Here is a 71206-nt window from a genome sequence, read left to right on the forward strand (position 1 = left end):
TATCGCATGTATCAAAGAAATTCATACACTGCGTAGGAGCAAATCACAACCAAGTCAAAGGTAGAATCGCACGTTAGGCTTTGAATCGTGCATGAGAGAATGAAGGGACTTCACACGCGCTTATAATTAAAGAGTTGGTTTCACATATTCACGTGTTACGACTGTAAATCTCACATCAAGGTTGATAGATACACATTAGTGCAACTAATTAGATCCAAAATGGATTACTTTCCACCTTATGATCATGAAACTTGACATTTTGGCAAAGAAATCAACCAACCTTGAATTCAAATTTTAATTGATCCAACTCATACAAGGACCAAAAAATTATTGCAGAATTGTACACTAGCTAAAATTGGGCCTCCTATGCTTTGAAACGCATGCATTTGATTAAAAAATGGATGTACGATCAACCCTCTCTCTCGTTTTTATTAACCATAAATAATGCTTAATTGCTAGCCGGTGTTATTACTCGTGTATACTATATACTAATAATTTTGTAATTGACTTCTTTTGGAGCGCCCAAAGTCTTACTCATTCTGTCATTTAAAATCTTGATTACAAGTGATTTAAATTGAAAGAGAAATAATAATATTAATATTTTTTTTATAAACGATAGCAATATAGTTAGTTGTTAGAGAGAGGAGAATCGGTGAAAATTAAATTCGCACCATAATGCATAGACATAATTACTTTCTGTCATAGCAGTAAAGTGCATTATCGGTATTATTCATACTTACAATACTAACCATAATGTTGACCTTACAATTGTATGTAGGACTTTTATAGTTGTATTACAGGGGAAGTTGCCACCTTTTTCTGTCAGACTTTCTCGTTTTACCCTTTTCGGTTATCATGCTCATCATGCAACGTTGGACGATTATAGAAATCAGAAATTGTTTAATTGAGTAACAGGTTTATCTGTTTATTAGACAACCACTACATGACTAAATAATTTTGAATTTAGTTGATCCTCAAGGGGTGATAACCTACAATTTAGATGGTTCGAATCATCTTGCAACATTATAAAATGAGAAAGATAACCCAGAAGGTTCAAAGAAGAATGATGCTAGCATTCGTCACGTATTAGATAGTGTCAACAAGATGATTAATTTTTATGTGTGTCAATAAGAGAAATCAAAATAAAATAAAATAAATCTCCATTAGTAGCTAGGTAGCACAAATCAAGGGTTCTTGTTGGGTTGATCAGTAGAACTGGGATAAAAATAATGGAGACGTGGGTTAGTGTCAAAACTGAAAGTGATCGAGTGAAAACAATTGGCATCGATTGTGATTGCTTCAGTGAGTGTGAGAGAGACTCATGAATATATATGATTGAAAGTTTGAAACAGCTCCACATGCACATGGGCGGTGGTGTGGGTCTCCAAATTAGGTCTTCTGCTATTTGTCCACCTCTCTCTCTCTCTCTCTCTCTCTCTCTCTCTCTCTCTCTCTCTAAAATTATAGGAGAAGCTCTACATTCATGCGGGTTAAGATCCTCTCTGGATCTTAACTGTTTGAATCCTACGGATCAACCAATCATGATCGTCTGAAAGAGATCGTGCGGCTAGGAATCAACATCAAGCAGCAGCCCTCCGCAGCTGAAAACTCAAGGCCACGCTGCAATACAGGGTCGACAACGTCTCTCGGGGGTGCGCAACTACTTCTCCGACAAAGTCAAGTCGACACCCATGTTTAGATTCACTTCAAGCGGATGGACCTGCTCCGGCAACTAGGAGGAGGGAGAACGAAGTGGACGACCCTGTCTGCAGCCGGGAGGCTCCTTGCTGGACCCGGAGAGGATATTAACCCCTTGCATGCCTTACTACATATATGCACAAGTATAAGCCCTCCCTATTATTTTACGATTTAATTTAAAAATATTATTGAAAAATTCGTTATACGTACGAAAATATTTCGTAAAATGCTACAGACAAGCTGGGATGTTGTCTTTGTCCCTAAATCCCTAAAACCTCACTTTTAATTTTCAAAATTGTTAATAACCGTTCCTAAGTACGATTTTAATTTATTCTAATTTGAATTTATCTTGCAATATTCATATAATAAATTGATTTATGTCGGACAAATATTTCAAAAGATGCTACGAACTTATTGTGACATTTGAGTCGTCCCTACAACTCTAAAACCTCATTTTCATACTAGAAAAAAAGTAGTTGTCGAAACTTGAATTTAGTTACGTATGACTAAGTGGTTTCATAACTTTATTAAACTCGCTTACTCTATATATAAGCACCAACAGTGGCGAAGCCAAAACATGTCAGGGGGAGGGGCGAACTTACAATGTCCAAGTTCAAAAAAATGGCACATTCAAATCCTTTTATATAGTAATGTCTTCCATAATTTATTAAAACAAACAAAAGCATGCAAGGATTTAAGCATTGTTTTTTCTTGCAGTATCGTTTTATTGCGTAACAGTATGGTGAAAAAAAAACTCTTTGACTTTCAGACTATACTAATATGACTAACAACTAATCAAACCAACAATTCAATTAATCAATACCAATAATCACTACAAATATTTAATAAATAAAAATTCAATTCGATTAATCAATATGAATAATAATATAACTTATTCAATAATTCAATTAATCAATAATCATATTAATGTATTACCCTATGATTCAATACTAATTAAACAAAAATTCGTATTAAATAGTTAATTAGGATTTGAAAAATAAAAAATTTACCTAAAATTGGGACGGATGGCGTGGCGGCTGGATGGCTACTGAAATGGAAGCTGGCATGGCGGTTGGAATGGAAGGGCCAACGGAACAGGTGGGGTTGGGTGTTCAGACTACTGTCGTGGCTTTTGGTGATTGCTGGGAATTGGGGCTCTGATGGAAAATGGGGTAATGGCGAATGGGGACGCTGCACAGCAGCAAAGGCCAGAAACCAAACCCTGCTGCAGTAAAACGGGCTGCGTTGGGTGTCCTCCAATATTTTATTATTATTTTGTTTTAATAAAGCAGTAAAACGGTGCCGCTTTGCTTAAATGAATATTTTTCTTTCATGAATCAAACCGTGCAGCCCGCAGGGTGAGCTGCACAGCAGCAAAGGTCAGCAACCACCATACTTTCCAGTTTCCGGCCGAAACAAAGGGACGTTCCTGGGCCTGTTTTTGGGCGAGCGGAGGGGCGGCGGCCCCCCTTCGCCCCTATGTAGCTTCGCCACACTACCTAATCGAATAGCATGCATCTTCTCCGTCTAAAGCACCCACCTGGAATTTTGGTCGAATGCAATCTCAGGTAGGGATGGGCAAATACCCATTGGTTATGGGTAACCGCAGTTACCCGTCCATTTAAATTAAACGGTTACGGTTATGGATATAACCGTTTACCCGCGAAATTTAAATTGGCGGTTATGGATATAACTGCGATTATAAACGGATAACCATTTACCCATTTATTTTATATATGTAAAATTAACACAAATCATGTTCTCGATCCAATAATACTTAGCATCCAATATATTAGCAAGGAATTCATCGGTCCTTCTCTCAATAACACTGCTACAGGAATGATGATTCTCATCATCAAGGAATTCGCCAAATTAATTTAAATTCCTTGTGGGTAACCGTAAAATTGACAGAAATGTCTTCTAAATAATTTTTGTAATCCAATAATACTTAGCAAATATTATATTTACCTTCATTGGTAATAGTTAAAAATATCATCCGTAAACTATTATTTCAATTATTAGAATGGCATAAGGACTTAAAAAATTAAAATACGGAAATGTATGCTGAATTATAACGGTGTTTAATTGTCAAAAAAAAAAAAAAATTATGACAATTTTTTTAATTTTATTTTCAAGTTGTTAAAAAACATGTAGACGGGTAAAAACGGGGCAATGGTGAAAAAAAAAAGAAGAAGAAAAAGAAGATAAACGGTTTAAAAAGGGTAAATGGGTATTAAACGGTTACGGTTATTGGTATGGTTAACCGTTTATAAACGGTTATGGATATGGGTATAACCGTTTAGGCAATTACCCAACTAGTAAATGATTATGTATGTATGAGCATAAACGGTTATGGGTAAATAACCGCGGTTACCCACCCGCCATAACCGTTGCCCATCCCTAATCTCAGGTCCGTCGAGCTCTGGTTTGACATAAAAAATCGAACATTTTCTGGGTGGCTAGAGAAAATTAGGGTTCTGGTCGGCTGAAGGAGACGAGCCAGTATCTGCTTTCTCTTGCATCCTCCTCCATTCTCACTTCTCAATCACGTAAAATTTAGCCCTTGTGTGACGGGAAGATAGGCCAACATTTGTAGTAGGGAAGAAAGCCAATGGAGAGAGAGAGAGAGAGAGAGAGAATGTGAAAGTGAGAGTGAGAGAGGAAGAAGACTTGTTTCCGTTTTCAGCCGGGTTCTCTATCTCATTATGCAGAGGAGAGATTCGCCCTATTGGTGATAGCATGCCACACGTGTATGTATTGTAGAAACAATCACATTCCCAATATGTATCCTTGAGGGGTTAGGGTGGCCTATATATGTATTATGTATTCATATTAATACACACACGTGTAATACATGAACCGCGTATCTTGAGTTATTACTGATTCCGTTCCGTGATGAATTTTTTTTTTAGAGAAATATGGTCGGTCGTAAGTAAGAACTTGTAAAACTAATTAAAATTGTTGTAGAATAAATAATATTGGATCTTGTTCCTTGGAGATTCAAAGTTGGTAAGTGGAAGCAAGCACATGAGCTAATGATTTGTTATTATATTTTCAAGTGAATGCTTGAACATAATGCTTTTGATCGATAATGTTTTCTATCTCCGACGTGCGGTTTCTGTTAGGGAATGAGATACATACATACATACATACATACATACATATATATATATATATATATACACACACATACATACATACATATACACTGTTCACCATGGTCCCTCCAAGTCTATATTATTATTTAGAGGTTTTGACAGGCCTCATCATGCACTTTAAGAATTCAAGAATATTTGGCCCCATTTTATCTTGTTTTTATCATATGCTATGCTAAATTTCCTTTATAATTGACACACTTGGAGTTGGTTTAAATAAAAAATAAAAACAAAAGAAAACAACCTTCAGCCGACACAAAGTGAAATATAACTCAATATCGCCTCCAACAAAGTGTAGACCAAATGTCACAATTATAAAAAAAAAATGATCATTAACATGATCACTCATCTGTACTTCAATTGTGACGAGAACCCAATGCATGCATGTAAGAAAGTTATTTAGAAGCAAAAAAATTCAAGTAATATCAGTTCTGGATCGAGAGATCTTCGTTAGTGTGTGTGTGTGTATTTGCATGAAATTAGCCCTAAAATCTCTAGGCAACGTTGATTGATTTTCATTTTTTATAGGAAATGAAATCTTGAGGGAGGGGGAGGCATATGAATCCAGTGAGGTGATAGACAAATGCAGTGGTCAACATTTTGGTCCCCATATGGCCACATGATTGTCTCTTAATTTGTATTATCCTCTCTTGTTCACACTGGTAATTTGAAGGAAGATGATAAACCCTAATAAGATCCACGGTCTAGCTGATATTATACAAATACGTCGTTTCTAACACAATGCCATGTCACTCTCATTCTCCACTAAATCTAAGCCCATATCACATTTCGATACCACACATTTTGAGAATCTTCTGCTTTTGGAAATTGATGAGTCTATGATTATTTGGAGTCTTAACACTTAATCATGCCTAATTATGCAACTATGGTTGTTTGATTCTCTGCAGGTCACACCAAGAAACGGGGTCCTCTAGCTAGTGGTTTAGGGTTTAGCAATTTGAGCCAACATATCGTGGCAGATGCCAATCATGCCATACTCAATTAAAAATATCTCATGTGTATGTATGTATTGCATCCATACTCAATAAAAAATATCTCATAAGTATTTATCAAATCTGATACTCGTAAGTCATAAGTTAATATTGATCGATCAATATTATTATTATATTTTTTACACACAAAATAACATCAAAACATTAAGTTGCTTATAAGAATAGGAAATTAAGTATGACGCATCGTGCTATAATAAATAGGGAAATCGAATGAAGTAACTTAAAATAGAACCCACAAGCAATCTAGAATTCATCAGCAATTTTAGTATTAAAACAACCAACTGTCATTGAAGACGGTTAAAAAAAACAACATGCTTCCATGAAAAATTTATCATTGATGATCAGTCCTTTCACATTTTCCTCATCGTCAGTGAGTTTAGGAGACAAAAGATTGCAACCGTTGGAACCAAACATGCATCCAAATTCATGCAAAAACTAAGTGATCAGTCCTCTCCCGGACTCGGTACTGTGGATTTTTTTCAACATGACAAATCAAATCCTTCCAAGATGGGAGACTTTTCAGTAGCGAGCTCCGCTCCTAAAATTGGTTTTATTTTATCAACATGCTCAATTAGCTGATCAAGGTCTTCAACCACCATTAAATGGTCGATAGCTTCAGGTTCGGCATTGCGCTTCATGAGAAAAGCGTCAGCTTGCTGCACTGGTTCCATTAAGGCAGTGTTTTTAACTAAACATGTTTTTGATGAAAATTATTTTACGTTCAAAGAATCCAATGTTACTTCAGTGCCTCACCTTGCTTCTCCATCCACGAATCCTATCCACAAACATCCCCACCACAGTCCACACCTCAACCACCACCTAGGAATACCATTGCCTCTCCACCATGGCAGGTTCCAACAATCAAATTCCATCGTCGACTATCACTCCCTTGATTCCCGTTGTTAAATATTTATATACTACTCCTGAGGTAAGGGTTTCTCATCCTATGACCACTCGTGCAAAGAGTGGAATTCATAAACCTAAACCTAAATATGCAAATCTTACTACGTACTGCTCCTCTTTTGGTTGAGGGTACATGTTATAGTCATGCACAAAAACATGAAGAATGGAGAAAAGCAAATGGCAGATGAATTCAATTCGCTGCAAAGGGCATCTACTTGGTCTTTGGTTCCATATAAACCTAACATGAATGTACATCCAAATAAATGGGTTTTTAGATTTAAAAGACGTTCAGACGGATCAATTGAGCGTTACAAGTCTAGGTAAGTTGCTAATGGCTACCATCAAGTTGCCTATGGTTAAACTTTGAGTCTTGTAGTGACTCATTCCATTATCAGATTAATCTTGGCCTTAGATGATCAATTTTCTTGGCTTATCAGACAATTGGATGTTCAAAACGCTTTCCTGCATTATAGTCTGACTGATGTAGTCTATATAAAACAGCCAACGAGATTTGTTGACCTTCAGTACTCTTCTCATGTCTGCAAGCTTCAACGGTCCTTATATGGTCTCAAAGCATGGTTTCAATGTTTTTCTGATCATTTAGACAACTTGGGGTTTGTTTCTTCTTTGGCAGACTCTTCTTTGTTCATCTACAGACATGGGAAAAGATTGATAAATCTTCTCATTTATGTAGATGATATTTTAATTACCGAAAACAACTCTACATGTGTCTGTAATTTAATTCAAGAAATGGGTCGTTTATTCTCCTTGAATGACTTGGGACCACTCCATTATTTTTTAGGAATGGAGGTTCATTGCTCTAATCATGGTATGCATCTGCAGTCTAAGTACATTTTAGATCTCTTATCTCTCACCAGAATGCTTGACTGCAAGCCTATCTCTACTCCAACCATTGCTGGAAAACGTCTTAGCCCTTATGATGGTGAACCACTAGCTGAAATTCGAGAGTGCCGTAGTGTTGTCGGTGCCTTACAAAATATCTCACGTTCACAGGCTCTGATATCGTTTGCTGTTAACCATGTATGTCAGTTCATGCACCAACCTACCACAACTCATTAGGTTGCTTTAAAACGCATTCTGTGTTATCTAAAGTCCACTCCTACTCCTGGTTTATTATATAAACCTAGTGCACTCTCTCTAATGGCTTATGCCGATGCTGTTTATGCTGGTGATCTTGACAATAGAATTTGTTGGAGAACAATTTAGAAATAAAAAATAACAGAAATACGGAACTTAAAATACTTATACTTTATTATTCAAAGACACTTGCAATACAAAATGAAATTACACAATAAATACAAAAATTAAAATGATACTAACTTGAATGAATCAAGGGTAGAGGCTAGCGCAAAAGCTATGTCCTTCGAACAGTATTTTCGTCCCACTCTTGTGCTTGTGTTTCTACAACGTTTGCTTGATCAAGATACAACTACCTAATTCTTTGCTTGATCAAGATACAACTACCTAATTCTACAACCCACACTAGATTATAGAATTCTAGCAAATTGCTTTGTGTGTTTACTCTCTTGAATGTTTGTACGGAAGAGAAGGAAAGAAAAAAGATGATATTCGATGGAACTGAGGACTCCAGTTATATAGGTTGTTTCATATCTCTTCAAATACCTTTTGGATGCATCTGAAGCTATACAACTCTTTCCAAAGAGTTGTATCTATTAATCAAAACGTTTTTAATTAATTTAATTAGAAACTTAATTCGAAATTAAAAGTAATTGATCATATTGTCTTGATTAATTTATATTAATATTATGATCTAATCATCAATCCTAATCCCCACAATTAGTGGCCCAAACCTCAATTCTCATTCCAAATGATCCAATACCTCATCACTAATGAAAAGGACTTGACCTATATAAAGGCCTTTGACAGCTTGTGGTTTCCCATGTGGGACAATGGGGGCTCAAAACTCCATCAGAATTTCAATAGAAGGTTATTGTATATTTCTTGGCCAAAGCTTTGTTTCATGAAGCTCGAAAAAGCAATGAGGTGTCTCATGGTCAAGTACAGAGGCTGAATATAGACGATCAGCCTAAACTGTTGCAACTCTTTCGTTATTTTGCATGTTGTTTAAAGATCGTCATCTTCATCTGGCTTCTCCAAAAATCTGGTGTGACAATGTGTCTGCCATTTCAATGGCTTCAGGCACTCGCCACGTGGAAATCGATTATCACTATGTCAGAGAGAAGGTCACTCGAAAGAAATTGCTGGTGAATTATGTTGCCACCAAAGATCAAATTAATTGTTGATTTTCTCACCAAAGGACTAGCCACTGCTCTTTTCAATTTGTTGCTTGTACTTTTTCATTGCTAAATGCTTATTGGAGTGGTGATTTACTTTTACAGTTTTAACTCCCAATTCTCAGAGTTTTTACAGTCACAGACTCACAAATGTTAAGTACGAGATTTGGGGTTGCTGGAAATTGTTAATATTTTCTCACTTCCGCTACTGCATCTTTGATGGATGCAGGGTTTAGGGTTTAAGCATTCAAAAAATAATAAATTTGGGTTTGGTGAAGCCCAAAAATATATGGAACAAGGCGGATGGTTACAGAGGCAACCCAATTGATGTACAAGGCCCATGCTCATTACTCACTTGTATCTTCTGTTTCCCAAATAGAAGTAACTTTGGGTGCGGAGCGATTCGAACAAATCTTTTGAGATGATTTCTGTTGGAAACACTTTTATTCGTTATCGTTTATATATCTTACAGGTCTTGTTATTATAAATATTAACAAATCTTTATTAAAAAAAAAAAAAAGTACTTAAAAGCTCTTCTTAAGAAGTATGTTTAGAAAATGTTTTTACGATTCAAAAACATTTTTAACTCTTTTTGCCAAACAAAGTCCGAAGCCCTTACCAAATTGGAAGGAGAATTGAGTGGTGTATATTAAAATGAATGGAATTGGAACATCAACTACCTTGAGTCATTTAACAATTATTGATTTAATTTGGAAGCAGTTTTACTCTGTTGTTTTAATGTTCGAAGAGAATTCATTCCACTAGGATGTATGATATATTTGCTATCAAATGATAAGGACCAGTCAACCACAGGAATTTCTATGCTCTTAGTCAAATTACAAATGGAATTTTGTTTATCATGAACAATTATACTCAGGTCTTTCCTTAAGAAAAGACAATAATTCAGATATAAACCCCACCATAAAAATAAGGGCAGAATAAAACTTCCTGTATTCTATTACATTCTCAATCATCACATGATAATATGTGATGTCATGGGTGAGGAAGAGAGAATTTATCTTACACTCAATAACTTTTGTGTAAAAGATTAACAAATACATGCAAGAGAGAAAATTTTCGATAGAGTTTTCTTGCAAGGGTAGCTCTCAAATGCGGTTGAATCGAGTGAAGTCAAACAAGACCAAAATATAGTATCAGTGAATTGTCATACATTAACAAAAGTTATCTTATGATGATGCGATTGGAATGCCCCTAGACAAGTGTTTCTCAATATACAATAAGCAAATACTTTAGGTAGACTTCCCTACTAGGACAGGTCTCACTCAGTCGAATCGCGTGAGGTCAAGCAAAACTAAAATAAAATGTCAATGAAATCTCATACTTTTGCAAAATATATCATACAAATAATGTAATTAGAATGACGCTACACAATTCTTTCTCAAGACATCATGCAAATACATGTTCCCTACATCTTAAAGTTGCATGGTTTTTAATCTATTGATCGAGTGAACAAGCATGAAGCTTGAAGAATGACATCAATAGTTAAATACCCCTCACCTACTCCTCTACCGAAGACCTACTCAACGGAAATTTTTTTTTAAAGTGCTCGGAACACGGACAGTACATCATATGTTATTACACAGGTAGAGAGAAGTTTTATTTTCAAGTGTCACTTCACTTGTATAATAACATGGCGTATGTGTTTGTGTTCTAGACACAATGAAAAACCTTTCATAGTCAATAGATGCGTCACAAGTCACAACTTAAGAATCCAAATTCATTCACCAATTAACCGCATAATCTTTAATAAATACAATTATTAAGGGATTAATGGCTCTAATACTTTTCTAGCTGAGACAATTATTAAAGGTTTAATGTAATGGCAGCTAATTCATGAACTTTTTCCCCTATTTTCTAACAATGATGTGATTCGGAAATTCATTAATTTAAAGTTTCAACCAATAACCATACATATGAATTCAGTCCAATAATTAAAGGTCGCATTATTCTGTATTTGTAGAAAAATATTATTGGGTTCGATGGATTTCTGTCAATGTGTCATATTTCAAAGCGGAAATTAAGGACGTTTGGGATAAAAAGTAAATTTCGTTTCCAATACGTCCCCCACATGCATGTGCATGCTCTTAAGTATTATCAACCCTACGTACCAATACATGGTTTAATAGCATGACTAAACAAGTAAAAAGGTTCTTATGTGGATATATTTTTCAATGTACCGGGACTACAGAGTAGTACATGCATGTTATTATATAATCGAGGGGAAAGTTTTTTCTTTTAAGTGTTTTTTTCAATTGTATAATGACATGTATTGTTCCGCCTCGTGTTCGGACACATTGAAAAATCTCTTATTAGGTTGATTAATTGGTAAATATACTTTGTACTTAACAGATAATTTGATTGAATGCATGTTTCATTAGTTGGGAAATTCGATATTCATGAATGGCAAATGAATCCAAATAGAGTGCATTTGAGAATAAAAGTAATAAAAATTGGTAACCAAAGTGAATATAATTATAATTACTAGGATTTAAGGTTTTATTTCGACTAGAGGGCTTATATTTTAAGAAGTATGGTACTGGAAACGAGTTATAACAATTTTTTTCAGCTAAATAAATTCATGGATTACAATAATACAGTCATATTGTTTCTAAAAAAAAAATGTGAGTGTTGATAAATTCATCTTACTGTCTTATTTTCTCACTCGGTTTTTAATAAAATAAAACTTTACCAATTTACCTCTTCTAAATGATATCTAAGAACCAACGCAAAAAAGAAAAAGAAGATTATCTTCTCTATTCACCATCTCTCTGCAACTATCTCAATTATTTCAAATAATTTTTTTATTTTTTTTTACTTTCTATTCCTCTAGTTGAATTATATATAATAGTTGTTCAAAACATTTTATTAATTAAATAAATATTTGAAATTTTGAAAAATGAAATGAGAGACCAAAAGAAGAATTGGGCTTTGAAGGGGTGAGATTAGGCTGTCGCAAATTTAGAAATGGGACGTAAGGATGAGATTTTTGGAGGCTTGGTCAGTTGGTTGTGAGATTTGGAAAGGGGAAGGGGTTGCTTTGGGCATCTAGAGAGAGGGAAGGAAAGAGAGTTGCAATCACCTAGAGATCTAGGAAGTGAGCAGGTTTTGTAATTCTAATCGGAATAAAAATCGGGAAGAGAGGCCTTGGCGGTGAGTGGAGGCTCGGCTAAGCTTATCAGCACTCTAATATTTATTCTTTTGAAAACTATAAACAAAAATTTAGATATATATTAGAGGTTATTTTAAGAATAACTGTGGGTCGAAAAATAGATGTCAAATTTTTAACATTTTGTGGTGGGTGAGATTATTAATGGAGGGGGAGGTGGAATAAGACATTTGGTGGGTCTAACAGAATTAAAAATTGTGTAGTAATGGAACATTGTCGCATGATATAACAAATTTACCCATGTTATAACTTATAATACGATATCCTAATATTTCCAACATAAATTTATGACTGAATTATAGAATACATGTCATGTGTGAATATGGAAAACTACATCATTGAAATGTATGATCTTATTAGTGAAAGAAAATGTCAAATTCATATAGATTGAGGTTTTAGCTTAATGAAGACTAGCAATGTACACACAAAACTTAAGATTGGTTTGATAATTTTGGAAGTTGACTTGCCCCATTGCAATTTGCAAGCTTGGCGTGATGGGATGCACAAAGCTTTGCCACAATTGAAAAATAGAGCAATGTGCGCACCATGCCATTGCCACTACCCAAATTCATACATCATTTAAAAATGGTGAGTCGACCACTCAAATTTTCAAGTCATTTATTTCTTTCCAAATTAGTGGAAGAACTAGAGCATGTCAACGACCTTCGAAGCCTAAATATATGAAAAATTATAGAACCCCAAATAAGGTAGCTTTCTAGTACCATATCGACAAGGAAATTTAACCACCACACTGAGCACTCCATTCATTTCCCATCCGACTTCTTCCATAAAACCTTCACACTGAGCACTCCATTCATTTCCCATCCGACTTCTTCCATAAAACCTTCACCATCATTTATCCAAGGACTACGATATATAATTTCTTAGGAACCATTTTATGGAGAGGTTTTTTATTGTGCCGTGAACACGAGCCGGTACAATAAGTGTCATAATACAAGCCAAAAAGTGGTTGGCTACTTAAAAAACATAAAATTTCATCCACTTGTATTATAACTTGGTGTGCTGAGCCGTGTTTCGGCACATTAAAACTTTCTCCATTTTATATGTGGAATAAATAAAAAAAACAGAGATCTTAACACTTTATATAATAGTGTTTGAGCTAGAAGAGAAGAGATCATCTCTGGATCTCTTCCACCAAGGCCACTAGATAAAGTGATATGGGTCTTTGAAATTTCATCGAACGGCCTATCTGTTTTGACCCCTTAAAAGCTATAATAATTTTTGGCCGTTGGATGAAATTTCAAAGACGTCGGATCATTTAATATGGTGGCATTGGTTGAAGAGATCTAGAGATCCGAAGATGATCTCTTCTCGAGCTAGAGCTAACTAAAATTAAAGATTTTTTTTAGCCAAAATGGTTATTGAGATTGACATTTCTCATTTTGGTGTCTGAGATTTAAAATCAATAAAATTGGTCTTTGAGTTTCCCCACCATCAATTATTTTGGTCATTTTGTTAAATAAGTACAAAAAATGACAAAACACTCTCAATTTAATAAATAATGAGCCAAAATGATTTGAAAAAAAATTTGAAGGTATTATTGTTGTTTTATTGTTATTTAATAAAAAAATTTCAGGAAAAAACCAAAATGATTGATGGTAAACAAACTTAAAAACCATTTCTATTAATTTTAAATTTCATGAACCAAATTGATGAGTTAGACAACTTTCAACGAACATTTCGGTTAAAAAGTCAAAATTTTAATTAGGAATTAATTAAAGAAATGTTAATTAACTATTTTTTTAGGAAAGTATGAGTGTACGGCTCATAGTATGGAGAAAGATCCGCTGCGGGCTGTGGATATCCTCTTATCCAAAAGTGCAACTCAACCACTTGAGCGCGTGACCCGCACACACCAACAAAACCCGGCCACGTTTCCCACAGCCGCACCCACAAAGCCGAAGCGCGCGTGGGACATCTACATCCCCTCCGCTGTACACTTAGACAATGTACTTACAACCCCGTCCAATACGATTAGAATCGGGATCCACAGTCCCCACTTCGATGCGTCCGATTTCAACACGTGTCCCAAGACCCCAGATCTACGTAGATCCGGACGGCTCCTCCCGAAAACGACGTCGCGCCTTGCGCCGTACATGGCACAACCAACAGTCGGAGGGTTCAAAGTTGCTGCACTGTACTTATCGCCAAAATACCATCCCACGTTAAAACAATGTTAAACCATTGTTGGCGATTAACTACCAACCAAAATCGGGATTAGAGCCCCTAATCACTGAATTAAGAGCTTAATCCTTAATTATTAACTCCAGGTGCGGGACCTGCGGAACGATAAAAAGAAACTTATCGCGATAAATTGTCGGCGTGTAGAAGGAACCGGCGACAACGAACCGCCAATCTGATACCGAGCCACGATTTCGCCCTCGACGTGTCGTGAATAGAGGGCGGGGATTTGCGACACGTGTTAAAGACAATAATTGGGGTGGGCCCGGCCGGACCGCCGTATAGCTGGCTGGCATTTATTGGAGGCTACGGGCATTTTTAAGCATATATGTTAGCACACAAACGCCCACTCGAGTACTCGACCCGTCGGTGCACGTCACGCACGCCTTTCACGCGTTTTTTGTTCCTCTCTCTCCTCTCTCTCTCTCTCTCTCTCTCTCTCTAGAATTGCTCGCAACACATGATGTCATGACACCACCACCAACACTGCGCGTCTTCTTCCCTCTCTCCTTCTCCTCCATCCCAACCTCTCTCGCTTCTTAAATCGCTTCCCCCCCCGCGGCGAAAGCTCCGGCGACTGAAATCGCCGGAGAACACGGCGGATCTGGGAGGGGATTGCAGCTCGCATTTGGGGTTGGATTGCGGGGTCTGGAATTCGAGTGTGGCGGCAAAGATCGGAGCTTTCAATTTTTTTAATTTGGGATTTTTGTTTTTGCTGTGAGAAATTAGGGTTCTTGATGCAATTTTTGGAGGGAATCTTCAAGCGCGAGAGTTTTGGAGCAAATCTTTGAGGAATGTGGTGAGTATTTTGGCTCCGTTTTGGGAAATCGGGTTCTCGGATCTTTGCTGTTTTCTATAAATAGTGGGAGCTCAAAAAAGGAAAGCCATTTTTTTGGATCCGGTATCGGCCAAGACGCACCGTTTTGGGCCACTGCGTTGATGTTTGTAGGAGGAGGAAGAGAGAGAATACACAGAGATTGATGTGCAAGGTGGAGAAGAAGGAGAGGAAGGGAGTGATGGGAATTAAGGTACTGGGAGGCGGCGGAGGAGGGGAAAAGTTAAAGAACTCGATGCTGGTCACGGCGTCGTCGTCGCCGTCGAGGTCGAAAATGAAGCTGTGGATGATACGTGCGACGACGTCGATTTTGTTGTGGACGTGCATCGTGCAATTAATGGCGTTGGGGGATATGTGGGGGCCTAGGGTTTTGAAAGGCTGGCCTGCTTGTTTCTCGCAGGAGTCCGCCGCCGCCTCCTCCGTCTTGCAAGACCCATTGCCTTCTGTTCCGGCCAGAGCTCTCCCGCCCAAGAGTGAGTTTGTTATTATTTTCTAAATTTTCAGGAAATTGGGGGTGTTTTGAAGTTTTTTGGATGTGGGTTCTTGTAAGTAATTGCTAATCACTCCAAATGGCAATTGGGTTGTTTTTGGATGATAATTATATGATTGTTCTGCGTTTTCTGATTTTTTGAAACCAACCCAAATCCTCACTTTTTGTGTGTAATGCAAACTAGTACTTGGAGAAGTCTAGTGTCCCACCAAAATTAATAGCTCAGCAGCTGCTTTGGCTCCAAGCAATGAAATACTAGAAGGTAGAAACTTGTAATCCAGAAAGCAGCTAGCTAGTTCAAAGTTAACTAATTCATACAGGCAGTTACGAACCGGTGGAGTATGGTGATATGGTGATAGTGTTTGAACTACTAATGTAAATTACAGTAGTCTGTACCCTTTTCATCTCTGTCCTGACTTTGTTTGTCTTGGTCTTTATATTTTTCTTTGGTTTTGGATGATTGTTGAATCGGCCTTTAATCTAAATTTGTTTTGTTTGCCATCAGGAGTTTATAAAAACAATGGTTACCTTATGGTCTCATGCAATGGGGGACTCAATCAAATGAGAGCAGCGGTAAGTGGTTGGCAGCTGTTTACTTTGTATTTAACAGGAATTCGTCGCTGGTGATAACTTACTTGACGTTTAAGTGTATGATTACAACTTTCATTTTTTCTTTCTTGGTGGTGATGTCTACAGATATGTGACATGGTTGCTATCGCAAGATATTTGAACGTCACTCTCATAGTCCCTGAACTTGACAAAACCTCCTTTTGGGCTGATCCCAGGTATGCCAATATATTTTTCCTAACATTTTCAAGTTATTGATTGTTGTTTAAACTGTAAAAGGATGACTAGGTTTCTTCCACCCGGTATTGAGAGTTCTTACCTTCTCTTCATATGGCAGTGAATTCAAAGACATATTTGATGTGGATCATTTCATCACATCCTTGAGAGATGAGGTTCGCATATTGAAAGAGCTGCCTCCCCGGGTAAAGAGGAGGGTGGAGCTAGGAATGTTTTATACGATGCCACCAGTTAGTTGGTCTGACATGTCTTATTATCGTAATCAGGTTAAGTGTTTGCATTGTTCTCTATAACTTAGCTGGAAATTCTATATGGTGCCACTCTTAAACATTTATAAACCACATCATAATTGATTGAAATAAAGTCCTTATTCTTTTTTCTGTTTCGTACAGATTCTTCCTCTGATACAAAGATACAAAGTTGTACATCTAAATAGAACTGATGCTCGACTTGCCAATAATGGACAACCTTTGGAGATTCAGAAACTTCGCTGCCGAGTAAATTTTAGTGCTCTGAGATTCACTTCTCAGATAGAGGAGTTGGGTAGAAGGGTTATCAGGCTTCTAAGGAAAAATGGTCCATTCCTTGTACTTCATCTTAGATATGAGATGGACATGTTGGCATTTTCTGGTTGTACTCAAGGTTGTAACATCGAGGAGGTGGAAGAGTTGACAAGAATGAGGTAACTTATACTTGACACTCAATGGATAAAGTGCAGTAATATATTAATTTGTCTGCCTGATGGTTTCGTTTTGGCAGATATGCTTATCCCTGGTGGAAAGAGAAAATAATAAATTCCGACCTGAAAAGGAAAGATGGTTTGTGTCCTTTGACACCTGAAGAAACTGCTCTTACATTGAGCGCCCTTGACATTGACCGCGATATTCAGATTTATATTGCAGCTGGTGAGATCTATGGTGCAGAGAGGAGAATGGCAAGTCTTGGAAAGGCTTTTCCAAAATTGGTAAGTACAAGAAAGCTGAAGCCCCCTTCTGTATTTTATATTTGGTTACTTTTTAGTTTTCAGTTCTTACAAGTTGTCTTTGATTTTGTTCAAACAGGTCAGAAAGGAGACACTGTTGGAACCATCAGACCTTAGGTTCTTTCAAAACCACTCATCCCAAATGGCGGCATTGGATTATCTTGTCTCATTGGAGAGTGATATTTTCGTTCCCACATATGATGGAAACATGGCTAAAGTTGTTGAAGGCCATCGCAGGTACTTTCTGCTTACAGGGTAGTTTTCCTTTGTTCATAGAAAAAGTTACATGGAAAATTTTCAATGCATCTTGTGGATTTGTTTGGCTTCGGTTGGTTGATTTTATAATTCAAACCCCAAAAAAATTGAAACAGCTGCCAGTTTTGGAGCTTTAGTTCATCAACAGGTTCATATATTGGAATCCTTGATATTTGTGATGAAGGATGTATTTTCTACATGATTAACTTCATGCTATTTTCCTCGGTTTAACTGTTACATGATAGGCTGCCCTTATTTCTTCAGGTTTCTTGGGTTCAAGAAGACGATTCTACTGGACAGAAAGCTTCTTGTTGATCTGATAGACCAGTACACTAGTGGGTCATTGCATTGGGATGAATTTTCATCTGCAGTAAAGGAAGCTCATGCAAATCGCATGGGGAACCCAACTAATAGGTTGATGATTCAAGACCGACCTAAAGAAGAGGACTATTTCTATGCCAACCCGGAAGAGTGCTTGCAACCATCAGACGATGAACTAAGTAGTACGTGATAAATAATGTTAGACGACTTCTGACACTCATCCATGTTCTACAGTGTTGGCTACTTTCCCACACAGGTCTATTAGAAAAATTGTCTACAGAGGTACAGCCATAACAAGCGTTTCGTCCTAAGGAGGCGATGCAGATTGTCCAAGTGAAGTAATCTTCAAGAAGAGCCCGAGAGGATGCACGTATGGTACGAGCTGTAGTACATCTTTTATCTTCTGTATAAGCCGAAATAATCCATCCAAATCATGTATAGAAGCTACCCTGCCATTCAGGGTGGGAACGAAATTAAACTGCATTCTGTGTGGGGAGGGAAGATCATATATAGGTTTGGTTTTACTGGAACTGCGAAAAATCATCATCAAGAGGTGACCCTATTCCTTACATTTTTTTCTTTTTTTTGTAATTTTTTTGTTTCTTCTAGATCAAACCCTATGGTATTGTGATTCCCTTAGTATATTATATACTACATCCTCAAAGTTTTCTGCTTGCACAGATCATTCTCTCTTTCCCCCGTTTTGTAACACCGGTCACCGGTCTCGGTCCAACTCAGAGAGAACGGCCAGGCCGGCCAGGATCCGATGATTGTGTATTTTTACACAAATACTCCATTAATTTATATTGTTCCATAAGTGTTTGGTTTACTTGGAGATCAAGGTTCCAATTCCATGTAAATCTCATAGGACAATGACAGGTCAAACATGTTACCCTAACCATACGTCGGCTTCCATTTTTGTTAACAATTTTGTTCCCAAAAAATTGGTTGTGTTATAAATAAGCAAAAGTTGGAGAGAACCTTTGCTAGGGACATGAGCGAAACGGATGCAAAATATCACACTGTTTAGTTTCATAACTATAGCACAAAAGGATTGCAGGTAAAAAGAGGAAGTGAGGGATACTGATATTATTGTTTTCGGTTCCTTTCTTTTGCAGTGTATTGTGATCACACATGAAGTGTTTTTTATATAGAGCAACATCCGTGACAAACCAAACAAATGAAATGATTGCCACTTTTGAAAACATTACACAACAACAAATACATCACGATTTTCAAGTTTTCCTTACCGTGAGCATTCATTCTCACAATTTTACAATAGGTTGGTGGAAGGGCTATTTTTTTAAATGGATTTGGAAATTTGAGAAAAAAAAAAAGGAAGGAAATATAGTTGTGGGAATATTTTTGTCGGTGGAGATTTGGATTTTCATGTGAAGGGGAAGTGAAAGGAATCATTTGGTCCTTTGATTTTCCTTAGCTGGCATTGGCATTGAAACCTTGTGTATATGGCAAGCATGGGATCGGGATTGCTTTGTGCACCAATATTTTGGGGAATGGAATGCAGGTGAGTTGAGTGTTTTTTTTCGTTTAAGGAGTTGGTTGTTGAGAGCATCTCAAAAGGATGTGTCGAAACTGTCACATTGATATACAATAGTAAAAAATGATAGAAAATTCTCGCCAACTAAGCCTTCGGTTTGTTATGTGAAGCTTAGTTAATTGAAGGTAAAGCCTTTTGGATTCAAATTTGACAATTGTTGCCAATTGATTTAATGAATTTTTTTTTTTAAATAAATGTTGTTGTGTTTTCCAAGTATTTGAATTATTGTCTCAATAAATATTGTTGTGTTTTCTAACTATTTGAATTATAAAATGATATTTTTATTTAACATATTGGGTGGAGCAAAAAATTGTACAAAAAGTGAAATTACCACATAAGCCATCAAATATCGTTTTGATGTTTTACATTTGACACCTTCTTTAATGATGCTCTACCATGTCATGATCATTTTCTTTGCAAATAAATTACAACTTCTTGTGTGTATCAATTCTTTTTCTTTTTTGTGATCTATGAATATAAGTTATTTGGTATCACAACTCGCATATTGGACGGAAAATTTTGGATTCAATAAGAGAAGTCAACTTTTAAATCTAAATCATATAAAAATCAAAACCAGAAAACTTGATTCTTTATATGCAAAAATCAAACTCACATATATCACTATAAAAATCGTTCCAAGCCCTAAAGTATTGAGCTAAATTTTTTTATTTTTTATTTTTTGGTCCCTAGGACAAATAATAACCACCACCACAAGAACCAAAAATGATCTCATCATCTCAATTAATTGGAAAAAGAATACAAAAGATACCTTGTTAAATATATAAGTGTCTTTTAATATTTTCATCATTGTTTTAAATACTATTACTTTGTCTTGTTTCGATAACACATATATATATATATATATATATGTATGTATGTATATATGGTTACAATACAATATATAAATCAATCATGAACGAGAAGACATGCCTAGAGTTTTATGTGTTATTTTTTTTCTCTTATAAAAAATTTATATAATATTTTTTGAGAATCGTTTTTAGATTTGTATGATCCAAGAAATCCACAGTGAACAAAGAGCAATCTGCCTGGTAACTTATTGGTCGATGCTCAATAACCCTAATAACCACCGCAGGTGGTTCAATAATTGGGGAGGAATTCTAGGCCCGTCTTACACACATTACATTATGAGTTCGATTCTTGCCGCTGATAAATCGCACGATAGTAGCCAGAGAAGGGGTTAAAATGCCTCTATGAATCTTCTCAGCCCCTGAAAGAGTGGACTGCCGTGGCAAAACCACCAACTGGTCCCCTTAAATAAATAAATAAAATAAAATAAAATAAATAAATAAACCCTAATCACTACTTGTAGTACTTAAGGATTAATTACGCAGAGTTTAAGTTTCTGTCGGTGTACGTCACCTTGAGCATGAAAGGAAATGCAGAAACACCTTAACTTGTATTTGAAGTCAATAAATAAAAGAATCATTATCTTTTACTGCACGAGTGTGATGGTCATAAAACTCAAATACCATCTGTTAGGTTGATATTATATGCATATTTTTTAGTCATGGTTTTAAATGAAATTGTTGAGTATATTATATAATGTACATAAAATTCTAAGTTGGAAGTTTTCTGGGTTTACGATGCTCTTAGGTAATTGAAGTGAGAAAAAGTCCTCAGAAGACGATCCCTATGATAATATTCACCCGATCCAATGTTTTGAAAACTTGATCCAACCATTTATTTACTAATTAATAACTTAATCACTCTTATTGGTTGCTGAGTTTGGTGTAATATTCAAATTATACTATTATCAAAATATATTTAATCATGAACAGGTTAATTAATAAATTATATAGTTTCTTATCAATGAACAATTTATAAGATTGGGTCCATGTTAAGGTAGTAGGCTAGGCTGGCATACCTCTTATTGGGTTGGCCCAAATGAAAGAAAGAAAGAAAGAGGCGTGGAGTCACTACCCTTATGCATGTGATGTAGTCTCTTGTGCAAATCCCTAATGCCGGACATCAAGTGCAGGTCTAAGTGACGACCGATCGTAACAATCTCTTATATGAACCCTAAAAGCACACATTAGGTGCATAATTGAGTGTCGAACTAAATATTAGGCAGAATACGACTATTAAATTATTAATCTTGAGAAAGCCAACAGGATCCTTTTCGGATCCTTTTGGTGATGATCCTAGGAATCCATAAATCGTGTCCGTTCATCGTACATCGTGCAGTCAGTTTTTGTCATGTACTATTTGTATTTAATTTTAAATAAAAATATTTAAAATGATTACTGACCGTACGATGAACATATATGATTTACAGATCTCTGAAATCCTCACAAAAAGGATCTGACGAGGATCCGGATTCTTGAGAAAGGTACATTAAGTGAGCACCTTCATGATGAGAAAAGTATACATTCTCGCGAACAACCACTGCATCATGTGCAATAATGAGTTGTTGTTTGACCAGCCCAAGATCAGTGATCACCACTTAGAACTGCACATGATGCACACCCGTTAAGGGTTGCGTGGAATAATTATGATAAGAAATGAGTAAGATTAAAAATAAAAATAAAATAAAAAAATATCATTAGCACTTCATCCACAAGAAATAAAAATTACAAGAAGAAAAAGCATCCTCAACTGAAAATAGCAAAAGCAGCTTCTCAGCATTATAATGGAAGCCTTGACAATAAAGGAGATTATGTTTACACTCAAATCTCGTCTCTAGACACCAAAAACAATAAATAGTATTTCGGTTAGGAAGTCTATGGAATTTGGATCCCAACTAACTAAATAAATTGTCAGAAATGAGAAACTACATGTACATTGTACACAATTAATCTCTATCTCGATTGAGTAGGTTAAAATGCACCAGCAGAAGACATAAACAATAACGATAAAACCTTATCTCACTAAGTAGGATTGACCGTATAAATCCTAGAATATTGTTGCGCTCGGTTTAGTGTCAAGTCTTCTGCCACCAACAGAAGACATGAATAATTATAAACCCCATACTTCATCAAAGGGGTTCTTAAAAAATGAAATAATTATATTTAAAAAATAATAATTAATTAGTTTCTGCATGTCTTGAGTTTCTTTTGGGCGCGTTCAGATTCTTCACTGCTTGCAATTACAGAGTGCTTTTTCCCTAAAGTGCTTATGGGAATCTCATTTTCCTGCAGCAGAACGACAGACAAGTTTAGTTGTGTTTGTAATACGAACTCAAAATCGATGCGTAGCTACACGAACATGACATACCTTAATAGCAGATTTTGGTATAGGTGATCGTCTATTTGCTCGCTTCCCTAGCTCGATTTGCACGGAGATGCTGGCCAGTGACAAATCCACGCCGGAACTCTGCAGGGCTTGTGTCAGCGTATTCAATAACCTGTCCAATGCCGAAATCCGCTTATGTCATTCACTCATATATCTATACGCATCTTCAAAGTAGAGATTTCAAGGTTTATGGTTTGCACATTTTCGAAGTAAGCTCAATAAACTCGAAACAAACACGGAAAGACCGATTGAAGATGTAACTTAGAGCACAAGAAAACTCACCCTTGGGAGTAGGCACTTGAGATGTTAATTCGACCGCCTTCAATTGTCAGCTCCTGTTCTTTAAGCTTCTCCCGAGTAGCAGCACCATCAGTGGTACGTGATATCGTCTGACATAGCACAGGTTGATGTCGAGATGTGTTCTCTGCATCAGACGGCAATCTAGGTGGAATTTGAGGTACTGCGGCGGCAGCACCACTAGTCCTGACAGGAGTGAAGAAGTTTGGCTGCATTGCCAAGGGAAAGGGCATCGGCTTGCTTGTTATTCCAGGGTGGTGATCCACTGCTTTGAAGGTAGTTTCAGTACTTGTGTCGGATTCTGCAGGGTTCTGAGCAAAGCTTCCGGGGATTGCCGGTGAGACAGAAGTAGGTTTCTCATCAAACGTTGCAGCAAACGCTAATGCAGGAGCAGACCCACCATTGATGCCTCGAGATTGATCACAGTAACTTTCCCTAAGCTTGTGATTGTTTCTCTGTTTCGAGAAAAAGATTAATGAGTCTACTAATAAATACGTCGCGGTATGAACAGCATACATGCCACAAAGGATAAAGGCCTGACTTCTTACCCAAGGCATCAATTTTGCTGGATCAGGATTCCATCCTTGACATGAACCCTCGTACTTGCTTACTCGTTCCTGTAAAAACTGAATGTATTCGACAACCTGGGAAGCGAAAAGATTAAAACCCGGTCATTCAAAAATTCGAAAAGAAAGGAATAACTTACAACAGTTAATAATTGTGCGTACCTCTAGTAAAAACGACGCCTTATCTCTCTTTTGATCACTGTGAGGAATGAGCTCTCTCAACATTTGGAATCTGCACATACAACTTTCAAGGGTCAATCTACGATTATGTTGTCAAAACCGCCAAGGAGCTATCATTAGATTTTTATCATGTGAAATCGAAGATGAACTTGCCTGTCATTTATTTTGCTCCTCCTTCGCTGCTCTGTGGCAGAATGTTTGGATCGTGGCGTGTTAGCCTTCTGATCAGAGCTCTTAACATCAGCTTTTACCCTCAAATCGCCTTCAGAAACACACAAACTCCTTGGTGAAGATAAAAAAAAAAAAAGTAGGAGAATAATAGGGTAAAGAATTTCAAACGAATTTTATCCATCTAACTACGAGACATACCCTTATAGGGGGTGGCGGCGTTCGTGGTAGCGGTAGAGGTCTCTTTTTTTAGAACAAACTCTTCTTGATCGTCTAGTTCGTCTTCCTGGGTACTATCCTTGGCGGCAGACTTCATCATCTCCCTGAAGCTCATGTTCTTCTGCCCAGATGACCTATTGACATTCCATATATGTATCAAAAACTGCATATATGATATCGAACCCAATAACACCGACAATAGTAGAGTTTGAGATGGCTAGGGACTGACTGAGAACTGAAGCAGCCGCGATGATTGTTGGAAGATGACTGCGCAGGCCGCTCCAAAGAGGTCCATTGCCCTGTCAAAATCCCAGTAGCTGCCATGAGTTTCATTTCCATCTTTTGTTTCTTCTCATTGCATTGAAATTTAAGGCACACAAATTATGCACCACATGGATGCAAAAACACAAATTAAGTTTAATTACCTCTCACGGTACCCGCGGGTCTTTCTCCCACAACATTCTCCTTCCCTGTCTTTCCCTTATTCTTTGCAGATTCTTCCCACAAAGTGAATCCACTTCCGGCGTAAGAACTACAGTTCGAGTTTTCGTCAACGTTTTTCTCGCTACTACTTGCTTGTGCAACTGTAAACACCGGCGATCCCTCTGGTTTCGGAACCCTTTGATTAATATACGAAATGTGGCTTATACTGTAAGTCCCAATCCCACCGGGAAGAATGTGCTCCACAGAAGTAGTCGGCTGCGCCGCCGCATGAGACGGTGGTTTTTCAGTGGTTGATATCTCAGCTGAGGTCTCTTCCTTAGCAATGCATGGCTTTCCCATTCGTTCAAGTGGTTGTAGGAAATCGTGTGTTTCAAGGTAGCCTCCTGAAATCACATAAAAAAAAGTCAAGGTGTTGAGCGGAGGCAGGAAAATTGGTAAGGTAAAGTTTCTCGGGAAACTCGGGACGCATGTTGCCTAGGTAGTTTGTAACGCTCTCCACCTAAATTCGAATTCTGGTTTTCGTAAATTAGTATATATTATAATAGAATATAGCTCGAAACATAATTAAAAAACCGAAACATTCCGGATTCAGTCCTCACGATCCAGTTTTTCGGATTCATATTTCAGATCCAAGATTTTGAAGAAAACATGTTCACAAAATTTAATTAATATGACAAAGTTTTATAAAATTAAACAAAAATAACCCTAAAAAACATGGATCATCAACTTCACAGCCCACGGTTCATACCGTGCACCTGCATCAGGCGTGATATGCGACACGTTAAGTGTCCAATCAAGTCTAACTTCCATGGGTGGGCCCCATCAGGTGTGGTAAAGGGTTGCCGTTTGCTTTTTCGCATTGGCAGCCAATTTTAACTGTTTCAAGGCTGGCCTACAACATAGATGGCCCACATTGATAACAACCAGATCCACGATTCAATTGCGCTCACGTGCATGCATAATCCTGACCCTTATATTTGTCTAAATTATGTCTTACGGATTCGACGTGAAAAACAAAGTATCGGCTGTAGATTCTTGACTCTCTTTCTTTTCTCGATCATTCGGATTAGAGATTGATGTAAAATAAATTTACAGAGACAGAGTTTATATTTGTCTAACAAAACAAGCAAAATACATATTTTCTCTTGCATATCAATTCACACATGCAAATAATCAGAAGAAGAAGGAAAAAAAAAAACTTTTTAAAAAAATAGAAAACAATCTTTAAGAGGAGAAGAAAGAACTTTATTTTTTAAAAACGTTAATGTGACGGTATCTCAAATCATTTGTAAATACGTGAGAAGATTAAGGCACGAGATAATAAATAATTAGTTATCCACCACTTAATTTGCACATCATAACAAAAATTCTAAATATAAAAATCATCGTGAAGAGAATAAAGATCGTTATGTTACAAACATGTGAATGTGACGCATTTCGAATCTACCACGAACTCTAACGTAAATAACTAGCTTAAGATGCGTTACAATAGAATCTCGTTGTACCAAAATTTCTCTCGCGGTATAAACGAAGAATTATAATTGTTTAAATATTTTTAAAAATAATTAGAAGAAAAAAGAAAAAAGGAAGGATACCTTGTGCGGGTGATCTTGGATCTTGCTGGGCAGCTGAATGACTGTAGAGTGACAGAAAATCATGCGTCGATTTTCTTCCTGTAGAAAAACTTTGAAATCAAGGTTAAGAAATAAAACACATTTAATTCCCTTCCCATTTCCTAAAACACATTTGTCAAAATGTTATTTGAGAATGTCATAGCTCCACTTTGGTCGTCAGATTTAAAATCAATAGGATTGGCCATGTAATTATCCATCATCATCGATCATTTTGCTTTTTCTCTGAAAATCTTCGTTAGATTGGAGAAACTACCATTTCAAGCAGATGAGTTGATTTCATTAAAATACTCGCAATTTACGAAAAAAAATTACATAAAGACTAAAATGATTGACGATGGATAATCTGAAGAATTACTTTAAATATCGGAGCAAAGTGAAGAATTAGAACAAATTTTGCGAATATTTTGGCTAAAATGTCAAAAAATCCTTATAATTCTTTTCGAACAATGAAATACCTTCCGTTCCGAACGGCCGGGGCTGAGGAAGCTCCATATCCGCACAGGCCGCCGGCTTAGATATTATTTTCCCGGAAAATTTCGTAATTTTAAAGGAACTTCAGTGCTTTCTGCTTCCGTTTTCAAATTCTTTCGACTGCTTCAGCTTCAAAGATTCGCGGGGAGCCTTGGATGTTCGAAGGCACATTCGCTTTCGCTTTCAGAAGACGAGAGGAAACACAAAACCCAAGCTTTGATTCGAATTCTCCCAATGCTTTTCGATACCAATTGCTTCGCTTCGCCTGCAACTCTTAAATTTTCGGCACGAAATCGTCAATTTTTTAATTTTCCCCATACATATCAAGAAAATTCCAATCTCGAATTTTGCGTTCGTTGATCAGATTATTTTAGATTATCGTCTTTCAGTAAAGCAAAAGAATTTATTAAAAAAATCAAGAGCTTGAAAATCACAAACCGATAAGATCCGAATAGAATTCAAATCTATAAACCGGAGAAAATTCGGACCTGCAGTCTCGGCGATTTGAAAACTGTGAATTATTGCAGCAGTTCACGTGAAGATTCAGCTCCACAGTCGGAATTTCACTGCAGAAAAGTGCTTTCAATTCAGATGGAACAGAAATGCATGACAACAAAAAGAGGGAGAAAAATCGGCTCCGATATTTTTCGAGCTTAAAAATCTCACCTTTTCGGAAATTCACATCACCTTCGTCTCCTTTTTCCGAATTTCCGATGACGAACTGTGCGCCGATAGTCGGACTCTCTCTCTCTCTCTCTCTCTCTAAAACTCTGTTTCTCTCTCTTGGCGAGCTTGTGAGCTCTTTGGCTGGAGATCTTTTATAAGTCTGCGTTCCCTTGCGTTCTGCATTTTTTTAATGTTTGTTTTGGGTTTTTTCCGTTAGGTGAAAGCCGCGGTGGGGATAACGACGTTGCGGCAGGGTTGCGGCAGGGTTGACGGCGTTAAGTGAGTGAAACGGAGGGTTAAAGTCTTAAAGGGTACTGTTTGGAGTGCACTCCGGTTTAGTATAACGGGGGTAAGGGAATTTTTTGGAAAAACTAATGAAAATATTTTGAAAACTTTGAGTTTTAACAATAAGGATAAAATAAATAGCATCAAGATTAATTTTTTAGTATAAAAATATAATTTTTTTGTTAAAATAAATCACATGAAGGTTTTTTGTTAAAGTTTTTTTTTTTTTTTTTTAATTTGGGTTCACGGAACTCAATTATTTACTTTTTGGGTTGGAGGTTTTTTATATTTTCGGCAATCCCGATTTTTGTTTATTCTTTTTATGATATGGCAATCCCGAGTAATAGTCTTTTCATGTGTTCTGTCCGTTTGTCCACATACAAGTGAAATTTTTTATTGTGACCGGAACACGAATAGTACATCATGTGTTTTTATATAAGTAGTGAGAAATTTTACTTTTCAAGTTATTAATTTTTTAACACACATATTTCACTATTTTCATAATAACACGTGATGTACCACTCCGCGTTCCGGTCACATTGAAAAATCTATTCACATACAGATAATGACTCTAATTTTGTTTTCAGAAAAAAAAGAACAAAGGCTTTTTCTTTCTTCTCTTTTTAGTTATGGATTTTTTTTTTTATATTAGAAAAGAACCGTCTTTAAGATTTCAGACGTTATGAGTGAAAATTTGATGCTAGAAAGTAATAATTTAAATTTGAAGTAAATTTTAAAATTCATACTAATTATAAGGTTATAGTGAGATCAATAAATACTTAAAGTTACCGATTCCATCTTAATATATGTTAACTAGTAAATACATTACCTTAATTGAAGTTTGCATTACTCTAACTACTTGATCTATTTTTGTGATTTGGGATGTTCTCTTCGACTGGCGTGAAATTATGAATTAGGATTAAATGGTGAGTGCATGGAAAACAGAAGTATCATTGTTTGTTTCAATACAAGTTTGATTTGTAATTGTAACCGTACTTGTAATTGTACTTGCAGGTTACACTAAAGTAATGGTACTTGCAGGTTACACTAAAGTATTATTGTTTGTTTCAATACAGCGATATTATATACATTAAGGGAAGGTGAAGATTTTCCACTTTTAAGTGAATAGTAATACAACTAAACTAAGCACTAGGTGATCTATAGAAATCATAAAAGCGAAAAAAAATACGACAACGTGCCCGATGCAAGAGTGGCGGTCCAAATATGCCAAGAACTATAGTTGGCGTTGTTGGAAATGTGATTCTCCTCTTACGCTAGTGGTCATGCAACATCGTGGTCGTGGAGATGATATGCCCATATGCAAGCTCATCATTGATTAATGTACTCTATGTTGCGGCACTCTTATTTTTTCGATTGAATCTAATGCGAATTCCTTCTTAATCAGTAAATATCGTACTTTTTTTAGAAAATATATTTATCTTTAAATATTCATCTAAATTCATTAGATAAGTAGATCCACAAATATTTTTAAAGCATCTCTAAGAGAAACTCTAAATTTTTGTTAAATTAGCAAGTAAACAGCGTCAAAAAACTATTTTAGCTACTTAGTTATTATTAACAATTGAAACTTAACCTACCTATTTTCTAAAGAAACATGCTACAGAGACTCTCTCAAAATAAGACTTTCCACCATCTCATAATTTATCGTCAATTTTCATACTGATGTTATAAAATATAATGCTAAAAACATGAAGTAACAGAGATTTCACGAAAGTTCATTTTTGAAATAAGATTTTGACTGTATGAAACAGTGGGTTACTGGAAGTAGGGTTAGGGTTAAATGAATGCACGTGCATTGAGGGGGCAAAGGCCACAGAGAAAGGACACTCTGTCTCCCTGCGGTTTTTGGGAGTTTGGATCGCCGAAGCAGACATAACTTGTGGAAGCAAAGCAGCAGGAGTCCTGCCAGGACGCGCAGAAAGGAAGGCAATGCAAGTTACACAGGACGGACAGAAGCCAAAAAATGGCCAAAGAAAATAAAGGAGAGTCACGTGGTGGGGTAAACTAATTAAGCGTTGACATGGGAACAGTAGAATGTTGACCTCCGTTATCTCGGGATTTAATGCACACTTGAGTGATGGTTACTGGCACTAATCCCCATTATTTATCGAATCATATATTATTATTACTGCTACTCAGTCAGAGCTCACGAGGTTTCGAGAGGAGTCGGATCCCTTTTGGATTCAATAAAATTGAGTATGCTGAGCAAACGATTCGAACTGTTAAAACTTGATTCAACAGCCACAAGCAAAAGAACTTTCTAAAATTTATAATAATTATAATCGTCGAATCAAATTTCAACGGTCTGGATCGCTCTAACTTTTAAAGAAGAATTTCCACTAGAAAACACTAAAGGGAACCCGGTTCCGTTGAGAGAGAGAGAGAGAGGATGTTGGTGGTAACGGAGGAAATGTCACGTGCCGCTCCATTCCCTCCTCACGAGTTCAGTCACTGATTTGGCTTTAATTTCATCTGTGCCGGGAAACGCGGGACTTGTATGTGGTGTGGGCCGTCGCATTCCACTTCCCGATGTAACCCCATCATGTCTGTGTTAACTTATATGAGTATATTGTAGGGGTGTGCGGATGCATTTCGTGAAGGAATGTTATTCGCACACTTCTTTTTATTTTTACATTTTTTATAATTTTTAATTGTTAGGTCGAATGAATTGAAGAAGATTAAAAAATAAAAATTTAAAAAGAATGTGTGAAATGTATAAAGGAGTGTGTGGATATCATAACCTACGTTGTATACCTCCCTTATAACATTTCGAATATACTTTGTAGGTCTAGGTTTACTACCAACACAACATTAGTAATGTTCTTTCAACTTAACTACATATTATTGGATGTTGGGTTTTATACAAAACTCTCAGTGATATTAAGGATGAAAACTCTATGTATTAGTTGTATATTATTTTGTAATACAACCGACCTATTCTCCAACAACTTCATGTTAATTATACAATTCAATGAGTAGGAAAATTTATACATAATATCGAATAATTGAAATGTAATATCATGATAGTTGTTTATACTTGTCATATAAGTTAGAGAAATGCTAAGAAGTTTCTCTCAAAAGTGAGACTTTTTACGGACTTTTTATCATCTCATATTTTTTGCACAATGTTTTATCATGTTGGCACGGGAACTGACATTAACTGTGAGGTGTAGTGCGTCTATGAAGAGTCATACTTTAAAAGAGTCTCATTAGCATTTCTAAGTTATGGACTATTTACATTTTTTAGGACACTGTCATAAAGCTCATAGCTAATGATATCGTGCAATGTGTTTTAACTTACACATATCAATTCTTATTGTATTATTAATATCATATACTGTTATTGCGATTCGTGCATGTAAGTCTCTCTCTTCTCCATATATCTCAAACTAATTTCCAAGTTTTCTGCAAATTCATTTTTCTTTCGGGAAATTCTTACTGTACGTTTATTTCTTATATTTGTTCAATGGTTGGAATTTCATTTGAAATTATCCATCTGTAAATGCTAATACAGTAATCACAAATAAGATTGTGTTCTTTAAACGTAAAGAAAAATGGATAATATGTTCTCGTACTTCCACATGTTCATGGAGAATCTTAATGTTAATTAATCAAGAATTATGGTTCTTTATCTCTACATTAATCTCCGACAATCATGCACGCCAATTTTTAGCATTCACATTGCGATCCAACAGCTTGGCGTGACAACATCTTTTTTTTATCTATTTTCCATTATATAAATCTTAGAAATAGTATATATTAAAATTTGCAGAACATGGCTCTCAATTCACAAGTCGTACAAAAGAAAAAAAATAAAAATTAATAAGTCGTACGATTCATGTTTAAGTGGTGAAAGCAGTGAAATACAAGTCACGTGGTGTATTGTTTTATGTGTTTTAATAAGTCGATGATAGGTGTTATTATATTTTTCCTCACTACCCTCAAGTAATAATGATGACCATCTTATTTACCACCGTTAGATGAGTTTAAAATTTAAGATATGTGTAGGGGATAAACACAAATCTCAAAATTTAAATTCACCTAACGATGATAAGTAATGCGATAATTCTTACCACCATTTGAGAGTGGCGAGCAAAAATACACCGACCACCTAATACTTTTATTCCTTAAGAATTCTTTTGGATACCTCAAGCCTGTCTTAACTACTTTAATATTTCTTTTAACTTGTGGTTTGCCAAAATATATATTGGATTTGATATTTTAGGGAACATGAGTAATAAGCCAAATGCCGTGTCAAGGTATATTTATATGTTTATGTGTTGTAATACTAATTATATTATATGAATTTTCATGTGATGCCCATCCAAAAGAGGACCCAAATGATAAGATGCTTGCAAACACTTGTTTTTCTTCTAATTAATTCCTTAAATAAGTCACATTATATCTTAACTAATTAATTAGTATGGTAGCACTTCGTAAGAAGATGTAGCTAACACCGTGTCACCGTGTCCTAATTATTAGGATAATTTTATCATAATATGATAATTATGTTAGAAGAGGATGAACTAGGAGAGAAACCGGACGCAAAAATAGACCTAAAAAGACACGTTATCGAGAGAAAACTATAGATTTGTATACTGGAAAATAAATATTCTATAAATTGCCGTCTTATTTTACATCACATGCAGGACAATTGTCACATCCCGGCCCGGGGCGAATCACTTCCCGGGCCCGACTCCACCACCGTAGCACGATATTGTCCGCTTTGGGCCCCGACCACGCCCTCACGGTTTTGTTTCTGGGAACTCACGAGCAACTTCCCAGTGGGTCACCCATCCTGGGAGTGCTCTAGCCCCCTTCTCGCTTAACTTCGGAGTTCCTACGGAACCCGAAGCCAGTGAGCTCCCAAAAGGCCTCGTGCTAGGTAGGGATGGGAATATACATTTAAGGATCACTCCCCTGGGCGATGTGGGATGTCACAATCCACCCCACTTAAGGGCCCGACGTCCTCGTCGGCACACTCGCGGCCAGGGTTAGGCTCTGATACCAAATTGTCACATCCCGGCCCGGGGCGGATCACTTCCCGGGCCCGACTCCACCACCGTAGCACGATATTGTCCGCTTTGGGCCCCGACCACGCCCTCACGGTTTTGTTTCTGGGAACCATTCCCTCACGGTTTTGTTTTTGGGAACTCACGAGCAACTTCCCAGTGGGTCACCCATCATGGGAGTGTTCTAGCATGCTTCTCGCTTAACTTCGGAGTTCCTACGGAACCCGAAGCCAGTGAGCTCCCAAAAGGCCTCGTGCTAGGTAGGGATGGGAATATACATTTAAGGATCACTCCCCTGGGCGATGTGGGATGTCACAACAATGCTTAGTTGATAGTTGCGTTTATAAATTTATATTAAGCAACCCAATTAGTTAGCACATTAAGTATAGCGTGATAGTAATATAAGAGAACGCATATAGTTCAATATCATGATGAATAAGGTGTTAAGTTTATATGCATGGTTGGCATTTCAGTTTCGCACAATAATTTTTATCAATATACATATGTATTGTAGAGGTCATATCATATGACTTGCGTTTTTGTGTCATGACTAAAAGTGGAGAAAGTGTGGGTATGAGTGTCTAACCATGTTATCCGATGCATGAGTCTCCATTTTTTTCAATTCTATGGTAGTTTCGCCCCATGCGTGGGCTGTTGTAATCAAACAATTTTATCGAAATTTATCTTGTTAACAACTATGAATATTTATACGCGACTATTTGATCATTTACCACTAAAACACATTTACCTCATCATCCTTTCGTTGCATATCAAACACCATAACATAATTGTTTAGATATAGGCCCATACAACTCATATATCTCGGATAAAAACCCACCTATGAATCAACATCCAATAAAAACCCAAAATTTAAATAAATGGCAACATAAGAAAACAAGTAACCTATTAATATAAGTTATTTACAATTTATGCCACAACTTTCTATAACTGTTCTCATACAACCCATTATTAGCCAACCATTATAGCTAACGTTTTTAACAATTTCTTTTACTAGTCTAATAATGAATTAATATAAATGCATTACAATATCTCTTAACTATATTATTTTGCGAACACATAAACATACATATGATAGTAAAACATAAAATAGAAGATACATTTTTTGAAAAGTTAAATTGTAGGTAAATTATATTCATACAAAAACAAAATTGTAGATACACTATTGTTGTTAAAAAAGGTAAATCTTTTATGAAGTATTGTAGATACATTATTGTCACAGTAGGTAAATTAGTTTCATATAAAATCAAAAAGTATGTAAATTATATTCATACAAAAATAACATTGTGGATACATTATTGTTAAATAAGAACAAGTAAATTTTTATCCTAAAATTTGAACAATAGGTACATTATTTTATTGATAAATATTTTAAAATATAGACTATTTCACTAAAAAATATATATATTTAAATTGAAAAATGTTGTTAAGATTAAGAAAACTTGCCAAATTAATTCCTATATCAAATTAGAAGCAAATTTTATGGAGTGAGAGAAACATGAATCAACCAAATTAATTACAAAATGTGGAAATCTTGAATTCTCATATAACATGCAATGCATTTAGAATATTAGTACCTTTTTTTTTTTTTTTTTTTTGTAAAATCATTAATCCTCCTTAAAATCCACATATGTTTAATTGTACACATTAAACATGCAAAAAGGGGTATTTTAGGCATTCAAAAAAATTTAAATGTGTAAAGTCAAACATAATTAATGAATTTGCTTATGTGGAGTCTAGTCATTGGGTTTTATTCGAGTAAAAAATTTATGTCGGGTTTTATATGAAAGAAAATGAGTTTGAGGGGTTAAAGTCATATTTCCAGTAAAAATTTTGCTCGATTAAGAGATGGTAACAAAACAATTGATATGACTTGCGTTTTTGTGTCATGACTAATAGTGGAGAAAGTGTGGGTATGAGTGTCTAACCATGTTATCCGAAGCATGAGTCTCGATTTTTTTCAACTCTATGGTAGTTTCACCCCATGCGGGGCTGTTGTAATCAAACAGTTTTATCAAAATTTATCTTGTTAAGAACTATGAATATTTATACGCTAACAACTACGACTATTTGATCATGTACCACTAAAACACATTTAGCTCATCATCCTTTCGTTGCATATCAAACACCAGAACATAATAAAATTTTTTGTTCGATTAAGAGATGGTAACAAAACAATTCGAGTACCACGTGAGAAAGCAACAACTAATTAATACAAGAAACCAAAGTTGTAATTATAAAAATAAGATTAGGGATTGGGACGATGATGGGCGGATAAGAAGGTAATAATGAGAGGCTCAACCGCTGGGAGGAAGATGTGACCTGAAAAGTGACGTGGCGGTCGTTTTCATGGTGGTCGTCACAAAGGCAAAGCCAATGGCTTGGGGACAACTGAGTTGACCCCCCACCTCACGTGCATCAAAATACCCGCAAAAGAAAAAACACCACCACCACAAACACTTTGTTTTCTTGCTTTACTTAATTGCTTTGGCCCGCTCGTCATTTAGTACTATAATTTAGTGATATTTCTTTTTATTTGTAAATGAAAGGTTTTAGATTTGTTTCTTGCCAAAGACGAATTTGAACCACATTATTACTAGTTTATTATGAGGCTTATCACACTCCTTACCTTAGTACAAATAATATCGTTTGTTAAAAAAAATAATAATAATTATCACATCCCGCCCCAGGCCACCACCACATCCCAGGCTCGACTCCACCGTAGCACGATACTGTCCGCTTTGAGCCCCGACCACGCCCTCATGGTTTTGTTTATGGGAACTTACACGAGAACTTTCTAGAGGGTCACCCATCCTGGGATTGCTCTCGCGTGAACTCACTTAACTTCGGAGTTCCTACAGAACCCGAAGCCAATGAGCTCCCAAAAGGCCTCGTGCTAGGTAGAGATGAGAATATACATATAAGGCTTACGGGATCCACTCCCCTAGGTGATGTGGGATGTTACAATCCACCCCCCTTAGGGGCCCGACGTCCTCGTCGACACACTTCCCGCCAGGGATTGGCTCTGATACCAAATTGTCACATCCCGGCCCGAGCCCCCAGCACATCCCAAGCTCGACTCCACCGTGGCACGATATTGTCTACTTTGGGCCCCGACTACGTCCTCACGGTTTTGTTTCTGGGAACTCAGACAAGAACTTCCTAGTGGGTCACCCATCCTGGGATTGCTTTCACGAGAACTCGCTTAACTTCGGAGTTCCTACGGAACCCGAAACCAGTGAGCTCCCAAAGGCCTAGTGCTAGGTAGAAATGAGAATATACATATAAGGATTACAGGATCCACTTCCTTGAACAATGTGAGATGTTACAATAATAATATATTGCTTTGGCCCTCTCACCTTTGGAAAATTGGAAGAGATGATCAGAGTTGAGAGACGGGAGATGAGCCCACCAAACTAACTCTGTCACCATCGATCCTCTTTAATTTGGGTCCCGTGATCCCCATTTATTCTTAAACTAATCCCAAAATTTCTCATTAGAAATCTTCACACTTCATGGTTTTTTTTTTTTTTTTTTTTTTTGAACTCATACTTCATGGTTTTGGTAAGATAATTTACGTGTTATATTATCGTGGATGCCGAGGATGATATGTTATGAATTTACAGTGCAACATCTATAATAGAAATACATTTTATAATTGAACGTATTCATAAAACTAGCTACTTGAAGGTGTGACAATCATATTAAAAATTTACATATTTTGAGAGCTATTAACAAGCAACCATACATTACTTGTTTAAATGTTATAATATATATGATTGACAAAATTATTGTTTCGTGAATCTGGATGTAATACTAAGTTACTAACAAATAAATACGCGTGTGAGGAATCCAACCTCAATATGTATAATCTTTAACGTAAACAATGAATATGAAAGTGTTGTGATATAAATAAGAAATAACCAGATATAAAACACATTTTATCAGGTTTATTAGACCAGCATATACCAGATTTGTTAAACCTGCATATTTTCAGTTCACCAATTAAACTATAAATCCATTGCAATGTTTGGTAATTGTCACACATGCGATGATGGTTTCATAATCTACATGGTTTAAAAGGAACCCAACATGCTGCTATTAATTTGGAACAATGTCATTTGTGTAGTAAACAATTTTTAAATCCCATTTCATAATCTACATGGCATACGTTTTAAAACATTGGACCATAGCTTTGTATTGAGTTTGATTTCTGACGTTGGTAAATGATCACACAATGAAGGTCAGAAGGAGGTCAAAATGTATCTGTGAGTCTTCCCTATCTCCAAAAAGGTAGAATCTCGGCGAGCCACCAGCTATTCCCTCCCTTTTCTTTTCTTTTTTTTAAAAAAAAAAGAAAAAAAAGAAAAAAGAAGAGATGGATTAGACCCAATGCAATCCATACACTTAACAACTTAAAAACAAGGTGATTAGTAAAGTGATTAAAGATTCCAATACATAATGACAGCACATTGGGTTCATGTACCATCCACAGCACCAATAATTTATTTAAAATCTTTATTTTATTTTAATAATTTTATAACGAGAACAAAGAGAAAGGATTAGCCAATTCCAAAAGAGTAGTTCATGCATGCATGATCTCGAATATCATGCAGAAATGAAAATTAAAATATCATTTGCATAATTATTAAATTGATAGGTTTAACAATAATTGGCTTGTTAATATATACTTCATCTAATTTCAGAAGAGAAAAATTAGAGAAATATAATTAAGAAGAATCCGAACAATTATACATTTCAGATTAAAATACATGAATTTATTTATATTAATATACCTTTGAGGAATTTCACCCATTGGAGGAGGCAAGGGCAATGGCATGTAATTGCCCGACTGAAAAGTAAGTGTACTTGTGTAATTCCACTCGTTGAACAAGAGGAAGGGCGATTATTATTTACAATTTTTTTATGTTTTGTAAGTGTGTTTGAGTGTGAATTTTTAAGTTTGTTCTTTGAATGTAAAACTTTTTGTTTAACTCCAATAATTTAATTTCAAATACAAAGCAAAGCATGGAATTACAACTATTAGCAGAGTGTTTAGCCACCAAAGCAAAACATGTAACGCTGGCATTTTACTAAGAAAAATGAGATTATTTAGAAGTGGAACTCTCCATAAACTCTATATCCTCATCTTAATTTAACGTCAATTATCCTTACCAACATTATAAAATATTATTATTAAAAAAACATGAAGTGGCAGATAATCGATAGAGTTTTGAGATCTCTTTAATATTTCTCTTTTATTAATTTAGTAGGGGGAGTTTTAAAAAATGATGGAACTTTGGGGGGCTTTGGCTTTTAGTAACAGAGTGTTTCGGCGTAACATGGACATTCCCTTCCTAAGGAATCCGTTTAGGGATTAGTTAACATATTGTTTTCGCGTGTGTCAGGCGTTTTAGGATAACTGGATTTTCCATACCCTATTCCCTCGCAGGCTCCTTCACTGACATCTTTGATTAATTAATTACGTTTTTCTTGCTTAGTTTAATCAAAAGGAAAGGAATCCTCTTTTCCGATCTCTTCCATTAAATCTATCATGATATACAATTCGAGCTTTAAAATTTGATCAAACAGTTATAAATAGGATGCTATTTTAAAAATTATAATAATTATAACCGTTTGATCAAATTTTAAAAATTTGAATTATGTGCTTTGGTGGAAGAAATTCAAAGAGAATCTCTATCTTAATCAAAATATTAGGAACCAACTATTAGTAATGAGATTTCTCCACGACTTTTACGGCCGTGGACGCGTGTCCCTTTCCCCTCGGAATCCGCGCTCCATCACGTGATTGAAAATGTCCGCCTACCACATCTTCAGCCTCCCAAATCACGTGGCCAACTCACACTTGCGTCGCGGTGGGCCCCCACGCCACTACAACTATTACGCGATCCCGTTTCTCCTTCTATTTTATTTCCGTCAAAAGAAATAAAATAAAATTAGTTAACGGCGTTAGTTCAGTTCGTGAAGTTCCCAAACCAATTTATTTGAAAATGCCACACAACAGGATATGGTAGGGTTTGAGGAGTCTTACACTGTACATAAATATGTCGTTATATGTAAGTTTCTCGGATTCACACGTTGAGTCGCTACATTGATTAATAATTTTATTAGATTTTTAAAGATTATATCATCAGTCATTATTGTAGCGTTTAACGCGTTGCACATTGTTTTGCAACGAAATTTTTTTTGTCAAAAATGAATGCTGAACATGGATATTGGCACTGTTGCACTCCTCGTTGTGGGGAAGAGTTATTGAGAGAACAATTTATTTACCCTTCACAGGCAATTAGAGTCACGCGTCGAAAAAACGTGAAAATACATCAAACTGCTTTATTCATTTGAGATGTCACGATTACGTATTATTGACGCATCAAGAATGTTAGTCAGTCATTTTTGACGTCAGGGATTTTTTGGGCACGAGAAAACTGGGAAGGGCAGTTTTCGGTGCAAATTGGCTTTACCCATGTGATACGCATACGTATGTTTTCACAATGACGTGATGGGACCCCCTCCCCCTCAGACAAAGAGAGCAAGAGAACGAAACGGGGACGGCTAAGCACTATGCACGTGAGCAGGCAACCCCTCATGTCTCACGTGCGCCCATCCCCTGCCGTTCAGAGCAATTTCAATGTGTAGGGTACTCCTCGACAATTGATAATTGAATCTCCTTCTGTGAATAGTAATTACTTTTAATGAACGTTAATTATATTTTATATCTCCATCTTTAAAATGAATAGTCATGACAATAGGTAATAAAATATAATATTTTTAACCGATCTTGTCATGCAACGTGTCATTATTCGAAAGTATGATTTTTGTGACTAGAATTTGATAAGATTTTTAACTAATTTCGTCGCGCTGCATGTCCTTACCTATTTAGAATCGTTGAAAATATTGAAATGTGTTGTAAGGTGGGAGAAAATAAAAAGGTATTTATCAAAATATATATATAATTTTTTTATTTTTTTCATAATTTTTTTCAAATTAGTTTTAAAAAAATTATTAACTTAATTAATCTGGACAGTAGGATTACAAAAAATTTGAAATCCAACAGTCCAGAATGAGACACGTGGCCCACCCAAACATTTCTTATTTTCTTTCTTTTTCTAAAAATGTTTTAAAGCCGAAAAAACTGGACCGTTGATCTCAAATCAAACGGTCCAGATTCAAAGTAATTGAGTGGGGCAGACACATGGGCCCCATCGTCTGAAAATAAGCCAAAGACGCGCCCTCACACGCATGACACAATTTTTTAGAACGTGGTTGTGACGTCAACTTGATGTCACTTCCCTTCAAGCACTCGGACCGTGAACTCCCGTCTACTCTCTCCCACAAGCTCTCCCTTAGCCCAATAGTATGAATGGACTGGAGTTAGTTTGGAGGGCAATTAGATTGGATTTGTTGTCAATCCCCATGACTAAATACCAGTGGAGCTGCCGCCTCATCAGTCCTGCCGCCTCATCGCGTGCGGTGGGGACCCTATCTCTCACCACGCCTATCGCCTACATCTTCCCTCGCCTTCATAACGCCGTCATACGCCGGTACAGTATGTTAACGTCGTTTATTTTCACGAAATACCTGATCAACTCCTTTGAGTCTTGAGTGATGCCGTTGGTGAAACGAGGATAATTTGGGAAATGAAATGATGAAAGGAGCATGGGCATGGCCGCATCACGAGTGGTTTCGGATTTCATTGTTTGGGTGGCTTTCCTAGCTTTAGGCCATAGGCCTATATACCAAGGGCTCCCTCCCTCTCTCCCTCTCCCTCTCTCTCTCTCTCTCTCTCTCTCTCTCTCTCTCTCTCTCTAAATGAGCACGTACTAGGCGGTGGCGGGGTCACTCTTTTTCTCTTCACGGTGTCACGTGGGGTTGGAAGGTGGGGCCAGCGTATTACCTATCCCGGAAAAAGGAGGGAAGGCAAAAAAAACTCGAGTGGGGGCATGTGCCTGCCTCTCCCAAGTGACCTGTCGTTTAGGGGTTGCGAAAGGGGTGTGGTGGGTGACGCGGCGAGGTCACGTGGTGGTATTGCGTGCGCCTTTGCCTGGTTCTTACAAGTGCAACGTGGCCCCTTGAGGGGTGGGACAAGTGTCGCCGTCAACCGTGGCAAATAAATTTGTTTGGAATTTGGCATGGAATATCGGATGATGAGGGTTTCGTTAGTGGGCGGCACTTGCCAGTGTTTTGAGCGCATTGCGGGTTCTTGTGTTGTGTTAGGACCACAAAGCTCCGTTTGGATGTCACATGGTGCAATGTGAATTATGATTGCCTAGTTAAGATGTTGGAATTTGGATGGTGTTGCTACAAACTCATGATATGGGCACACTACATGTCGATATTGGCCAAGCTAGCATTCGGACCTAATCTTTGTACTTACATCAAACTACGACAAAGTTAACTGAAATGCGAGTGGGGTGGGGAAGAGGGGTTTTATAGGTATGTGGTCGTATGGCTGACTGGATCCAACTCAGAGTCAATAATTTCTCTCGACATGTATGCTTTATGTTCAAAACAGAATTGCGACAACCCTACTGGATACTCTCTCTCTCTCTCTCTCTCTCTCTCTCTCTCTCTCTCTCTCTCTCTCTCTCTCTCTCTCTCTCTCTCTCTCTCTCTCGATATAGAGCTCAACTAGTTCAACTTGGGTTGAGCAAGTTTAGGTTTTGAGTCACCACAACAAAAAGATACTATCCAAAATTATGTTGGATGCCCTTGGTGGAAAGAAGTTGAGCTTTTACATAACAGCGTAAGATCGAATCCTGTCCATGACTAATCTAACAAAATCTATAGTTTGACAGAAAAAAAAAAAAAAAAAATTGAAGTTCGATGATGAAGCCCACACGAGGATGAGAATTTGGCCCACGTAAGCTGCACTTCAGAAAATATGGACCTTCATGTACGTGGTGTAACGGATTGGGAGCCCACTATAAAGCCCAGTACATAGAAATCATTTTCTTTACTTATCTTGTTTCCCTAAAATTGTTGTAACACCTTCTAATTCATAGCTTTAATTTTATGAAGGGAAATTTTATTTGAACCTATATAACTTCTTTCTACACCTAACTTAAATTTTAATTGTGAATTATTTTTTTTACCCTATTGCATAATTACCACCAAATACAAGATGAAATTAACAATAAAACCAAAATTTATCAATAAACCCACATCCCAAATAATCAAATTCTACTATCACGCAATGTTTATCCTACTTTCATCACGCAATTAATCAACATTTATCTGAGCCATTTATTCACAAGAAATCATCATTATGTGTTGTCTGCACTAACAATAGCAATAACATCTTTTAGAAAAATCGAAAATCACGAACCGTAAAATTCTTCATAAACTAGACATCCATAACTTTCCAAGCATATAAAGCACAATATCTATTTCATCTTGAGGAAGTACAGCTTAATCTTCAAACTTGACAGAAGTATAATTCCAATAGAAGCCAAACGCCATGGATAAACAACAAACAAAGGAGCCATGACCTTGAATGCCGTGGTGAGGAAAGGAGATGTCAAGTATCCTCTTTGTCTGATGATGAGACCCCATCGTCGATTTGTAGAAGCATTGATCATACGTTGTGAATAATATTCCACGAGTTCTTATTCTTCAAATTGATGCACCAATCTCTACTTTTGCTAATGCAAACTATTTAAGGGAAAGGTAATTAAATACAAGTTAGATATCGATATATGAAAATAACGTAGTTAGCAAGATGGAGATTTAATCTGCTCAAAATCTGGTTCACAGGATCTCAAAGTGGTACATGAGGAGGAAGACTAGTTCTGTTTGACATAGTTCATAGTTTTGTTTGATCATGAGCTTATGTTTTATTCTTTCTTCTGATCTATCAGCTTGTAATAGCAAACCCTCAAAGTAAGGTGATCAAGAAGCTCACGAAGTCCAAGTTCACCAAGAAAATTGGTAAGGAATGGGTGTAAAGATAAATATATATTTTGAATTGGGTTTACGTGGATAGTTTAGGTAGTAAATTTGGGTTTAAAAATATATTAAACTTTTAATTAAAAATAATATAGGTGTAGAGTGTGAGTTGGATGTAGAAAAAGATTATATGAGTTCAAATAAAATTTACCTTTTATGAATACCTATGAGATTGGATTGAATACCTGGTATAACAAAATGAGTGTCGTTGTATTGAATTGTCATGTGCTTATATATTTGAAGTTTGAGTTTGATTGTATCAAGATGCATTCATGTGTGACGAATGTTTTCACCAATCTGAATCTATATGATATTACTTGATTTCGTTTTATTTATTTATTTAGTTCTCTAAGTACAAATACAATTTTACAATATGAAATTCTAAGAGCTTTAAATATAGTGCCAGGTGTTGGAATTTGGGTGTAAGAAAGCGAACATGCTACTTTATTCCATTGACATAACACACACTGTTTACAACTAAATGAATCATGATTTGTATGAATGTGTAGATGGGGAGTATTGGTCAAGGAAAATAACTTTCACACACTCATTTTCATTTTCTCCTCATGCATATTATGTTTATTTCTTACCATTGGATTGAACAAAGTTTATTATTACCGATGCGCATGAAACTTAATTCTGATAATATTTTTCGGCTTGGAACTCAAAAGCTGTCACTTTACACCCTAATACTCAATATTTGCTTCACTTTGTCGGAATTTCATCTATTTTGTCAAAATGACAATATTACCCCCAACAAGTCAACATATTTGACTCCATTTACAAAATAGACAGAATCTTGCTAAATTGAAACAAATATCGAGTTTCAAGATGTTAGATAATTTTTTAATTTCAAAGAGTAAAGTAAGATCATAATTCAGTTATCGATAATATTAATAAAAATAAAATAAATCATCGAATAATGTCACATCCCGGCCCGGGGCGGATCACTTCCCAGGCCCGCTCCACTACTGTAACACGATATTGTCATAATATTTTTCGGCTTGAAACTCAAAAGCTGTCACTTTACACCCTAATACTCAATATTTGCTTCACTTTGTCGGAATTTCGTCTATTTTGTCAAAATGACAATATTACCCCCAACAAGTCAACATATTTGACTCCATTTACAAAATAGACAGAATCTTGCTAAATTGAAACAAATATCGAGTTTCAAGATGTTAGATAATTTTTTAATTTCAAAGAGTAAAGTAAGATCATAATTCAGTTATCGAGAATATTAATAAAAATAAATCATCGAATAATGTCACATCCCGGTCCGGGGCGGATCACTTCCCGGGCCCGCTCCACCACTATAACACGATATTGTCCGCTTTGGGCTTACCATTCCCTCATGGTTTTGTTTTTGGGAACTCACAAGCAACTTCCCAGTGGGTCATCCATCATGGGATTGCTCTAGCCCCCTTCTCGCTTAACTTCGGAGTTCCTACGAAACCCGAAGCCAATGAGCTCCCAAAAGGCATCGTGCTAGGTAGGGATGGGAATATACATTTAAGGATGTGGTATGTGGTATCAGAGCCTAACCCTGGCTGTGATGTGCCGATGAGGACGTCGGACCCCTAAGGGGGTAGATTGTGACATCCCACATCGCCCAGGGGAGTGATCCTTAAATGTATATTCTCATCCCTACCTAGCACGATGCCTTTTGGGAGCTCACTGGCTTCGGGTTTCGTAGGAACTCTGAAGTTAAGCGAGAAGGGGGCTAGAGCAATCCCATGATGGGTGACCCATTGGGAAGTTGCTCGCGAGTTCCCAAAAACAAAACCGTGAGGGAATAGTAAGCCCAAAGCGGACAATATCGTGCTACAGTGGTGGAGCGGGTCCGGGAAGTGATCCACCCTGGACCGAGATGTGACAAATAAACTTTAATCATGACACGTAAAAAAATGATCTACATAAAACTCATTCACCGTCACGCGACAACGATTGAATAATACATGTTGGTTTTAGGACATACCTCTTGAAATAAAAATCTGATTTAGATAGCATTGTAAAATAAAATATTCCCTGCGGTCCAGCCTGGGCTCATGCTGCAAGCCGGTAAACAAGCGGCAAATGTAATTACATACGTACACGATAAGACCCCCCTCTCACCGTCCCGCCAAAAATATTTCCACGCATTCGACGCGCTATTCTCCGTACAGATTCATCACGATCTGAATCAACAGCCATGATCACGTTCCTCTCTCGATCCTACGGTCGATATGATCAGGTGTTTGTCGTAAATTCACGAAAAATGGAACCGACGTAGAAGATAGGGAGAGAGGATATGGTGGCTTTTGGTGGAAGACAAACGCTGTGCTGGAAGAAGAAGCCATGACCCTGATGGCTGAATCTTTTAGCCGTCGGATCTTCTCCGTGTCCTCTGATGATCGTCAGCTCTTCTTCTCCTTCTTCTCTCTCCGTGTATCTCGCTGATCTCGCCGTCGAAGATTTTTGATTTCGGAGACCGCCGGTGAGGTTTCAAATGTTTGATATCTTCTCTTGTGATCTTTCTTTTGGTTTCTCACTTTTCAATTTGATTTTCTTGCTGTTTGTGATTTATATTTTCTCTGCGTAATCCTCCGTTTGGTTGGCGAGAAACTGCGGGAAAGCGAGCCAAACAACAATTGACTTTTTATTTTTATTTTCAAATTTTTAGTAGATTGAGATTAAATACTCGATTTTTTTCCGAATATCCGTACGATTTGGCGTAATTTTTATTTTTTTTCCTGCGCATTTTTCCAGCAACTTTCTCAGCAACCAAACAGACAGTAAGACCAGTAAAAGAAAATTCAGTGATCTTTGTGTACACTAAAAATAGTCAATTCTGAGAGTAATCAAGATTTAGGCATTTTATGGAGAAATTAAATAGTTAGAAAGCTTGATTACAAGTAGTTTGACGATTTTGCCTTACTTCTTGTTAATATGATGGATGAAATGAGACGTATTTACACCGTTTCTTGGCAGGTTTTCGGTTTGCTGAATCGAGCGGCGTGATCAGAAAGGTTCCTGATGTAGTATCTTGAGTCCACATCTTGCCTGTGTGAACGTTATCAACGATTTTATAGAGTAATGTTAGCATAGTGTATGATTGATTTGCATATACCGCGCGATTCAACAAGGATTTTTCATCCTTGTTTGATGGCTACAAAGTTGGAGAGTCCTGTTAAGACCCAGATGGCTGTGACACTGCTCGGTGGGCTGCTGAATGGCGACCGCCTTGAGAGCGCGAGAGGCAGTCTTGCTCGGAGGAGGCGTGTCTTTGTGCAGACTGAGACTGGGTGTGTTTTGGGAATGGAGTTGGAAAGGGGTGACAATGCCCACACGGTTAAAAGGAGGTTGCAGCTTGCCCTCAATGTACCTACGGACCAGAGCTCTTTGACGTTTGGGGATCGTATATTGAACAATGATCTTAGTGCCATCCGCAATCGTTCAACGCTACTACTTGCTAGGAATGTCATGAACAGAAGCTCGTCAACTCCTTGTCTGTCACCTACTGGGCAAAATCTGCAGAGGGATCAGGGTGATTCTATTGAGGTTTTGGGGTGTCCAAATAATTTTGCGAGAATTGATGAACTGGTTAAGGAGATTGTGGTTGCTATCAAGAAGGGTTTTGATCCGATCCCCGTGCATAGTGGGCTTGGTGGTGCTTACTTCTTCAGGAACATCATGGGCGAGAGTGTTGCCATCGTGAAGCCAACAGATGAGGAGCCATTTGCACCGAACAACCCTAAAGGCTTTGTAGGCAAGGCACTCGGGCAGCCTGGCCTGAAGCGTTCAGTGCGAGTTGGGGAAACTGGGTTTCGAGAAGTTGCTGCCTACCTTCTGGATTATGATCACTTTGCTAATGTGCCTCCAACTGTTCTTGTGAAGGCTGCACATCAAATCTTCAATGTTAATTATGGCGTCAATGGAGATAAGATTCAGAAGAAGAAGAGGGTTAGCAAGATTGCGTCTCTGCAGCTGTTCATCCCTCATGACTTTGATGCCAGTGACTATGGAACTTCAAGCTTTCCTGTATCAGCCGTTCATAGAATAGGCATTTTAGACATTAGGATCTTTAACACTGACAGACATGCTGGGAACCTTCTGGTTAAAAAGCTTGATGGGGAGTTTGGTAAGGTGGAACTCATTCCAATTGACCACGGACTTTGCTTGCCGGAGCACTTGGAAGATCCATATTTTGAGTGGATTCATTGGCCTCAGGCATCAATTCCTTTCTCTGATGATGAGCTTGAGTATATAAGTAATCTTAATCCAATTTGTGACTCTGAGATGCTGAAAATGGAGCTTCCCATGATCCGAGAGGCATGCCTTAGAGTTCTGGTCCTGTGCACAATATTTCTTAAGGAAGCTGCTGCTTTTGGACTCTGCCTTGCTGAGATTGGTGAGATGATGAGTAGGGAGTTTGGAGGGCAAGAGGAGAAGCCAAGCGAACTTGAAGCTGTATGCCTCGAGGCCAGGAAGATCATAGCAGATATGAACTTGTCAACCTTTGAGGCGGAAGAAGGAAATGAAGAGTTTCTGTTTGATATAGATTGTGAGAATGCTGGGATTCTTGATCCTTCAGACGTTATGTCACATCACTTCTTTGATCCGGTTTCATTTCCTTTTGGGTCTAGAGGCGCTGATGTTCGAAACTTGCTGTCCAAGCTAGATGAGTGTTTGGAAGAGGATGAAGTTAGGGCAGACGGAATCACTATCCAGCCAAATTTGTATCAAACCGCTTCAAAATTGCCCCTTCCTCCGAAAAGAATAGATGTGGGTGGGAGAAGCCGGCTCCAGAGAGCTGCAACCATATCCGGAATCAGAAGAAGTGCAAATGATCAGTTACCAACCTCACCATGCTTCGTGAAGGTTGCTGACATGAGTGAGGAGGAATGGATTCTGTTCCTTGAAAAGTTCGGGGAGCTTCTTTACCCCGCCTTTGGCAACCGAAGGTCTGCAACACTCAGGCAGAGAAAGAGACTTGGAACATCTTGCAGATTTTAACCTAATTCGACTGCTAGTTTGACATAGAAGCGCGGAACCGCAGAGTACAAGCTGCCATCAGTTTTTGTTGGGGGATTTGGGGATTCTCTAATTTCTGCAGCAACGAAGAACATCGTCATCAGCGGTATAAGCAGTCTACAGTACAGTTATGTAGATAGTTTTAGAATCAAGAGGGATCCGGGATCAGCTCGAGTGCAGGAATAAAGATCACAAATCGGTCTTCTTCGTTTTCTGTTTTATGCTTGTAGTTTCCTTTCTGAGTTCTGGCAAGAATTCAGTTGTAGAAAACTAGAGAAAGTACAGATAGAAATGGGAAAAATCAAATACAATATGGTGTGTGTGTGTGTGTGTGTGTATATATATTGCTAGTAGTTTCTTTAAATTGTTCAGAGCAGTGTGTCTGACTCCTTGCACCTGAGTTAAATACGGGATGAATCTCGATATGCTAGATTTCTTTGAATGCCTCGACTCCTCGCCCCATAAATGGTATGCGTGGAAAGCCTTGTGATCTCCTTGAATGCCTCGACTCCTGAAAAACAAAAGATTTCGAGTAAATTGGTTGACTTCTGTTTCAAGTAACAAATTTGTTTCATCAAAAGCCGTTCTTGGACGCTCCGACAGTAGATATAAAAGCAGATGTCCTAATTAGTTAACCATGACAGGCAAGTATGTGGCAAAAATGTCACACGTATGCACTTGATGTGTGACGTCTTTTGACATATACGAAAGACATGATTAATTAACCATGACAATCAAATATGATTGATTAATCACAAGTTGATTTCGATAACTTCCCATTTGGCTATTTGTCAAAAATCCATCATTTGCAATTTTTTTGGTTATATAGTAAGATTACTTTATTGCATGTAACTATTTGCCCCCCACCCCCAAATGCAGTACTTTTGTCCTTCCTGTTTGTATTTAAGTTCTTGTTTTAGCTTGCAGCATTTTATTTATCACTCGATTCATTCAAACAGAAGCCAAATATAGTAAATAATAGCTTGCGAGGCTAAGCCCACACCGTCCTTTTGGTATAGATAATGATATTATCTATATTAAGGGGGGAGGGGCTGAGCTAAGCATCACAATTGGCTAGCAATAATGTAGTTCAAATTAACCCTTGACGAAAATCGAACCTAACAGCTTTCACTTACAAATGAAAATGAATATTACTACTAGACTATAGTAAATAATAATTAACTAGTTAATAAATAACAAATGAAAAGAAAGAACCCTTAAAACATATATATAGAAGGAGGGAGAATTCGAATTCGGAACCTTCAAAGCAAGAATGTTCTTAACTAACTGAATTTCAAATTTACAAGCCCTTGTAAATGAGAATAAAGAACATGATTTGGGTGGCTTGAGAAATTTGAACAAATATATAAACCTGTTGCAGGGATCCTTTCGGAACTCTGGTTGCACTTAGAAACAAAACAAAATATATAGCTTTGAACATTAATTCTATATTTCCAAACTTGTTTCTCTGTCAAAAATGCTTACATAACCGGAAATTGTAGCCTTAAAAGTAAAATAAATAAACAACCAACAAAATCCACAAAGATAAAACACTCTCTGCGTGGAAAACCTAGCTAAAACAAGAAACAATGAAGAGTAAGACAAAACTTTGTGCCCTAAAGCTAACTCTAAATTCAAGCCGCCGCCGGCCTCTCCACTAGTGCTCTGCAGATCTTCGATCCTTACTTAGTTATTCTTAGGTGGATGAGGTTTTGGGACATTGTAGTCAGCATTGAAGGGTATAAACCCAGGTATTTTAACCTTCACACGACCACTACTACTTGCACTTCTCAATCTACGTTCTCCATTGCTTTTCAACACTTCCTCTTTTGCCATTCCTAGATTCCTTTCTGGCATCATTTTCCTCCCACCAATTCTTGTATCTTCAGCTTCTTCCACAGCAGCGGGAACGCCGTCATGAATTTCCTGAAAACGCAGTAGTTTTTCTTAGAATTGTAAAGATCCGTGTTTAAAGTGATGCTTAAGGAAGTGATTTTTGTACATTTTTCACTGCATATCATGCTTATTTATGGTTTTTGAATTGATAATCAAAGGGAAATCAAGACAGAAAATAAACAGGAGTATGATAAGAAGAAACGGATTGGTGAAAATCGTATTTCCCATCTGTATAATAGCTAGTGTACCTTTTCAACATCGACGAGGCTTCTTCTCAGCACTACTAAATGGCCAGTTTCATCAGCAGTCAGCACTACTTTGTTCATAGCTACATGAAGTATACAGAAAAATCGATTAATAAGGAGATAAGCATATAAGAAAATAAAATCGATTACGCATACACAGAGATTATCTCTAACTACTTTGAGAAAGCATACTTAATTATCAAGTCAAGAAATATTACCTCCATGTGTATGAGCTGTAGATTGTATTAGATGTAGCAAAATGAAGACAGGAACGAAGGTAATTAGCTTGAAAGACGCCATTTTTGAGTTCCTTCTTCTTTGATATATGTATATATGTAATGTGTATGTTTTTCTAACTTCGAAAGCTATCAAAAGAGAGGAACCCTAGTAGTGAAAAGGAAGAAGATCTTCATATATATATATATAAAGATCAAACGGTCATAGTAGCAAAGCTACGGCTAGTACTAGTCAACACTTTGCCTTTCTTTTCTCCATCTATCGTAGTATTAAAATATGATTACGGTGTTTTTGGCAGAGGTACAGTTACCTGGGAAAAAGGATCGATGAAGAGAAAAAAAAAAGTAACAGAAAACAAAGCACTGTTCAAAGTTTTGGTTGATGTAAAAGTTGACAACGGTTTTTGCGATGGTTGGCAACTTGGCAATATATATTTTTGCAATTTTATATGAGAAGAGTTAACTGTAATTGTTAGGAAAAAGCGTTGTGATCGCGTGGAATGGGGAAGATACGGTGTTCAGCGCCTGTCTGCCGCCGTGCATGCAACGAGGAGGCTTCTTTTCGTGGCCAAGGTTGGCCGCATACAACTTAACCCTAGGGTTTCGGGCTTTATAGTAATTTTATTTAGTTGTCGACTCTCCTCCCCATATAAACATGTCAGTCTCTCCTGGGGTAAATTAAACTAACATGCATGGTAAAAATTAAGGTGGAGTTTGAGAAGGAAGCACATGCTCCTCATTTGACCAAGTTGGTGTTTTGGTAATTTTCGACGTGTGAAGAGAGGAATATTTATGTAATTATATGTATAGTAAATTGGGTTATTGGATTTTTTCAGAAGGCTGCTTGAGAATGTCCACATGTGAGATTTTACTGATTTTATAAGGTTCCCCACCCCAGAAGTGGAGTCGTCAACGGTGAAAAAAAGGGTTCAAACTTCAAACACCATGGAATGCATGGGAGTGAAAACTTTGTACATTCCCATGGATTTAGAAATTTGAGATATGTAACAGTCGGTGAATTAGTTGATGGAATTAACATTCATCAAACTTACTCACTAAGGGGATGTATTTATATTATCTTTCTTCTTAAACGACTACGTGAACAAAAAGCAACGACGAAATACAAATCATGTGATGCATGAGTTCTTTGGATAAATAAATCATGTCAATCTTGTCTTTAATAACTCATTGGAATATAATTTCTAGTGAGCATTCTTCTTTGTTTTGGTTGAAGAATTTGTACCCGGATGTACGGTAAAACAACTAGCTTAATATAGGGATTCTAAATGTATGTGGATATGATGACAAAGTTTAACTCCAAATTTCAAATGCAGACAGCTTTTGGTTTGCGAGTTTGGCGTTCAAACATGGGGATTCAAATATAAAGGAAAGTTGGGTTGCCTTTATAAGACATGGTCACATGCAACCTACCTTGCCATGCATATATATATGTGTGTGTGTGTATCATATTTCAAAGAAACAATTGTATATTATGCATCATTGAGATACTAATATGTCGCTCAGTAACTCATAGGAAATGCCCCAATAGGAAACATAACCAACCATTTTATGCAGATTGTTCCTACCTACCGAGAGAGCTTCAGTTTAAAGGGTGGGCGCCATCCGGTTATGTTTGTGATACTTATTTATATCGTGTGTCGTGTTTGTGTAGACTCACTTGTTGATTAATACGTATATCAATATAAAACAACAGTTAATACTATTCATTGCAAAAATGAGAAAGGAGAAAAGTTATAGTTTTATTAAGATAATATTATGCGATGAACAATGTTCATGTTTCATTCGTGTATCATGTACTCATCGAATCATATATTAGTACAAATTTTGAGTAGTGTGAATGTGTTAGCATCTGAAATTACAACCCCTAAGTACACTAAAACAAAGCAATTGCCCATTTGTTATAAAAAAAAAAAAAAAAATTAGTGCTACACTTATCATTTAAATATACCACCTCATGTGTCTATATAATGGATAATCATAAATTTCAAAATTTAGTCATTGTCTGGAATAATTTTTAAAATGAACTAAAAGCGCTTTTGGTGAAATTGATTTTGGTTTCCAAAAGTTCCAGATATTTGTTTTCTGCAGAAAGCACTTTAAGTGTTTTTCTATGATCTACTTGGACTTTTACCAAGGATTAATTTCAAAAACATTTTCATCAAAAGTGTTTTCAGTCATTTTAAATGCATTTCTAAATGAGCCCTTAAAGTCATCTAATTGTAATAAGTAGGTTGATGAACATTACCACCACTTTAGGACGGTGAGCAAAAATACATCATTTTAGAAAGGGAGTTTTAACGAAAAACCCACGTTACTGTTCACTTTAATGAAAAACCATATTTTTACACTAAAAAAATCAAACATGGTACTATTTACTTTACTATTTATTTTGTCTTTATCGTTAAAACTCAAAGTTTTCAAATCCTTTTCATTAGTTTTCTTTATTAAAAAATGCCCAGAAGTCGAAGAGAAGAGCCAAAGATTGTCCAATCTATTTCACATTTATCGATCATTGATGTTGGCTGGATTAAGAAGCTATGAAATCCAAATATTAGCGGAAGAGGGAGTGGAGCACCATTAGATGATTATCCAGTTACCGGCGAAGGTGGGATTAGAGCACCATCAGTCACCGGTGAAGCAAGATGGAGATGGAGAGATGGGAGGGAGGAGGAGATGTCGATGTGGGAGACTGGAAAACTTAAAAAGTCGGGTTTGATTAATTTCTTAAAATTTTACTAACGAAGAGATACATATTTATTTTATAAATTTATTTGAGGTGATTATCGGAATCGGATCTCCTTCGGACTCAAATGAACTGAGTTCAAGGATCAAATGATCCGGACCATTGAAATTTGATCAAACGATTATAATTATTATAACTTTTAGAAGGTCTCCTATTTGTAGTCGTTGGATTAAATTTCAATGGCCCCATATCATTTAATCCTTAAACTCCGATTTTTTTGGTCCAGAGGGGATCCAATTCCGTGAGTATCCACCTAAACTGGTACTATACATTTTTTTAATTGATGTGGCTATCCACTTCATCTTCCACGTAAGGTATGAAATTGTGATATGTTTTGATGGTAAGAAATAAGAATAATATTATTATAAAAAATAAGTGAACGCATGTGAATGTGAAGAAATTAGTTCAGCTCATTCAGATTTAATCAAAATTAAGAACAATTTCTCAAAAAAAAAAAAAAATTAAGAGTTCGATATTTGCAATGAGTTTTAGTAAAATTTATGTAGTAAATTGGTAAATATCGCTGATATTCATTGATTTTCTTATATTTTGCTAATATAGATTGAAGTTTGCATTTCACCTCCCATTTTCATATCGATCATTGATTTTTCAAATATTTCAACTGAAATATCGACAATTTCATGGATATTTTAAATAGTGGTCGCAACAAAAACATAGACCAATATTTACTGGTGGGCGTGTCACGCTTAGTAAGATCCAACTACTTGGTTATTGAATCTTACCCGCCAAACCTAAACCCCCATTTTCCCGCCAAAACCCACATTGCCTCTCTTTCTCTCTCAATTAAATCAAACAACAAAGAAATCTGGAAAATCCAACAAAACCCAAATCCAAGTTTCCGTCGATCCGCACGCAGAGCCATGAAGATCCGAACTTTGAAGCTCCGAGAGGCCCACAAGCCCACGAGCAGCGGCGGGGGGCCGTCGTACTGCTCGGTGCTGTAGGACCAGCAGGCCTACCACGTCGTGACGGCCTCCTCCTCCGACCCCACAATCGCCATCCACGACTCTCTTATTCTGTCCAGCCCTCCCAAGCTCCTCCGCCACCACCGCGACGGCGTCACGGCTCTCGCTCTCAGCCCCAACTCCACCTGCCTCGCCTCCGGCTCCGTCGACCACTCCGTCAAGCTCTACAAGTTTCCAGGTCAATATCTCCTAACCATTTCTCGTGTTTTTTTGGTTTTAGGGGTTTTGAGAAACTGGGTTTTTCGATTTGTTTGAGTTTTTGTCTGAAATTAATATCAATAAGCAAAAACAAGATTTGGTAGATTCAATGTGAAATGCTGGATTTAAAGGGGGTCATTGAATTCAAAGGCTCACTAGTTCTTGGATCCCTGAAAAAAGTGAAAGCTTGGATTTTTTTTCTTCAGATGTTATAATTTTGAAGCGTTTATTGTTACAAATCTCTCTGTGTAATTGCTCTCGGATGTTAATTTGTGATTAATTTTATAATTAAAATTGTTAGGTGGAGAATTTCAGACAAATATAACCCGATTCACGCTGCCAATACGTACCCTGGCGTTTAACAAATCCGGGACACTGTTGGCAGCTGCTGGTGATGATGAAGGCATTAAGCTTATTAACACAGTTGATGGTTCAATTTCAAGAGTTCTTAAAGGACACAAAGGACCAGTGACAGGTTTAGGTTTCGATCCCCACAGCGAATATTTGGCCTCTATTGATTCAACTGGGGCTGTTATATACTGGGAACTTTCATCTGGAACCACCTTGCATACCCTTAAAGGGGTAGCTCCTAACTCGGGTTTCGATCATTCCATAATGAATGTACTTAGCTGGAGTCCTGATGGAGACAAGTTAGCCGTGCCAGGGTTGAGAAATGATGTGGTGGTTTATGATAGAGACACAGCTGAAAAGCTGTTTTCGTTGAGAGGTGATCACACACAGCCTATTTGTTCCTTGGCTTGGTCACCTAACGGAAAATACATGGCTACTTCTGGTTTGGATAAGCAGGTTCTCATCTGGGATGTTGATCGGAAGCAGGACATTGACAGGCAGAACTTTGAAGAGAGGATATGTTGCTTGGGGTGGAAGCCCATTGGCAATGCACTGGCTGTTATTGATTGTATGGGAAAGTATGGTGTGTGGGATTCAGTGACTCCTTCATCAATGAAGTCGCCCACTGAAGATGTTCCCAATCTACAATCTAAGAACAGCAGTGGGCTGCTTTTGTTTGACGAAGAGGAGGGTCAGGAGCTTAGCACTTCTGGTAGTTTAAGTGATGTTGGTGAAGATAGTCTTGGGGAATCCAAACCGCCTAGCAGGAAGAGGCCACACAAGCACTCTGCATATGAGGATGATTTGGAAGAGGATGGTTTTGATGGCTTTAGGTTGATACCAAATGTTGAGTTGGAGTCCCGAAAAAAAGCGCGTCGTAAACACAGTGAAAGTGTTGATAATGAGAATGAGGGAGCAAGCAGCAAAGTGACATCGATTAGATCAAAAATGCAGGTGGCATTCCAGCCTGGTGCTACTCCTTTGCAGCCTGGAAAAAGGCGCTTTCTGTGCTATAACATGCTTGGAGCCATAACTACAATTGAACATGACGGATTCTCCCATATTGAGGTAACCTATGGCATAAGTCACCAAACTCTCACTATTACGTGATTGCTTTTGTTAGCCCGGAGTGCCTTTATATCGTACTTACATTTAAGTGTGTGTGATGCAGATAGATTTTCATGATACAAGTCGCGGTCCAAGAGTTCCATCAATGAATGATCATTTTGGTTTCACAATGGCTTCACTTAATGAGAATGGAAGCGTTTTTGCAAATCCCTGCAAGGGAGAAAAGCACATGAGTACTCTCATGTATCGCCCATTCAGTAGTTGGGCAAATAATAGTGAGGTTAGATCATTGCCTTTAAATATTAAGGAAAACTAATGAAAAGGGTTTGAAAACTTTGAGTTTTAATGATAAGGACAAAATAAAGGGTAAAGTGAATAGTATCAGGATTGACTTTTTAGTGTAAAAATATGGTTTTTCGTTAAAGTGAACAGTACCGTGGGTTTTTCGTTAAAACTCCCTAAATATTATGCATTAATGCTATATTCTGGTGTGTATAATACATGTGCACTTTGAATATTTTAACTGCCTATGCATGATGAATATGAGAGCTTTTGTATAATGTTGACTTTGATGTGTGATGCAAACCCAGTGGTCTATGCGATTGGAGGGGGAAGAAGTGAAGGTTGTGGCACTTGGCACATCTTGGGTGGCAGCAATTACGAGTCTTAACTTCCTTCGCATCTTCACTGAAAGTGGTTTGCAGGTATGCTGATATACTTCAAATCATATTTCTTTTGTCGGTGAATTAAGTTATTTTGGTGGAATGGGATTGTTAAGTTGTTTATGGCTGTCTCTTTCTTATGTTTGTCTAATGTTGACTTCTTTAGCATTTATCTCTCGACAAATTTAATAACAGCTTTAGCTATAATCTTTCATATATTTAATGTAAAAGGGCCAGGAACTTGTTTGACTGATTGAGGTTAACAATGTAACAATTAGTTAGTGCATCAAATTTTTGATTTTGAGTTACTCTAACTTGTTGACGATAGTAAGCTTAGTTTCTGGAGTTATATGTTTTTCTGAATTCATTTCATTACAGAAACATGTTGTCTCCCTTGATGGACCTGTCGTGACCGCATCAGGCTTCAAGGATGAACTTGCGATTGTCACTCATGCTTCCAATTGTCTTCCTTCAAATGAACAGGTCTGATTTTCAAGTGATTATCGATACTATATTACTGCGTTGATCTGTAAGGTTTTTATTTTTTAATTTTCTTATAACAGAATTCTCCTTTTTCTACTTGAGATATGTAGATTTACAAGTCCAGCAGTGCATGTTTGATACCATTGGCATCATTTTAAAATAAAATCAATTATCCTCCATTTGTTCGGGCTGATGATTTTGCACTCATTATCTCATTCTATTTTATCTGCTGAAATGAAATTGTTCTTTTCTTCTGAAACATGCAGATGCTTGAATTTAGAGTACTCAACATAACTAATGGAAGCCAGCCTCTTAGAGGACGGTTGCCTTTGACTCCTGGTTCACATCTAACATGGTTCGGGTTTAGTGAAGAAGGGCAATTAAGCTCCTACGATTCCAAGGTATTTTAACTCTATTTTCAAGTTATTCTATTACTATGACTTAGAAACCGCTTTTGAGATTGGATATGAGCCGTTTTCTATATTCCTTTTTTATAGGGCGTGCTAAGAGTTTTTACAAGGCAATATGGTGGCAGTTGGCTCCCACTCTTCAGGTTCAAGATTCTTCTGCGAAACAATATACATGGAATGCTTCTCTAAACAAAAATCTCTAACAAATAATCTTTCATGCAGTGCTAGCAAAGAGAAGAAGTCAGGCGAAAACTATTGGGTGGTTGGGTTGAATGCAAGCAAATTGTTTTGCATAGTTTGCAAAAGTCCTGACTTATACCCGCAGGTAAGGAATGCTCGCCACCTCCTTCTCTCAGATGTTTCCTCTGCAAATCATATCTTGACCATCCTACTTTTTCAGGTGATGCCGAAACCAGTCCTCACTCCGCTAAATTTTTCGTTCCCTCTAGCATCCTCTGATCTAGGGGCAGAAGCCCTTGAAAATGAGTTTATACTCAACAACACGCACCTCGCACAGGTCTGTCCTCTTACCCTCCTCACCTCATAGCGTTTATGTTCTATGTTTGAGAAAAGAACTGCCTGCTCTATGCCTGTTCTACCTGCTGCTGGTCTATGGCTGAGATGCTCACACGTATGTTAACTGACAGATTCAAAAGAAAATAGAAGAACTGGATGCTGTCGGTTTGGACACCACTTCACTTGACGATGAAGCTTTCAATACAGAAGCAGCTCAAGACAGATGCATCTTAAAGCTTATTGCGTCCTGCTGCAACGGTGAGTCTTTTACAGTTTATTGCAACATCTGGCCTCTAATCTTGGTTCTTGATTCCAACAAAATGGAAAATATTACAAAGTGCTGAAATGCTTGTTTGTGTTGGCAATTTCAGGAGATAAGCTTGTGAGAGCAACTGAACTCGTGAAGCTTCTGTCCCTCGAAAAATCAGTGAGGGGTGCAATCAAGCTTGTCACTGTTCTGAAGCTCCCTAACTTGGCTGAAAGGTTCAACAGCATTTTGGAGGTAAATATTTCAATAACCGATGAAACTGATTCGTTTCAATTTCCATCCCGCGGTTTCTTATGATCTTTCATGCCTTCTAACAGGAAAGGCTGCTCAACGAGAGTAAAAGAGCTGTGGAAATCACCTTCCCTACCTCAAACCACAACGCATCTTTCATCACGGATGACATTGCAGCCGCAAAGAAAACAACCTCTACCGAGCCAAGTAAGTTGTCAGGAAACGACATTCCACTATCAACGCCAAAATTGTCGGCTCCTTTGTTTACGAAGAAAGCCAAAACACAAGAACCTAAAGTTGGAACAGAGAAAACAGACGAAAAACTGGCGGAGGATGATGTTGGGAAGGTAAAAACGACAGAGGCGAAAAATGCTACACAGGTGAGCAACAATGCCGGAGAGACCAAGAAGGTAGGGGAAGTGTCTGAGGTACCAAATGATCAAGAAAAAGTGAAGAAGGCAGAAGCTCCTCGACGAGCATCTAATCCATTCATGAAGAAATTAATTAAGTAGATTAAGTTCCTCTTGGTTCCCTAATTACAAGGAGCTTAGTGTTTGAGCAGCATTAGTAGTAAAGTAAATACGACCCAGGTATCTATTTGTCTCAATATTGGGCCTGAACCTTGTTATGGGCTAAAGAAGCAAATTAAAGTATCCGGTCCACGGCCCAAGCAAATTTGCTTGTTTCCGACATGTCTTTTCTCCATTGGAAAAATAGGTTCCAAGTAAAAGAATATATAATTGGAGTAATTGCTTCTTAACTTTAGCTCAATTAGAGTTTCGGTCGGTTCTTCAATTAAAAATTCTTGAATATTGGTTTTTAAACTTGTAATAATGTAAAGCAATGGTTTTTTTGGTTAATTACGGTAGAAAGTTCATGTATTTTATTGCTCCTTTAAATCCTTTATGTTTGAATGAAAGTTCTAACGGAATTAGCAAAAAATACTCGCTCCAATTCATAACAAGTTTAAGGATCAATACTCACGAATTGTAATTCAAAGACCAAAACTCTAATTTAGAAAAAATTCAAGAATTAGTGCTCTAATTTTCTTGTCAATGAGTGTTGGTCGGTTCATTGCATGTAAGACATTAATTTTGTTTTTTTTTTTTTGCAAGAAAATATATTACAAATTAGTAAGTTTAGGATCTAATTAGCCAAAAGTAGGCTCAATTATAGATACGTGATTTAATTTGTCGACTTTGAGCTCACACGTACATATTCTAAACTAAATGATCTACAGTAAGGAAGATTTGAATTCGTTTCCACTTTGAATAACCTTCACGATTTGAGATCTTTTTTGGAACTCTGTTTTCCGAGTCAACGGAATAAGTGAACTGGACCATTCATTTTAATATTCGATCCTCACTAGTCCATTTCATCGACTCACCCTACATAAAATTAAGGGTGTGGATCTCTTTCTTTTTTCAACGGTCTGAATCACTTAATTCTTGAACTCTGGACACAGAAATCCGAAAGAGATGGAGTTCAACCTTCACCCACACCTTCGAAGTTTACTGAATTAACAATTATTAACTTGGAAAATGTTTTATGTCGGAAATCAGTGAGTGACACTCAACAAATAATAAAATAAAATAAAATAAAAATAAAGTGAGTGACAAACAATCAAACATGTCTCTCCCTCAAACAAAAAATGCGGAAAAACGAAGGGTGATCTCGTAATTTCAGAGTCGGCAAATCACAAACTTTAAAAGCCCGCAACTTTCCTCCCTCGGAAAATCGAAGCACACAAAAACCAGAGAGAAAGAAGGAAACTTTTAACTCCTTAAGAAACGAAACGACATGTCGATGGCGGAGGTCACCTTCTTCCAACTCCACGACGTCGACGACGACCCTCCCCACCTCCCCTACTGGGCACACCAGGACCTTGACCTCTACTCCTCCGATCCCGATTTCCTTCAATCCGATCGCGCCCTCCGCCCCTCCCGCATCGTCACCGTCGACGACGACGGCGACCTCTTATCCCAGTACCAGTCCCCCGTCCACGTCATCCGCAACGACGCCGTTTTGGGGGAGCCCGATTCCGGATCCAACCTGACCAACCGATCGGATTTGCTGGACCGCCGCGAGGACCAGGTGAATTTCGTGATGGATCTGTTCCAGCAGCGGGTCGAGCAGTCGTCTCAGGTAAACGCTCGCAGTCCCCTTTTGGTTTCTGAAGATATTGACGACGAGGATCGTAGTTTTGGGGTTATTGAGTCGAATTGCGATGTGGGTATGGAGGGTTTGGACCTCGATTTGAGTTTAGGGTTAGGGTCGGGATTGGATTTTGGGAATTGTTTGGATGGGGACGGGATTGATGATCCCGAGGAGGATGATTTCTTTGTGGGGAGGAGGGTGTCTGGGTCTGAATTTGGTGAGGAATCTTCCAATTTAAGTAGGGCAGATGATGATGCTTACGAGAATTGCGTGAGGCTGGTTGGGTTCGGGACCGATTCGGAGGATGATGAGAACGGGGTTATCGGGATCGATTTGAATTCCGGGGATGAGTATGGCGTGCAGGGTCGTGTCCATGGTGAGAATGATGATGATACGAGCATCCCGCTGCGTTGGGATTCGTTTATTTTGGAGGACCATAGGGAAACTAACGAAGATTTCGAGTGGGAGGAAGTTGAAGACGGGGTTGATGAGAGAGAGGTCTTCAGTACGTTTATTGATCATGACATCGAGGAATCAGGACCGGCGGCAGTTTCAGTTTTGGCAATGGTGGCACCGGAAGAGGAAATGAGTGTGGAGAGATCCGAGCATGTGGATGGTTTGGAATGGGAAATTTTGTTGAATTCCAATACTTGGGAGATAAATCCAGATGTGGCGCCTTATCCGGACGATGATTATATTCACACTGCAGAATATGATTTGCTGTTTGGTCAATTCTCTGAGAACGAGAATGCAACAGCGGGCAGGCCTCCGGCTGCCAACGCTGTGGTTGAAAGTCTCCCATCCGTAGTTTTAACTCAGGAGGATGTGGAAAAGGGCAATGCACTCTGTGCCGTTTGCAAGGATGAGATGAAATCGGGGGAACAAGCAAAGCAGCTACCTTGCACACATCGGTACCATGGTGACTGCATTGTGCCGTGGCTGCGCATAAGGAACACATGTCCTGTTTGTCGACATGAATTGCCCACCGCTGACGCTGCTTACGAGCGTAGAAGGAACCAAAGGCATGCTCGTGGGTCGAACGATGGTCGGGCAATGTTTTGAGATCTTCCTTCGGCATTAGGTATTCGAAAATGTAGATACTGCTGTGGTAAAGAGTTTTCATTTCTCTGTGAGGATGTTATAGTTCCTGATGCTTTGTCAGCATATACATTTTTTTGTGCTTGTTTCTTGTTGGAGGATGATTGTCAAGCATATAATGTAATAATATTTTGGTGGGTACTCAATTTTTGTCTTGTATTCTTATTTTTTGTGTGCTTTTTTCTTTTTACGATACATGCGATAAAATTCATCTAAACTACGAGATTGAAGATTTGAACTTGGGTACGTGTGCAAAAATACACGGCTCTAGCAGTTTTCTTTAACCCCTTTAGATTTGAAGGCACAAAACTACACATTTGGACAATGTTCATAGGTTTTTAGATACCTATTGTTTTCTTTTCTTTTTTTAACTTTTCTTTGATTGGAAAAAGAAAAAATATATTTTATAAATAGAAAGTTAGGCATATTTAGGGTAAAAGTGAACAAGTAGTTCACCAAATGCAAAACAATCAGACAAAATCAATTAGTAACTAAAGAACGCGGTCGCCGAGTGATTGGAGCGAATTTCAGGTTTGTATTTTATACGGTTCATTCTGAGTTCAATTTCTAGCGCTGGTGAATCATATAATGGTGGTCAAGGGGAGGCTAAAATGTCTCTAGGATTCTTTTCAACCCCCGAAAAGATAGATTGTCGTGACTTCACCACCAGCTGATTTCCTTTTCAAGTAAAAGAAATTAAGAACTCAAAAAAAAAAAAAAAAAAAAAGGAATTGGTGGTGAAGACATCCATCCAATGTTTCATTACAGACATTGAAATCAAATTATTGGGTAAAATCCAAATGACTCATAAACCCAAATTTTTTTATATTTATTTTTCCATCCATCGTGCAGAAATAGCTTATTAAAAACATAAAACAAAAAATGTGAGCATGCGTGTTAAATTATAATTTGCAGTAAGCAAGAATGGATACTTTCAAAGGAAGAAGCCAAGTATTTTTCCGAAATCTTATCCCACTACGTCCCTTCTATTTTTTCTCGCCGGCCAATTTTAGTAAAAGTGTTTAAACACACAAGTTGGTGATTACGTAGATTAAGCAGATGTTAATGATAGTCAATAGATTGGATTAAGTTTTCAGTAATATTTAAGTGTTCAACCACAAAATCAAATGAAAATTATGTTTATAAGTCCAACAAATTCAGCATGAGGAGGATGGTGATGCCCATGATTTGCACCTTATTTGTTTTCTTCACAAAATTCCTTTTGTTTCCAAAATTAGGGTTATCTTTTTTGGTAGATAGAGCCACTAAGTCAAACTTTATGCATGAGCTTTCTCAATCCAAACTATTGGTATTTATCACATAAATTAATCTTAGAAGTAACCTGCACGTGACTATCTGGTCTAGCGACATTCAGTTTTCAATTGATTGTAAAAGGCCTGATATTCGGCTCACACAAATCCAATGGCGAAGTAAAGTATAAGAATTCGATAATGAGTTATGGTATGTTGTAACTCGTATTTTTTGCCGCAACTTGGTTAACCCACTTATAATAAAAATAAACATGTCGGCTCACAGGGTTTGAGATTCGACTCACAAGGTTTGTATTGCATGGATTTTACAAGGTTTGTAATAGAGACCACCACTATTTATATTTGCAGCGAGTTCGATACCAAATTGTGTCCGCAACCTATACGACTATACATGTTCCAAATATATCTTTGTAAATATCCTATTGTGTATAGAAAAGAGAAAAACCTAGAAGCAACCAAAAGAGCTTAAGAACTAAGTCTATCCAAAACAAGGACCCCTACTTATATAGCCATATTTTTCACTTTGCAAGGTAAACCTAACCATTTCATGAGATCACTTGTCTTCAAGAACTAGCCCTTCCCTTTACATTTTTAGCAAATCCTAATTACTCTGTTAATCACATTCCTGGCCAGACGTCGGAAGTAAGTAATGTGAGATTAAGACATCCATGTTAGCAAATCAAGGTGATCATCCGCTCTAATTCTTTCCTTAATCTCACACGCCTTTCCGAAAACCGTCATAATCTCCAGGTGCAGGTATTTGCCTTCAGATGTTGATATGAATGTGTAAAGACAAAAGATGTTAAACAACACAAATTACATGGCAAGAAGAAGCTTAATCTCAATTAATTTCTGATTACGTGAAGGTCAAGAAATGTATGTATATATATAGATGCTAGAAGCTCACTAAAAAATTACTAAAACCCCTTTGAATTCTTCTTCTTCTTCTTCTTCTTCATGGAGCCAAATGAATCAAAGGGGACTCGGTACTTACCTAATCACTGCCTCCCAACGCATCCCCATCCAGATTCCATGCCGATCTACCCGCCTCGATTCTTCCCCGTCTCTCATATCCATGTTCCGGCCCATGATTTCTCACCAAACGCCTCGTCTCTCAGCAACGAAGCTGCCTTCGATGAAGCTGGGGAGCCGGACATGAACTACGAAAGAAAGCTCAAGAGAATGATATCCAACAGGGAGTCCGCGAGGAGGTCGCGAATGCGCAAGAAGAAGCAGATTGAAGAACTGCAGTATCAGGTGGATCAGCTCCACTCTACCAATCGCGGGCTCTCGGATAAGCTCATCCAACTGTTAGAGGGCAACCAACTGATCCTCCAGGAGAATGCTCAGCTAAAAGAGAGAGTTTCTTCCCTTCAAATCGTCCTTGCTGATCTCATAACACCTCTGAGGAATGCTGGAGATGTCACAGGTAACACAAATGGCAATCGACTTAGAGCCGAAGACTCAAGTACGCCATGATTGCCTGCCTTCCTACTATGGAGAATTCCACTTTGCTTCATCCAGTATAGGGGTTCAGTAGTATTGATGCGTAAAGTTTTCCCTTTTCCTTTCTTCCCCTGCTGTCTTTCTACAGGTAAAAACAGTTAAAGATACACGAGTTTAAATGGTCGATGTAATTTGTCAGCGATTTGCATACATACGATGTTATCATTCTGTAAATTGTCGTCGATTTGCATCCTCAACTCTACGTTACATCCATATGATCTTATCAATAAGATGGCAGGTATCCGACCCTTTTCGGTACAAATGCATACATCGACAGTAGATATAAGAAACTTCTGATAACTCGATTAGAGATTTTCAAAATTTTGGGTCCATATACTCCAAGTCATTTGTTAGTGTGCATCAGAACATTCGTTTATGAAACAATAGATATAAACAGGCCCTGAAAATCGAAAAAAAAACCTATCATCAATCGCTTTTCTTTACTTGATGCTTCCCATTTGAGACGTTAGGCGAGGTTTCTGCTGTAGTGGTAAAAGTTGAAAAGATGTTGCTCTGTTCTTCAAAACCCTGGACCGGGTCTGCATATGAGAGGGTGCAAGGCCATCTAGACATAGAGGAACTAAACATGATTAGCTTCGGAAACAGCAAGTGAAATTCAATTAAAAAACACGCTTCAATATACTCTACCTGCTCGACTTTATAACCTGATCATGTATTGTCACACTCTCATCAAAGATGTTGCCTGCAAGAACGAAGAAAATTAATTTTGAATAATTCAGCGACTTGCACTCATTGTACTTTGTATACATGTATTAAAATGAACCCGCATCATAGATTTAAGAAAATGTTGCACACCTCCATATAGGTTCGTCTTTGAGAAGTATTTTGCAGTCAACCAACGACTGTAGTCCACTTCATATTTCTTGAACTTCTCGATGTGGTTTGCGCTATGGAGGTCACTAACACAAACAAAGGACATAGTTTATCATCCAGGCGCTAGGCACAGGTTCAAATTCATGATATGACACGCAAGAGAAGTTAAGGCTCATTTTAAGCATGAAATATAACTGAGAAGCTAATATCCGGCAGCAGTGGGAAAAACTTTTCCGCTAAGCTGCACCGAGAGGAGAGCTGAATATGAAGAAGACATCGGTAGGAGCAAACTATAACAATGACAATTATAAGTCTACAACAGGGAAAGAGCGATAAAAAAATCAATGGGGTGTTCTGTTAAAAACTAATTACAAAGACTCAATAACGTATCAGGGTTACAGCACCCCTAGCATCGGAGCCATTGGTTATGAAAGTAACCTGATACGTGATAGTCCTAGCCCCTTAGAAATACTTAAAACTCATATGTCACGTGCATTTTGAATAACTGAGCTCATAAATGGTAGATCAACCAGGCATCAGTAAGCCTTTCTAACGCTCCTGCATCACACAAAGATCTAATTTGCGCACATGAAAACCCCCTATCACCAACCATAACCAATTCCAAGAATTTTACAATTACAGGGAGAAGAAATAAAGACAAAGCACAATGTAATAGGCATGTGAGCTTCTAGATGGAATTCCCATATACTCTACATTTTTAATGAAAGGGAAGATAGGTCAATGACACCCTACATGTGTCTGCGTTGGAGGTCAGGGGATGTTGGGGTATCATTATGTAAACCAAAGAACCTCCTCAGTTTAATTTAAGAATGTAACGTAGTACCTTCTTACAATGAAGTGGTTAATAATGTCGATAGAGACTTCATATCGCTAAATTTTGACCACTATGGACTGCTAGATTACAACAGTTGTAATTAGGGAAACTTGTGGCCGATAAAGACTACCATTTCTGTTTGTGTGTGTGCAAATGCAAAGGAGAGCGCAAGGCTTAGAACTTAGAAGTGTAAGCTAGTGTAAGGCCCGGAAATTCAAATTCTGAAAATGGGAAGAAGTAATCGTGAAAATCAAACAAATAGAAAGTAGCACTACTATGTTCTCAATCACGAAACCATTAAAACACTTAAGCATACTAAAGCGCGGAAGATGAGAGAGTCTGAGAAGAGTTTCACAACTGAATTTTCAAAGTAATAGAAACCACTCAAACTACTGAGTCCACTGTACAAATAACTAAAATCGATCATGCATTACAGAAAATCATGTCAAAATGATCCACACAAGATCCATTCTTCGATCAATCTTTAGGTCGCAATTATCTGTAACATGTTCTCCCTGCAGATAATTAAGCTCTTCCTATACAATCTATTCAATTTTCGGGAAGTTTACTCGTAGCTCATTCCCATAATTCAGGACTACGCAAAAATTGGAAAAACGAGTATAATTAATAAAGTCAACAGCTTCATTAATTTTCTTTTACCTGGAAACCAATTCACACACACTTAGCAAAATACAAATGACAAACACATAAACAAGCATAAGTCTCTGAAGAATTGCTACCGAAAACCAAACTTACAAGTTAAGCCAAATAACCAGTAGAGCAAATTACACACAGCGGTACGAAAAATTACATCATTTTCACTAAAATTGAATCTACTGGGAAAAATAAATACCAAAAAAATTGAAAAATAATTACTAAAAAGAGAAAATAATGGCATGGTAATTGCAAAATACGTTCCTCAACAAGGAATATAAGCATGTAAGTTGAAAATTTGAAATATTCAAACAAAAAATAGAAGCGAAAATCGGAAGAAAAGAAAGAGATACTCACTCATAATATGCAGAAACAATACCAGGCTTCTTCTCCTCGGCATCCAGAACTCCATTGTTGGCTCCAGCTTCAACCTTCAACGTATTTAAAATACGAAACGGTGAAAACCCATAAGAAATCATTACACAAAACCATATGTGTGTGTGTATATATATATATTATACAGATATACGTATAGGAAGAGATGGGGAGACAGAGAGAGAGAAAAAACCTGTGGATTTGGAGGAGAGTGAGAGATGGGTCGAGTGGCGGAGTTGTCGGAGCTAGAAGCAGAGGAGGATGGCGACGCCGGAGACGACGGAGACGGCAAGCTCGCCATGCTCACAATTTTGCTGTTGCTAACAGCTAAGAAACTATAACAAAGTCCACAGCCAAGTGAAAAAAAATCGTGGCTTTGCAGTGTTTTTCTTTATTATTTATTATTATTTTTTAATTTTAGTTTTATTTCAGCGAGGAATAGTTAAGAAGGGATCCCTTTTCTACCAAATCCATCAAGTTCAGAATTGGAACCGTTTAAATTTGATCAAATGACTACCGTTATTATAACTTTTAAAGGGCCCTGTTTGTAGTATTTGTATCAAATTTGAATAGGCTGATCCCTAAGGGCCCCTGTTTGTAGCCTTTGTATCAAATTTGAACAGTCTGATCCCGAATTTGGTGAATTTGATGGAAATAGATTCAGAGATGATCCCCTTCCGGATAGTTATTGCAAGCCCAAGAGGTAGGGTTGTCAAAGTTCCCAATAATAAGAAAACTAATTAAAGGGATAAAATAAAGGTTAAAATGAATAGTACTGGGATTGACATTTTAGTGTAAAAATATGAATTTTCTTTAAAGTGAACAGTATCATGATCTTTTCGTTAAAATTTTCAATAATGGCATCTCTTGCTTTGAAATCGTCCTGTATACCCGTTTAATACTTTAAAAATTAAAATTATATGGTTTTATATAAGTTTTTGTTTAATACAGGTTTTTTTTTTTTTTTTTCGTTGTTCATAAAAAAAAGAAAAAAAAAACTCTTAGGCGATATGCTTTATGGGACGAAATGGCCAACAAATTTTCAGTCAGACAACTCTCTTTGCCGACAAACCAATTTTTCAATGAAATCGAAATTTCTACTAATGATTCCATTGGCATCCCAAGATAGAGGCCGTGTAGGATCAATAAATCCTTTACTTTTGAAAAGTCAGAATATATTTTTCGTTTTTGCTAACAAAATTAGGGTTTAGGATAAGAAATACAAGCCATGTAAGGTGCGAAGAGTAAACGCCCTTAATTACTTAAGTCTGGAGATGATTATTTCCAATAAAAAAATCAAAGACGAGATCGTTCATTAGATTTTGTCCTCTTGGAAATGCACTTTGAAACAGTCAAAATTAATCAAATAAACTGATTAAGTACAAAACCTTAACTACAAATTATTGAAAACTTTTAATCTTTGTAAGCATATATGGATTAGATGAGTTGATCAAGACAGTGTGCTTGTCGCCCTTTATTCAAATTCGAAAACCTCTCCTTGTGTAAATGTTATGGATCTAAGATATGATACCAATATACATGTTATAAAGTAAACAAATTGGTAACACAACGTGACGGTTGACGGAAAAATTATTCTACAAGCAGGTGTGATGCTAATTAAGGGCTTGTTTAAAAGTGGGTTAAAATGACTAAAGACATTTTTGGATAAAAATGTTTTTGATTTCCAAAAACATTTCACAAAAAACGCTTTCAATCATTTTGAAAATAGTTCCAAACAAGCCCTAAATGAGAGGAAAAAAAATCGCTATTCTGTTATGTAACTAGGATATCAATATATATACTTCTTTAATCGAAAATAATTTCCGCACACCTTTTTCTCCATTGAATTCGAAAACCCTTTTTCTCCATTGAATTCGAAAACCGGTTTCCTCCTTGCTTTACCAATAATCTCCACAAGAACAAAGGCCATCTTTTAAATGATGGAAGCGTTTATTCTCTCACAATTTTCTCCCTTTCAACAACTTTTGATATCAGCTTAGCCACAGAAGCCATAGTTGAGATGCCTGTTCGTGTGGAGAGGATAAGACATTGGCCATAAATATTACATAACAAACATGTTTGAGTAAGGGAGCGGAATTTGAACTCGAGTGCAAAGCAGTAGGCCCGGCCAAACAAAGAGCAACTGATTTAACTCACACATGCAGTCGTCGAATATTTTGGTATTGCTTGATCCTGTGGTAGATGTACAATTTGCTTACAGAATACTCCACAACAAAAAAAAAAAAAAAAAAAAAAAAAAAAAAAACTTCCACTTCCGATAAATATGACCACAAGATATAGCAAAAATGGAATTTTAGCCCTCCCAGAAGAAAAATAAACGGGAAAGCTAATAATACGGTTTTAGAGGGAACCAAAGTAATCTTTCAACAAAGAGAAGATGGGGTTGGCCTGAGAAGCTCCCTCCAGTCTCTGAAACATGATTCCGTCCATTCGGGCTTGGACTCCGTCGGAAAACGTCAACTCCTGCAGCACTTCCTTCATCGTTCTATCCACTCCAACCAATGTAGCCCCTATGCCACTTAAAAGTTCTGGCAGCGTCGGGGAAGGTCTTGCGAGCTCCACGAGCGCAACCTGGCACCACAGCATGCACCACCATTAAAGAACATCCCAAAGAAAGGATAATACACTCAAACACTCAAAGTCGAAATTAATATTAATAACCAACAAATTTTGTTGATGACCACACCTGTCTGTCTTGGGGTATATTTGCCTTGAGCTTTGCTATTGCGACAGCACGAGAAAATCCGCCAATAGCATCAACTAAACCTCGTGATGCTGCATCGTTACCAGTCCAAACTCTTCCTTGTGCAACCTCCTCCATTTTATCTACCTGGCAACACAACAAAAGAGGGACACTTTAATATTTCAAATTAACAGAAGGAAAAGTATGTGAAACCAAAACAAAGAATGAATTGACCAGCATACAGTCATCGATCTGGAAAAAGCTGCCTTGTCTCGAAATTGCTTATATGCATTCTGTGCAGACTTAGCAAACAGTTCAGCTTCTTCTGGTCTGTATTGGAAAAGAAAATGTTGAGTTTGAAATTTTTGCCATTTATAGAAATATAGGAGACATTAGATACTCTTGGCAACGAATCTTTTTACCTGAAGGGTCGTTGTTCAGCTGCAAGAACTTCAGCATATTTTCCCCTTGATATGATTTCTTTGTTGAAGCCAATCCTCTCATACAGTTTTCCCAGGTTAAACTTTCCTATAAACAAAATTCATATGCAAATACATTAAAAAATGTCACACAATTACGTAGTAGTTTTTATGCATTTAGATGCGTGTCTGTCACTGTTTTGACCAGCGTCGTTATACAATATAGATCAAATGGGGCTGCAGTGTAGAAGCAATGCAGACTAATGCCTTCGCCACTTGGCTAATTCAATTTATGATTATATAAAGTCAAACTCACCTGTCACAACTCCAATGGAACCAGTTAAGGTTAGATTTTCTGCAACAATGGTGTCTGCTGCCATTGCCATATAGTATCCTCCACTTGCTGCCACATCAGACATCGATGCAATGACAGGTTTTGATGCAGCCAAAAGTCTGATTTCCCTCCACATCCTGCCCGACATAAACACATCAGGGCAAGCAGTTAATCGTGTGCACCCATAGGCACACAAATACACAGTTTCTTCTACACAACAGTACTTTCCAAAATATCAACAATTTATGGGGCAAAATTTAACATGTAGAGTTTTATGCAGCTAAAATAACAATAACTGTAATACCCCACTTGTCCAAACATTTCGCCTTCATTTTACTGATATTGTAGTTTCAATCAAAGAGAATTATCTTCTTTATCAGGCTCATTCATCATAAGCAGACTAGACAATGAGCTAAATAGAAGCATCATCCGTTTCCCCAAATCAGACCCTTACTGCTGCAAGACCCTGTTTTAAGCCATGCTAGCACCCAAACTCTACACTATGTGGACATTGCGGATGAGAATATCCATACTCATTCAGATGCTCGGGATGTTTCCCAATTACTATAAATGTACACTAATAAATATACGCATGAAATTAAGCTTAAAATATACTAGCACTTACAAATCAGAAGCAAGAGCATCACCTCCAGGGCTGTCAATTCGGATGATTGCGGCCTTATATCTTTTTGATTCTGGAATGGGAAAAATATCAACATGATGGGTAAAAAAAAATGAGATAGCAGTAACCAATGCCGAAGGGTTTCATATTCAGCAACTACAAAGTACACAATTGCCCATCATTGGTCTTGTT

At 37.4% G+C, this 71206-nt stretch overlaps 7 protein-coding genes and 1 pseudogene across 9 annotated transcripts in view; 5 read left to right on the forward strand and 3 right to left on the reverse strand.

The window, feature by feature from the left end:
* The first annotated feature begins 14804 nt into the window (after positions 1–14804).
* On the forward strand, positions 14805–18801 carry LOC137713213 (rhamnogalacturonan I rhamnosyltransferase 1-like). The gene is made up of 8 exons (XM_068452491.1): positions 14805–15742; positions 16265–16332; positions 16456–16544; positions 16664–16829; positions 16956–17245; positions 17323–17527; positions 17625–17782; positions 18065–18801. The coding sequence occupies exons 1-8, from the start codon at positions 15415–15417 to the stop codon at positions 18309–18311; spliced, it is 1551 nt and encodes a 516-aa protein (XP_068308592.1). The 5' UTR covers positions 14805–15414; the 3' UTR covers positions 18312–18801.
* A 3490-nt stretch (positions 18802–22291) lies between these two features.
* On the reverse strand, positions 22292–27731 carry LOC137712921 (transcription factor BIM1-like). 3 transcript variants are annotated; one of them, XM_068452124.1, is made up of 13 exons: positions 27577–27731; positions 27399–27476; positions 26895–27175; positions 26401–26478; positions 24787–25188; positions 24591–24660; positions 24344–24495; positions 24128–24236; positions 23957–24026; positions 23777–23872; positions 23214–23683; positions 22914–23043; positions 22292–22831 (listed from the first exon to the last, which is right to left on the reverse strand). In XM_068452124.1, exons 3-13 carry the CDS (start codon positions 26929–26931, stop codon positions 22727–22729), a joined length of 1719 nt encoding a protein of 572 aa, XP_068308225.1. In that variant the 5' UTR covers positions 26932–27175; positions 27399–27476; positions 27577–27731; the 3' UTR covers positions 22292–22726. The 3 variants fall into 3 exon arrangements, with proteins under 3 accessions (XP_068308225.1, XP_068308224.1, XP_068308226.1); XM_068452123.1 differs by having other exon boundaries at positions 26895–27183; XM_068452125.1 differs by having other exon boundaries at positions 26401–26489; positions 26895–27183.
* A 17409-nt stretch (positions 27732–45140) lies between these two features.
* Positions 45141–48311, forward strand: LOC137712723 (phosphatidylinositol 4-kinase gamma 5-like). The gene is made up of 2 exons (XM_068451868.1): positions 45141–45354; positions 45849–48311. Exon 2 carries the CDS (start codon positions 45969–45971, stop codon positions 47871–47873), a length of 1905 nt encoding a protein of 634 aa, XP_068307969.1. The 5' UTR covers positions 45141–45354; positions 45849–45968; the 3' UTR covers positions 47874–48311.
* Positions 48312–53913: 5602 nt separating this feature from the next.
* Positions 53914–59046, forward strand: LOC137713876 (protein ENHANCER OF LHP1 1-like; annotated as a pseudogene).
* Positions 59047–59958: 912 nt separating this feature from the next.
* On the forward strand, positions 59959–61606 carry LOC137713180 (uncharacterized). The gene has a single exon (XM_068452446.1). It carries the CDS (start codon positions 60006–60008, stop codon positions 61422–61424), a length of 1419 nt encoding a protein of 472 aa, XP_068308547.1. The 5' UTR covers positions 59959–60005; the 3' UTR covers positions 61425–61606.
* A 2065-nt stretch (positions 61607–63671) lies between these two features.
* On the forward strand, positions 63672–64420 carry LOC137711853 (basic leucine zipper 8-like). The gene has a single exon (XM_068451012.1). It carries the CDS (start codon positions 63689–63691, stop codon positions 64208–64210), a length of 522 nt encoding a protein of 173 aa, XP_068307113.1. The 5' UTR covers positions 63672–63688; the 3' UTR covers positions 64211–64420.
* Positions 64421–64536: 116 nt separating this feature from the next.
* LOC137711854 (uncharacterized) lies at positions 64537–67278 on the reverse strand. Its single transcript, XM_068451013.1, has 5 exons — positions 67129–67278; positions 66918–66991; positions 65054–65157; positions 64886–64940; positions 64537–64802 (listed from the first exon to the last, which is right to left on the reverse strand). Exons 1-5 carry the CDS (start codon positions 67234–67236, stop codon positions 64664–64666), a joined length of 480 nt encoding a protein of 159 aa, XP_068307114.1. The 5' UTR covers positions 67237–67278; the 3' UTR covers positions 64537–64663.
* Positions 67279–69129: 1851 nt separating this feature from the next.
* The window catches only part of LOC137713476 (serine protease SPPA, chloroplastic-like), a 4685-nt gene continuing 2608 nt past the window's right edge, over positions 69130–71206 (reverse strand). Inside the window, exons 8-13 of the mRNA XM_068452777.1 lie at positions 71018–71087; positions 70375–70529; positions 70062–70167; positions 69882–69969; positions 69643–69786; positions 69130–69527 (exon numbers count right to left, since the gene is read on the reverse strand). Coding sequence (XP_068308878.1) covers positions 69297–69527; positions 69643–69786; positions 69882–69969; positions 70062–70167; positions 70375–70529; positions 71018–71087 — 794 coding nt within the window. The 3' untranslated portion in view covers positions 69130–69296. The remainder of the gene's footprint in view (positions 69528–69642; positions 69787–69881; positions 69970–70061; positions 70168–70374; positions 70530–71017; positions 71088–71206) is intronic.

The sequence above is a fragment of the Pyrus communis genome, chromosome 13 (genome assembly GCF_963583255.1).
Source record: "Pyrus communis chromosome 13, drPyrComm1.1, whole genome shotgun sequence".
NCBI classification, from domain to species: Eukaryota; Viridiplantae; Streptophyta; class Magnoliopsida; order Rosales; family Rosaceae; genus Pyrus; species Pyrus communis.

Bases quoted from the DNA above. Each gene is read 5' to 3' on its own strand.
- LOC137713213 (XM_068452491.1), top strand. From the start codon at position 15,415: ATGTGCAAGGTGGAGAAGAAGGAGAGGAAGGGAGTGATGGGAATTAAG. The intron at 16,830-16,955 runs GTTAAGTGTTTG...TGTTTCGTACAG, and splicing joins TGTCTTATTATCGTAATCAG to ATTCTTCCTCTGATACAAAG. The intron at 17,783-18,064 runs GTACTTTCTGCT...TTATTTCTTCAG, and splicing joins GTTGTTGAAGGCCATCGCAG to GTTTCTTGGGTTCAAGAAGA.
- LOC137712921 (XM_068452124.1), bottom strand. From the start codon at position 26,931: ATGGAGCTTCCTCAGCCCCGGCCGTTCGGAACGGAAG. The intron at 24,661-24,786 runs GTAATTAAACTT...GGATTTTGACAG, and splicing joins ACCCGCGGGTACCGTGAGAG to GGCAATGGACCTCTTTGGAG. The intron at 23,684-23,776 runs GTAAGAAGTCAG...TTCTCGAAACAG, and splicing joins CAGCAAAATTGATGCCTTGG to AGAAACAATCACAAGCTTAG.
- LOC137712723 (XM_068451868.1), top strand. From the start codon at position 45,969: ATGATTGATTTGCATATACCGCGCGATTCAACAAGGATTTTTCATCCT.
- LOC137713180 (XM_068452446.1), top strand. From the start codon at position 60,006: ATGTCGATGGCGGAGGTCACCTTCTTCCAACTCCACGACGTCGACGAC.
- LOC137711853 (XM_068451012.1), top strand. From the start codon at position 63,689: ATGGAGCCAAATGAATCAAAGGGGACTCGGTACTTACCTAATCACTGC.
- LOC137711854 (XM_068451013.1), bottom strand. From the start codon at position 67,236: ATGGCGAGCTTGCCGTCTCCGTCGTCTCCGGCGTCGCCATCCTCCTCT. The intron at 65,158-66,917 runs GTGAGTATCTCT...TGTTTGTGTTAG, and splicing joins ATTGTTTCTGCATATTATGA to TGACCTCCATAGCGCAAACC. The intron at 64,803-64,885 runs GTAGAGTATATT...CTCTATGTCTAG, and splicing joins CAGGTTATAAAGTCGAGCAG to ATGGCCTTGCACCCTCTCAT.